The 72089-nt window shown below is 42.7% G+C and overlaps 1 protein-coding gene across 2 annotated transcripts; it reads right to left on the reverse strand.

Moving 5' to 3' along the window:
- Positions 1-14089: 14089 nt before the first annotated feature.
- On the reverse strand, positions 14090-36134 carry NT5C1B (5'-nucleotidase, cytosolic IB). Of its 2 annotated transcripts, none has more exons than XM_075598419.1 (6): positions 35378-36129; positions 34968-35135; positions 27494-27623; positions 26187-26309; positions 22365-22549; positions 14090-18214 (listed from the first exon to the last, which is right to left on the reverse strand). In XM_075598419.1, the coding sequence occupies exons 1-6, from the start codon at positions 35600-35602 to the stop codon at positions 17870-17872; spliced, it is 1176 nt and encodes a 391-aa protein (XP_075454534.1). In that variant the 5' UTR covers positions 35603-36129; the 3' UTR covers positions 14090-17869. The 2 variants fall into 2 exon arrangements, with proteins under 2 accessions (XP_075454534.1, XP_075454535.1); XM_075598420.1 differs by lacking the exon at positions 14090-18214 and adding an exon at positions 20387-20530 and having other exon boundaries at positions 35378-36134.
- Positions 36135-72089: the final 35955 nt, after the last annotated feature.

Raw genomic sequence — 72089 nt, forward strand, 5'->3', positions numbered from 1 at the left:
TTTTGCTAGGCACACTGGGAAACAGGGAAAGTGTCTGCTGCCACTTTGTGCTGCGTGGGACGGAGCCAGGGGTAGTCAGGGGAGCTGATGGAGTTGTCAGACCGCACGGACGACCTGGGGACCTGCAAGGAGTTAGTGGGTCTGGAGAGGGGCTATAGCTGTCCTAGTCACCTTGAGGTAGTGGTAGGATGCCTGAAGGGATAGCCTGTTAACGAGGTCAGGAATTCTGGACAGGGTCTGCGCTAGGCTAGCCAACTGTAGGTAGACGCCCAAGTACTGCATGGAAGAGCCAGCTTACTCTAGCCCATTCCAGACCACTTACCGAAGGGAGCACAGACTGGGAGGAAGGAGATACAGCAGACACAGAGAGAGTGAGCCTAGCCTGAGGTAGTGCAACACGAGTCCAGCCTACATTAGGTTCACAAGGGGGTGCACAAGGCAATCTTTATTGTATCGGTGTGGCAGCTGCCCCGCAGATAGGAACTCCATGTACAATCAGAACGAACACAGTAATCCAATGGCGTCCGCAAGAATGGAGGATCCGCGTGGTGCGGAAGGTCCAAAATGGCGGACGGAGGCCGATGGAGAGAGCGCACATGGCGTGTGTGCGGGTGAAGGGCAAGCTACAGAAACGACTTTTGTGAGCCTGCTGTGGAGTGGCGCCAAGGCTGTGGCCGCGCCGTTTTTGTGCTCTATAGGATCTAGGGGCACTACCCCTGAGGACATTGAGGGGGACATTGTACTGATGTGTGGGGAACATGATGGATTTGCTTGTCAGTCGGCGTACAAACAATCAAAAGCTACCTCAACCGTTAAAGAGATTGACAGTGCAAACCAAAATGGCGGCTCCCTCTTCCCTGGCAGACCGCGTGGGCCGAGTGCAGAGAATTCTGCAAATGCAAAAGTTGCAGACAGTTGGCCGGGATTGGCGCCAAAGAGAGAACCCCACCCTGTTGGGGGTAGTGGCGCGAAAGCTGTGGCCGCGCCCTCCAGGACTGTGACAGGCTCAGAGCCAATTATGGGCCATAACGTGAATCTGTGGGACTCTCCCCAAATATTCACCAGGGGGAGGGGTCTCTATCTCTGCCAGGCGAGACCCGAGTTGTCTGAGGGAGGAGCTGGATGTGAGCTTCCTGTCCCACAGTTGCGAGGAGCTGGTGAACAGGAGAGACCACTGTGCAAAGTGTCTCCCGTAACCAGCACTACAAAGAGCGAGATGGACATTGAGGTATATCCCTATTCATTGCCAGGAGGCTTCCTGGTAGTCAAGGCTGGGGACAAAGAGACATTGCGGTGCCTGTACATGCAGTGCAGGTTGCCCGGTGGAGAAGCCAGCATAACGGCTAGGTGCCCCCAATGTGGCATCCACTACCTAGGGGCCGTGCAGCCATTCGTACCAGGGCAGACCGTGGAGGCGGGAGCGGACACAGCCAAGCTGACGGCTGAAGCCTCGCCCTTGGTCAAGCAAGCACCAGTTGATCCCGGAAAATGGGGATCGCTCCTAATGATTGCGACGGAGCCTGAAGAGAGAGGGGTCTACAACCGCGGTGAGAACCCGGCACCTCACCGTCGGTCCCCTATGGGAGTGCCACTCCCTGAATCAGAGTTCGACACCTCGGACGAGGAGAAAGCGACCCCAACGACGGTGATGCGCCTACCAGCGGACCACTACAGCGGTGCTGGAAAAGAACCGGCACTTACCTGTGTTGATGGCGGAGGAAGAACCACCCCGAGCCGACGGAGCGGTGAGCGATACCCTTGCCCTCCCCAGGCACCGGTGGTGGCAATGGCGGAGAGAGGCCTGGCTCAGGCCCGAGCGGAGCAGAGAGCAGAACCATCACTTCCGGCAGCGGATGTCGTTCTGGAGGAAGAGGTTCCTGTGAGGAACCCAACACAAGATGGCGGCGAGTCCCGCGAGATCCATGACATAATTTCCGGTGAGCACAGTGGAACCGGATGGAACAAGGACACGAGTGAACCGGAGTGCCAGTCCGATGGTACCGGGCAAGGTAGCGAGAAGTTGCGGGTCATAGCCCCGCGTATGCCGGCAGTATTTTCCTATGCCAACCCCTGGCCATAGTTAAAGCCCCTGCCCCTGTCACTTTTTCCTATGGGTCCCAATCCAGCCAAGGGTTGTCTGGGGAGTCACGGGGCAGCGCTGATGAACGGACTGAGGAGAACCTGGACTGGGGTGATTGCGTTACCTCCGAGGAGAGATCGGGGAGGGAAGTGTTAACCTATGTGTAGTCTCCTGGGGTGAATCCCACTGTAATCAAGCCTGTGGCTAATGGGGAAGTCAAGCGTTATGGTATGCACACTCATTCCAGTGGGATGTCTGGGGATTTGGGTAATGTTGCTCATATTGTGCCTATTGCCCGGGGAACCCCCTATGTACCTCCAGTGTCGGCAAGAGTTGCCAGGGATCGACAAAAGCTATTACTTTATTTTCACCATCCATGGGAGGGAGAAAGTGAGTTCGAAATGGGTTCCACTGATGAGGTTAGGGGATATAGTTCTGGTGAGGAGGAAGGATCAGGAGAAGAAAATTAGGATTCTGATAGTTCCGTAGGAGATTGGGATGCTGATAGTTCTCTAGAGGATTGGGATCCTAGAAGTGGCGTAATCAAGAAAAGATGGCTTACATCTCCAGGAGATGCCTTGGGGAATTGTATGGGCATGATCCTCTCAGTCCACTAGCATCCAGGCCAGATTTATGGGCTGATTGTGGGTGTCCAGTATGTCACCCAGAGTGTTACAGCATTGCTGCTCTAAACCCAGTGGACCATGCTGTGCGTAGGCCACCTTAAGAGGGTATGGTAGTACCAGTAGTGGATACTCCATCAGGGAGTAATCCTGGTTGTTACACATCTACGTTAGGATGTATCTGTTATTATGTTTATGATGAAAAGATATGTACTGTAATGTGTATTGTTGTGTTTTGCAGTGCTACCTGAAGGAAGGTTCCGCAAATTTAGATCCCAGCCGGGTCGTTGGGTTCCACCAGGGGGAGAATGTAGCCATGATTAAAATTGGTGTACATATCTCTTTCATGCTGGCAGTTGTCCTGGTAAGTATGCAGGGTTGCCAGTAACAGTCATGGAGGTTTGCCCTCAAACCCTGGTGAGGTGTCATATGTCCCAAAGGAAGTGACACAGAGGGTGTCTGTTTCTGGAGGTGATATAAGACACAGCACTGCCTAAAGTTAGTGTTCAGTCCTGTTGTTGTGCTGCCTCTGTTCAGTAAGAGGCACGTGAAGGTCTGCAACAGTGTTGCAGTGGTCTGATGCAAGAGCTGTGAGTCTGTGCAGCTCTGAGCAGAGAGACAGAGAAGCTGGTGAGTCTCTTTGAGAGGAGAGGTGGAGAGCAACTCTATTAGAGGAGAAGGAACCTTCCTAATGGAGTGCAGCAGAGAGATGAGCGGCTGAGCTGCTAGCTGTGAGGGGCAGCTGGCCCATACCACCATGCCAATAAAGATGTCCTTGATAAAAGATACCCTCATGTATGAGTCTGGAATTACTCTGCAGAGGAAGGCACCACAGAGGAGTTCCTCATCAGAACCATCCCCATGCGGACACAGGGATCCTGATGAGGTGGAGGTGCTGCACTGGATATACAGTAGGTAGGACTCATGCACACTACCTCAGCTGCCTGTCTGGATTGATAATCCCCAAACACCATCATGCGGGAGACTCAGGAGTCCTGTTGCCAACAGGTGCACCACCAGACACGACCATGTAATGGGGGCTGGTTTGACCACAGGGGCCAATATGAGATTGGGGGGGGGGGGGTCAGGCCATACAGAATACCCGTTACACTAGTAAAAATGCTTGCAAACTTTAAGAAATAAGTTTGTTTTCATGAATTGAAAAATGGCAAATCTAGCTTGGTTTGTAAATTTGGGCAACAGGTTCCCACATCTCTACTACTGAAATGCTGATTTAATATGCTTTGCCAATTGTCGAGAAAAAAAATCAATGCTGTCTAGGATTGGGAGACCACTGTGTACTTGAAGAACAGTATGAATAGAAAATAATAGTCTAGCAAACATTTCACTGTATTTACGTAATATAATTTGCAAGTACCTGCTGCAAATCCAGCCAAGCTCTACCACACAATATAACATTAGCCTGCCAAAGACAACTAGGGATCTTGGCTAACCAATGGATACAGGTCCTATTATTTTCTGCTAACATTATTCTCCTCGTCACTGACTGAATGCCACACTAAGAAGACATGTGTCTGTCTATAAAAACTCAGACACTGAACATTTTGGAGGTTATATATCAAAGATTCCTATGTGCAAAAGTTGTGCAAAAAACACCAGATTTGTCAATTAAAACTCAACTCAAAAAGCAATGACATTTTTATTTTTTGTTGTTAACTCTTACCCTTTGCACCTGCCTTTCTAGGACCTTTTACATAGGTGAGCAGTCTGATTCATCAGTTTATTCATTACTGGAGTCAGGAAGAAATGTATTGTCCCCTTACGAGGTATCATTGAATAATGTTTCACTGGTTTTTTTTGTTTGCCTTTCTCTGGATCTGTCATGATAATATAATATGCATAATATCATGAGGTATTAAGTATTTTAATCAATCTGGTGGTTCAGGGGTTAATGTGGTTACTATTTGTCTTAAAAATACAATATATTGGATTTATAACGGTCAAGACCCTTCCTGGGTTTGTGCAGATCTACAAAGCGGGCTTAATTGGTGAGTTATAACGTATGGCCTACTAAAAGTATCATATGTGTTGTATTGGACTGATAGTTTTTAGAGATAAACAAGCCACTTTCTGAAGAAACTGTGATCATCTTGAATGATCACTTGTGCATCACAGAGAGGGGTGACACAGGTCACAAGTTAGTTGGAGGAATTTATTACAAATGAAGAGATTAGGTGATAACCTCTATTCTAAATGATAACGTTTAGATATTTGTAAAACATACAGGACACCCACAAGCTCATGTTGAACCCGCAAAATAACCACAACATATATATAAGCATATAAGTGTCACAGAGGAGTGCTACTGAGCATGGCAATATATATATATATTTAAAACCAGAAACATAACATAAAACACAGACAGAGCTCAGTGCACATCCAGTAAAACTTATACGCGGTACAGTGCCTAAATATACCTGTATAGATATCTATTAAATTAAATGGTCTTTTAGTTTAACATTTTGGCCAAATTGTTGTAAGCCGCTGAGCCACTACACGGCAGACCACATCTCAAGGGTCCCTAAAACTGATATAAATTCTTAATAACCTGTGCATTACCAGGAAGAATGAATTATAATAAATCTGTCAAAATTAGTTGCAAAGTTCTAAGTCTGATTGAAGCTTTTTTTAACCTGTACATTACCAGGAAAAGCACTCTGTATTAGATTTGTCACAATTACACTGCAAGCAAGCAAGTTCCCCTGAGAGTGGGAGATGCTATGGAGTGAGCTTTTAACCATTTAAATGTGGGAGGGAGTGAGCTTCAATTAGGCAGGAGGTTGCCACCCTCCAATCAGCTAAGACTAGCTGAACAAGAATTGTAAAACATACAGGACACCCACAAGCTCATATTGAATCCCCAAAATAACCACAACATATATATAAGCATATAAGTGTCACAGAGGAGTGCTACTGAGCATGTAAAACATATACGCGGTACAGTGCCTAAATATACATGTATAGATATCTATTAAATAAAATGGTCTTTTAGTTTAACATTTTGGCCAAATTGTTGTAAGCCCCTGAGCTCACTCCCTCCCACATTTAAATGGTTAAAAGCTCACTCCATAGCATCTCCCACTTTCAGGGGAACTTGCTTGCTTGCAGTGTGATTGTGACAAATCTAATACAGAGTGCTTTTCCTGGTAATGTACAGGTTAATAAAAGCTTCAATCAGACTTAGAACTTTGCAACTAATTTTGACAGATTTATTATAAATCATTCTTCCTGGTAATGCACAGGTTATTAAGAATTTATTTCAGTGTTAGGGACCCTTGAGATGTGGTCTGCCGTGTAGTGGCTCAGGGGCTTACAACAATTTGGCCAAAATGTTAAACTAAAAGACCATTTTATTTAATAGATATTTATACATGTATATTTAGACACTGTACCGTGTATAAGTTTTACTGGATGTGCACTGAGCTTTGTCTGTGTTTTATGTTATGTCTCTGGTTTTAAATATATATATTGCCATGCTCAGTAGCACTCCTCTGTGACACTTATATGCTTATATATATTGTGGTTATTTTGGGGGTTCAATATGAGCTTGTGGGTGTCCTGTATGTTTTACAATTCTTGTTCAGCTAGTCTTAGCTGATTGGAGGGTGGCAACCTCCTACCTAATTGAAGCTCACTCCCTAATTTTTCATATGCTAGTATATCCAGCGAGCTACGTGCATATATATCTTCCTATGTTTTACACCTACAGGGTGTTTAAGTATCTTTTACGATATCACTTTTAAAATTGATTTGGGCATATACCTACCTATCTGTTTTAAGTTCAAAGTGACGCAACTGCATGTAGTTATATACAAACTAGGAGGAACCCAACTCTAATCAGAGAGATAGAGGATACTCTGTTTGCTTCAGTTTCTGGAATTATAATAAAGCGCTTTATTCGACCAACTATTCAAGTTATTCAAGTACCCCCTGTTGGAGTCTTAACACCTTATCTACTTATCTACACAACATTAACCTCTTGCCACTATGGATTAAGGATATATGGACATATATTAAGTAGGATGTATATTAGATCATAATATTGCTATACAGTATATCATTCAGCTCAGGTTCAGGTATCTCAAGTACTATTCTAGATATTTCACTGTTGATTGTGTATTTTTAAATAAATGTGTATTTCATACTTTATATATTGTTTGAATGCTTCATCCTTAGGCACCTCGTCACAGTAGGCTCTGCATTAGTTAGAGATAATTGGGATTATGCGCCAGAGCTTTTTTCCTATTTGCTTATAGGGGAATCGAGATCCTCTATTACTCTATCGAGATTACCCTATTACTGCAGAACACCAATTTTCTTCAAGGACCCGCAAATCTTCTTGTTTGAGGTAACCTTTACACAGATTATAATTTAATAATCACTTTTTATTATTGTTAGTTATTTCACTTTAGCGCCCCTTATTTTTTCACTATCTTCCACACACAGGAGCTGCAAGAAGGGGGAGTTGATTTACATCAGGACTTTTAGAAATCATGAGCGTGGATTAAAACTTTCCTGCAGTTTTATTTAAATGAACCTCTTGAGAGCCAATTAGTCTCTACTACATAACCTTACATGCATTGAAGGTATTCATTAGTAACTGATTTCTGTATAGAAATTTGGTTATGTTGATATGTCATTTGGATAATGGGCTATAGCACTATTGTGTATCTATGGGTTATACAGTATGTCAGTATTGGTTGTGTTGCTTTTGACTGGGGTGGGTGTTGGTAATTGGGGTAGGTGGGCTGGGGAGAGTTAGCATGATTTTGAGCAGAAGGTATTTAGTGTAGTGTTAAGAATATGTTAACCCCTTTCTACCAATTATTTTCAAGCTAGGGGGTTAATATAGAGGTTGAAATAACTTTTTATCATGCCCCAGAAGTCAAACCGGGTTTCTGGTGCTAACACCCATCATCAATTTACATTGCAGTGGTTGGTGAAGTTAGCACCCATCATTTTATTCATTTGCAAAGTAAATCTTTTCACCTGTGCACTGGTTTGTGAGGTTAACAGTCACCTGTAAGCGAGTGTCTTAATTCTACAGATGCAGCGGCCGTTATTCGAACATATCACGGAGCCGTTTTCGTGTGCGCTGCTGTACTCTGTCGGAATTTCATGGATTCCGATTTCTTTGGGTGCAATTCTTCGCGTTTCCGTGGCAGAAATGAATGAATTGTAATATGTATAGTACAGTACTGTGTCAATTTGCAGGTGTTTAAAAACCAGAACACTAAAATGCCATTTTCTGCACTCGATAAAAACGAGTCAACACGCGGTAATGACGCGCCATGACATGGGTATTCCGAGGTATACAACGCGTGATATGTTCGAATAACGGCCGCTGCATCTGTATCTTTAGCTTGGTGTTAGAGAGCTAAGTGATGAGAAACCACTGGATTCCCAGGATTTATTTTTCACTTCAAATATTAGGGCTGATGTGACGTTACTAATGGTTTATCCTGGTGTAACGCCACGTTTAGCTCTAACTTAATGAAGATAATGTTACTTCCTTGTGTTAACCTTACCAGACTTTTGTTTGTAGTAGAAGATATGATAAATCCTTCATAATCACTGAGTCACTGATTGGGCCACCTGTGCTTAAGCAGGAATATCCTGAAAACCTGACCTATTGATGGGCCTTGAGGATTGGAGTTGGCCACCCCTCATCTAAGCCATAAACTTAATGAAATATGGGGCTGACTGGAGTTAACACATTTTGCTTAGCACACAACCCATAAAGTATACAGATTCACTGTTACCGGAGCTATGGCTGAAATAAGAAGAAGCCGTGCCTCCAGTGCTGCTGTGACATCGCCGTGGGGGGTGGGGAGGGGGGGTCCATGTTTCCGGTTTGGACTTCCCACATAGTTAATCCTGCACTGCCGGGGCAGTCGCAGTCAGGCAGCTTGCCCCGGTGCCGGGCACAGTAAGTGCTGTGACATCTGTATTTACTACGCAAATGGAAATACTTGTGACTATTATAGATATAGCATCGATTATTATACACTCGCACACGTTATCGTGCGATTCCACTAATACGGGTTTTAACACATTACTCAAAATTGTACGATACAAACCAATGGGCTGCCGGTTATCAAACAGTGAGATTTGCAGGCAAATGTACATGATTTGGGGAATATTAGCATGGTCACATTTATTAAGAATAAGAGACGCTAGATCTTTCTCTATGCAGAGAAAGCTTTGTTTGTTTGTCACACTGTATATTTTAGACAGTCAGGGTCATGATTTGATTTTCTCCTTCTGGAGCAGCATGAAGAATTGTTACAACTTAATAGAGGATTAAATGCAATTTGCGCTAATATAGACTATGAGTGCCTGGGTATCCAAGATGTATACATTGTGTCATCAATACTGTATGTAGACTAACAATATTTGGTCTGAAGTATGAAGAAAGTGAACTTGTGGCAGCGGCATGTTGAACAGGTTGAATATAGGTGATTGATACCCTTTAAAAAGTATTTACATTTAAAAAAAATTTTTTAAAGTTTAAATAGCAACCACTTTTTGGAGTGTTTTTAACCATACATATATACATACATACATTTTTAGTGTACAAGAAACAGCAGAGGAAAGGTGTCAAGCTGTAAAAGTGGAGAATGGTATGATACATTTAATGACTGTTGAATGATTTATATATTATCCTCATTGCTGAACATCATTCCCAGCAGATATCGTTGGAACAAAGATGGATAAAGTATTAAAAAACAAGGAACAAGGTAAATCGATAGGGTAAATAACCACAAAATAAAAACCTTAGATTAAGTAGGAAAATGGGAAGAGTAGAATAAGAAGCGTATTAGGCTGCTCTTGTGGTGCAGGCTACATTGACTGCGACGCGACCAGTGACGTCACCCGTCAGTGTTCAAAAGTTGTAATTCAGTTGTTGCGACGTCACTGGCTACAAGGGGCGGTGACGTAATTTGATATGGGATTGGTTTATTGCCGTCATGTGGTGCGGCCGTCGCGGTAAAAATCTAATTCAATTGATTTCAGCGATTTTGTTTGCTGTCGCACCGTTGCGGTCGCGCCTACTTTAGGCGCACACAACGGACTACATTTGTTTGTTTTGACGCTGATTGATCGCTGTAGCCGGGACTATAAGTGCAGCCTTAGAGTTCTCCACATTTTCAGGTCCAGGGAGTGAGGCGTCTGTTACTATTATTTTGCATGTTGTAAGTTCTGTTGAATTCAGAATTCTGATGGGTTAAAACAACTCTATGAATACTGTCCATCTTCTGTCGGGTCGTTAGATAACATTACATTTACACAGTACAGCTTTTTTTCAAAGCCCATATAAAAATCAAATCTAACTTAGAAGATGGGCCTCTTATTAATTATAAGTGATGGGCTTGTCACTGAAAAATATATAATTTTTATGGAGACAAGAACCAAAAAGGTGACACACTGTGTGCTCATTTGCATGTCATTTCCCAGAATCCCTGGCTGCAGTAGAAGTATTGTACAGCATGCTGAGATAATGGGGAAATACAGGAATGATCACTCTCCCTCCACCTCAGGCGGCATGCTTTGGGACGTATACTGATGACTTCACCAACGAATCTGCCACAGGAAAGTCCAGAGAGCATCCCATGAACGACCAAATGCCTGTCCTTTTGCAGTTTGTAGTAAATAGCGCTCCGATGGGGAGGGATGTCACAAAGTTATATATACAACACAAAGAATCCAACGCATTTCGTAGCACAATGCTACTTCATCAGGGCTTATCTTGGTATTGATTAATCAGTCTTTTTAAACCCATTCTCGGTCAGGGATTGGATGGAAATACAGATGTATTCAATTACACATAAAAATGACGTTCAAAATTTTTATATTTTCTACTACAACCATCCACACACTGATGAGGCCAAAAAAGTCAATCAGTTGTCTGTGAGTAGGTTACTGGCTATGAACATCTTTAACCAAGGCAGTGCTGAAAAAGCTGTGTAATACGGCAGACGTAAACTTTATTGGGGTCCATGTTAAAATGTATAAGAAGCAAAAGGTGACACAGTGCGAGTGCTCATTTGCATGTCATTACCCAGAATCCCTGGCTGCAGTGGAAGCATTGTATGCAAAGAAATAATGAGGAAAGGCAGGGTTGCAGACCTGAATCGTGAATGTACCCAGAATCGGTATTGCAATTTGCTGTATATTATAATACCATGTTTTATTCTTCAATAGCATTGACAGTGTACACATTTGCAGACACTACATGTTGCTATGACAAAAACCATACAATCATATAAACACATCTAATATGTCCATGCATGTTCTAGGCACATTTTCTCTTGCTTTCATTATTTTGACATTTTCCATGGATCAGAAGTCCTAGTTAGAATTGTAACAGTTGCTTACATTTATAACAGAGATTGTAAGAGATTATCATTCCAATTGTGTGCTTTTATATTTATTGCACCTATTGTATTGTAATTCATGTATTCTATTGTTTATTTTGTAAAGCTCTGCGTACAATGTTGGTGCTATAAAAATAGAAATATATATAAATGCAAGTTTATTTAAAACATCCTAAAGTCTTTCTATTTCCTTTTCTATTTTCTATCCCCCATAAAATAAAAAATAATTGATGTTTCCCTTTTCTAAGTTGTTATAAATAACTGTTAATATTTTGTATTACCAGCCTATTTTTTCCTCCCCATACATTAAGTTTTGATGAAACGTATCACAAAGTGAATTTCCTGACCGCTGATTATAAGGTTTATGGCAGGAATCTCCAAATAGTTCTCCAAAGGGGCCAGATCAGAATACTTTTCCGAGTACAAGTTTATGGTAATGTCAAGGTATGTGCAAAAGTAAGTGAAATCCTGGTTTTATCAACTAAATTAAAGAGGATAATTAGAATCAGGTGTTTAAATATTTAGGTAGATCTTCTTCAGGAGAGGTTTGGGAGGCCACACCCTATATAAAGATCAGAAACTTTATGAGTTTGGTCTTCACCATATGGGTGTGTGGAAACATGTCATGCCACAAACAAAATAAGTTTCTGAGGACCTCAGAAAAGCAATTATTAATGCTCATCAGTCTAGAAAGGGTTCAAAAACAATTTCTAAGGATTTGGGGTTCCATCAATCCAATCTGACAGTCTACAATAGAAAAAGTTCAATACCACAGCCACTCTATTCAGGAGCGGTCATGCTACCAAAATATCTCCAAGAACAAACAGGCAAATCATCCAGAAAGTCTCAAAGAACCCCAGAATAACATCCAAGGATCTGCATGCCATGCTCGCCTTGGCTAATTGAGTCATGAAAACTCACACCATTATAAAAAGACTGGTGTTCATGGAAGCATAACCAGGAGGAAACCACTGCTCTCTAAAAAGAACATTGCTGCCTGTCTGAAGGTTGTCAAAGAGCATATAGAGGATCTACAAGACTTCTGAAACGTTCTCTGGACAGACGAGTCAAAAGGTGGAACTTTTTGGCCTCAATGAGAAACGTTATTTTTGGCGAAATCCAAACACTGTGTTTGAACAGTGAACCTCATCCCAACCATCAAGCATGGTGGTGGGAGTGTGATGGTTTGGAGCTGCTTTACTGCCTCGGGACCTGGGCGCTTGTCATCATTGACACAACAATTAATTTTGCATTGTATCAGAATTCTAGAGAATATGAGACCATCCGTCCATGAGTTAAAGCTGAACTGAAAGTGGGTCATGCAGCAAGACAATCATGCTAAACATACAAGCAGAACTACAAAAGAATGGCTGCAGAAGAATAAATTCCACATTTTAGAATGACTTAGTCAAAGTCCAGACCTAAACAACATCGAAATGCTGTGACAGGATCTGAAGTGAGCTGTCCAAGGAAGCCCTCAAATGTTACTGAGTTGAAGCTGTTCTCCTAGGAGGAATGGGCCAAAATTCCTCAAAACCGATGTGAGAGACTGACCAGCAGTTACAGAAAGTGCGTAGTTGAACTCATTGCTGTTTAAGGAGGTGCCACCAGGTATTGAATCTAAAGGTTAACATACTTTTTCACACATGGATATTGAATGTTGAATCATTTGTGGATAGATAGATGTTGAAAAAGTAGAATGTTTTTGTGTCATTTGTTTGCAGGTTATCTTTATCTACTCTTAGGACTTAGATTAAGATCTAATAACATTTTAGGTTAGAAATATGTGAAAATCCTAAGGGGTTCACCAACTTTTTCTCGCCACTGTATATATTCAAAATGCCCCCTAATTTTAAAATAAAAAAAGGACTTGGTTCCTCTTTGCATTACATGGTCCTCAAGTCCATGTGGCAATTAAATCTATTCAAGTGTAAGGAATCCGCTCCTGGCTTTGATTATAGCCTTGCAGACCTCTGCAGTTACAAAGGCTTCCTCTGGCAATCAATGGCACATGTGCTGCCTCTCATTGCAGCTTCAGCCCTGTGCTCCATCTTTGGAGGAATGCTCACACACCTCCTCCCTGTGATGGGATCTCTGCCCTTTATATGCTGGGCTTTGGCACTGAGTCAGTGCCGAGCATAATCCTTCTCTGGACGTTACTGTCTCTGCCACAAGCCGCCTGGCTTGTCTCCTTGTGTACTAACCTCTCTAATTCTCGTTAGTAGTTCCTGAGGCCTGCTGCTACTCTCCATGCAGAGGCATGTGTTTCCTGAGTATCCTGAGGCCTGCTGCTAATCTCCATGCAGAGGCCTGTGTTTCCTGAGGCCTGCTGCTACTCTCTCCATGCAGAGGCCTGTTCCAGACTCCTGTGCTGAAGCGTTGGTTTGCCAGCACTGGTTTCTGGTACCTGCTGCATTATCCCCTAGCAGAGGTTACCAGTCATTTCCTGAGGCCTGCTGCTATTCTCCATGCAGAGGCCTGCTCTGGACTTCTGTGCTGAAGCATTGGTTTTTCCCCGACGCTGCCCCGCGGTATACTTAGGCCAGCTTGCTGTCTCCCCCTGCTGAGACCGGCGTCATGGGCTGAGGCCGCTCCACGCGCAGAAGCCACTCACGCTCCTAAGCTGAAGCGGGGAACTCCTGTCTACCTGTTGCCGAACTCCTGCTTGAATAACGACGATGCTGCCTTCTCCAATCCTGACCCTGCTATGTGCGACTATGAACTGCGCACTCTGGATCAGTCTGCGCGGACTAGGGTCGGTGATTATATAACCCCACCTCAGCCCTGCGGTCCGGTCCCGGTTTGTGGCGAGCACAATCGTAACATCAAGTAACTTTTCTTGGAGGTACCATAATGTTGACAATCAGGAAAATAAATTACAATTCTGTTGTGACTGACTGTTTTGTTTCTAAGTGAACACATAGAACCATGACCCAAAGCAATAAGGACATTTGGAGACAGGGAGAAAAAAATATTTACATTAAATATATATTTAAGTAGGAATAAGGCAGAATTTATTATAGAAAAATCGTTTTACAGTATGTGTCAACATTTTCTCTGTAATTACAGAAAGCAATATTGGTAAAAGAAATTAAACAATAACACTACTAACCTCATAGCAAATATGCCCCCTACGGCATATTTCATGTCATGTGTATATATGACAGAGTACTCAAATGTCATATTATCACAGACACAGTTTAACAGATTTTATTTCCAATACTAGTTTTCACATTGTTGTAATGGCAATAAAAGAAAAACCTTAGCCCTGCAGAACAATACACACTAGTAGAAAATAGTACTTACTCCTTCGCTTCCAGAGCAAAGGGTTACATCTAAAAAAAAACACCACGGTAAAATAATATTTTACTATTGTAATGCTATTACCTACTGTACAATTACAAAAATGATAAATTATTGAGGCAATGCAAGTTTCTTTAATATGTTCCAAGGGACAATCTGTTTTTTTATAGTGTAAAAAATATTTCTAAAGAAAAATATAAAAGCTAATTTAAAAAAGTGAAACTATTCTAAAAAAAACCTTACAACCTCATAAATCCATGCTATGTAATTACATGATGTAGCGTAAACTATTATTTAGTATTTCAAAGACTGACACTTCTTTACCTGTTTTAATGCATTCTTGTATCAGCACAGGAGAGCGATTACAAGTTACATTTTATATTGAGGGATACTGTACTTCAGAATTAAATGCAATCCAATTTACTCTGCAAGCTATTACTATAGACCAGGGGTGGGGAACGTCAGGCCCGAGGGCCGTATAAGGCCCCTGAAATCATTTGGTCTGGCCCTGCTAAGGCAACTGCTATAACCGGGGTCACGCTAATTTTTTTTAAAATGGCCGTTGCGCACCCGATCAGGAGCAGGTGGTGTGAGTCGCCGGCAGCCCTACACGATCCCCAGCAGCCACCGTACTAGCCCCAGCAGCCACCGCACTTCCCCCCGCAGCAGTCCCCGCACTTCCCCAGCAGTTCCCCCGCACTTACCCCAGCAGCCGCCCTACACGTTCCCCCCAGCAGCAGCAGCAGCAACTACCAGAGGTGGGGGGGGGGGGGGGGGGGATCTGTGTGCCTGCATGCCTGCTGTGTGCCTGTATGTGTCTGTATGGCCCGCGAACGATGTTATAAATATCCAAATGGCCCTTGGTAGAAAAAAGGTTCCCCACCCCTGCTATAGACTTACAATCTGATTTATTCTGCTGTTATCATTGCTTCAACTAATTGTACCTGTAATTCTTGTCCCTCCAAGCTCAAAGAGCGCTCTAGAGTTGTAGGCTAGATAATGTGTCCAAGAGTCCTTATCACTAGCAATAAGGGGATCGGTTACCAAAGTCGTGCAGCTGCAAAACTGTTTTTTAGAAGCAACACAAGTTTTGTCAAATAAAAACAAAACTATCTTTTTGAATGATATTCTTTTTAAATCAAAATGTTGGGATGGTGAATAAACACTTTAGGGTATTTAGCACTTCGGAGCAAAACTTAAAGTACCATCATTCTCATTTGCCGCAGGGACTCTCAAACATTTCCTCAGGCCAGGTTTCTGCAGTATTATCTTCCTATGCGAATTAGATGCATTCACCTGTGTTAGTTATTCCCAAAACTTTGTGCAGCTGGTGGTAACAAAGGGGATGTCTAAGAACCCACTGATCTAGTGTCAATGTATCAAGTTACTTTGCTCCAATCTTTGCCCCAAATCTGTCAGCTTGCAACCTGGAGTGTTTGAAAGGAGGAGTATGGAAATCAAATATTTATCATCATTTAAGATAGGTTATCCCCAAACCAACCACTTCAATGTACTGCAGGCCCTCTCAGCACTGAAGCTACCTAAGATAAAGCATAAGCAAGATTGTAGATTCTCAACATAACTGGAGTATGTAAAATTGGCATGTATCCCAAAATCTGCACATTCTTAAACCTCAATATGCAACGTTCCCTGAGATTTGCAGCTATTACGGGGGAAGTAGATTGTGGGCTCTATTCTTGTTGGAAGCATATATGGTATCTTCTGTGATATATTATACCCTTTAATTTAGATCAGATTATATTTGTATTACAATGAGATTGCCTAATATTTTTTTGCATTTATCTAGATCACCATTATTATAATCACTATTAGTGTTATATATATACTGTACATACAATATACTGTATATATACATATAATATATACTGTATATATACACACATACATACAGAAGAAATACCTGCAACAGACTAAATCAAAATAATTGATGCTATAATCAATGCCAACATAAAGTTGTAATTAGACAGCTCTTGACGGTGCTCAAGGCAAAAAATAGATATGACAACAAGAAGAACAGAAGCCAAGAAAGCATTCTAGCATATGAAAAAGGTAATAATTGTATTCAATAGTATCTAAGACACACAAATATTACAACAGTCTGAGGTAATCCTCTAATATAGTAACATGCCTGCAACACAATAATACGCAACAGAACCAGTGTTACAATGTTATCGGAACACAATTAATCACTGAACTCAAGCGTGAATGTCCTAAAGTATCAGAATGGTTCCAGGTGAAAACACCTTATTTCCCATTCCCCCTATCAATACTGACCGGTGTGTGTGCTATACACAATAGACACAACGCACAATACCACAACAGATGTGCAAGAATGTTGGGAATAAGATTAATAGTAATTAAATAAATCTGTTAAGGGCAGACATGGTATTGCTGGATCACAATAAAACCACAGCAGTGGACGGGAGATAACAGACCAGGAATGAGTGTATATAAGTTCAAAATCTCGTGGACCATAACATTATGTACCACACTCCAGTCTGTGGACATCCACATTATACGTACAGATGTCAAAAGTACTCATCCAAATCCTGTGTCTGAATAATCACTCCGTTATCTGGGTCCAACAGCACACAGGTCCTTCAGATCCTGAGGGTAAACGTGGACTGACAGAGAGCCAGGTCTGCTCTCTGTTCTATAGCACACGGCAGGCAGCGAAGTGCGGTTAGGTTGCGTGTGGGTCCCCAAACTTCAGAGGACACAGCAGACACGAGGGGTGCCTCGAAAACATAAAAACAGAGCCGCCCGCTCTGGTTTTATTGTGATCCAGCTACACCATGTCTGCCCTTTGCAGATTCATTTTATTACTATCAATCTTATTCTCAACATTCTTGCACATCAGTGTTGTGGTATTATGTGTTATGTGAAGGGATGTCTTGTTCACCTATTGTGTACAGCACACACACTGGCCGGTGTTGATAGGGGGAAGTATTCACCTGAAACCATTCTGATACTTTAGGACATTCACGCTTGAGTTCAGTGATTGTGTGTTCCGATAACATTGTAACACTGGTTCTGTTGCGAATTAGATTATGTGTTGCAGGCATGTTACTATATTAGGGGATTACCTCAGCCTGTTTTAATATTTATGTGTCTTAGATACTATTGAATAAAATGATTACCTTTTTGATATGCTAGAGTGCTCTCTTGGCTTCCGTTTCTCTTGTTGTATACAAATATACACATATACACATATACACACAAAGAAAGTAACAAGCAATTACACATCAGGATTTGTAACACAATGGCAACTTCAGTGCAAAATGTTATAGGGCACATATTCAACAGCATATTCTTTTGAATCCTGTTACCTATTATAACCGCAAAGAAGTTATCGTAAATATATATCTGTGTTATACTGTATATGATCAGATATACCCAGACTGTTTAATCAGAGGTACGCAATGGCTTTATTTTGTGCTGGTCTACTTCAAGGTTGATTTGTTGTACTTCTGGCCAATCCCATAAGGTACATGTGCTCCAATGGTGCCCAATTCAGAGGCACCTTCTATGTGAAACATCTGGTCATCAAAGAAAAGATGAGGGCGTATCTTCTCCAAGATGGGCCCTTTCGGAGCACCGGCAAGAAAAAGTGCTTCGTCAATTTCTAAACCCCAACTGCGCAAGGTCTTCAAGGCTCTGGCTCCAGAGCTTGCAGCGCTCCGGGCTGTCACAAGGTAGGTCCGTATTGGGCAGGTCAAACGCGCGCCTCTGGCATAGAACTTCCTCTGGAGTTTCCCCAAGGTTTCCAGAAAACATTTCAAAGGGCCCTAGAAACATAACAAACATTATTTACAGAAGTGTTTTTAAGTTTCCAAAAGCATTTACATGTAATGATTATAACAAATTATGGAGGCAAAATCGCAAGTTCATTAAAAAAAAAAAAAAATCAAATAAGTAATTGTAATGTTTGCTAATATTAAGGTGTTTATATTTTAATACTAAGTTGAGTAATTCCATTTGGCACTGGGCACAGATATTGTGCTTTGTTGTTTTTGAAATACACAACAATTTTACTTCAATGTTTTGAAAACATCGAATAACAAAGATGCTAAGAGAAACCTGACATGGATTGTTGATTTAAGCATGAAATATTACAAGCCAAGTGTTCTTATGTGTTCATATGTAAAAAGGCTGGTGTGTTGTTGTCATTCCATGCACTCTGCCTCATTGTCCAATACATGAAACACAGCATTATATGTTGGGTCTTCCAGAGAAAATGGATGACTCCGTATATTAGCAAAGGGAAAGTGTTTCACACTGCTATATCAGAAGAAGCAATGTCATTAACCCTAGAAAAAAAGCTTAAAGGCAAGATTATGAAGCATTTACAGTATATACACAAGTATTTAGTATCGTAAAAGCACTGCTCAAAATCCTGTGTGTTGAAACTAAAGACAGACAAGCAAAAAACGGCAAGAAATAAAAACTCTGTAACACATATCTGTGTTACACTTCCCACTTGGCAAGTGGTGAAGACAAGTAAGGATGAAAATATACGCAGTTTTGTATACTTTATTAGCAAGTACATAAAGGACCATATGTATCCAGGAGTGCTACTCCACAGGACCACGGCTTAGTAAATATTGTCTGTCACAGGCCATTCAGCACAGCAGCAGAAAAATGTGTGCACGTTTGTGTTAAACAAATTGCAAGCTATTACTTTGCACATTTCTCATACACTGAATGGATCTATCTAAGCATTTTCAAACGTCATAATTTCCATTGTGAAATCCTTGAGAAAGATCAGCACTTTTTAAAGCAGCAGTTCAAGCAATATCCTACATGTTCTTTTTTTTTTTGTTTTTTTTTAAATAAATCCGTTCTGTACTATGAGAAAATACTTGTAGCATTTAACATTTTAAAAATATGTCTTAAAGACATTATTAATGTTTCTAATGTAGGAAGCATTTCCAAAGTGACAGCCCCTTCCCCTATTGATAGGCTCTGGCTCTTAAGCCCCACCCTCTCTCTAGCAGTGCACCAATTGTATCTAGTAACTGCCCAGTCAATCATATTCCAGGACTACATTGACCACAATGCTGAATTAAATAACCCCTAGCAAGCGATTGATTAAAGGAGAACGGATCGATCTGCAGTTTATTAGCTAATCACTTGTCAATGTGCAGATTGTATTGGTGCACATATTGAATGGGAAAAAAAATATATATTTTTTTTTTTAAAACGGCAGCTTAAACTGCAGCTTTAATCACATTGTTTTTCTTTATTATACCTGCTGATTTTTTGTGAATAATTACATTCGCAAGAGTCCAAAAGTGGCCCATTTTGTAAAGGGTGTTGCATTTCTTACATATGTAGCCCTGTGTAATTTTGGGGTTACATATCTTTCTCCTCCTGTGCAATAATCCCTGTTAAAGGGCAGGTTTGCCAGGAGTAATCATGGGGTTTGCCCTCACTTCATATGCTGTGTATTATTTAGTGAAGGAAGTGACATCAGGCTCTGTGTCCACTAACAGTGACACTGGGGTGGTGCCTACTGAAGCTATATAATATGCAGTACTTCCTGAATTTATTGTGTGTGCCTCAACATCTGAGTGAGGCGAGTCTATCCAGCAACCTGTCAGGGCTCTGGCAGTGTTTGTGGCCCTCCCTCTAGGGAGTTGTGTGGAAGACTATACCTCTTACTTCATTAGGGAGTAGGGGAAGAGTTAGACCTGCTTTCGGGACCCTTGCCTGGGAGTGTAAGGTCAGGGACTTCCTTTGGGTTGGCAACCTGAGATGAGTGGCTAGACGACCAAGCCACTATGATGGGCGGCTGCTCATGTCTGCTGTTAATAAAGAATGTCAAAGATAAAGAACGCTTCTGTCCTGATTGTGGAGTCACTTGGGAAGAAGGTGCACATAGAGATTCTCTTTCAGCGACTCCACCCTATTACGCTGGGGGTCTGGAAGAGATGGAGGCGCTGTACAATGAGTTAGTATAACTCAGCATTACCTCATAAGCCAGTCCTGATGCTATTTCCCATAATACCATCAAGCGGGAGACTCAGGAGTCCTGTAAGCCAGCAGGTGCACCACACTATAGCCATGTGTAACCAGAGTAGTATTTCCCTAGGGAGCCCTATCTGCGATTGGGGGGGGGGGGGGGGTAAACCCGTTACACATATATAGCTCAGGATACATAGTAAAATTGTGTTACTGTACATCATTCAGCGCTTTGAGTCTTTCAGCCTCATCTGTTAATGTTATATTAGTGGCAGAGCTTGCCGGAAAATAACTGGAAAACGTTGTTATACTAAAACAGGGGTCTGCAACCTCTCAAGGAAGAAGCACCATTTTATATAAAAAAAATATTTCTCCAAAATATTCAGAGAGCCGCAACACATTCATGAATATTATACCCCCACAAACACATACATATACTGTACACACACCAATGGGTATATACTGTACTGTATAATCATTAACATACGACAAAATATGTGGGGGAATAAAATGCATCTCACAATACTAAATCCTTTATTTTTTTTTCATACATACATACATACAGTACCCTCCCCCCAAAAAAACACCCCCCGCAAATACATACACACACATACTACTCTCCCCCCCCCCAAATACACATATACGCCAATATAAATCTTGGGGCCCAGGTCAAATTAAAGGGGCAGCCCCCCCCTGATTAATCCCCCCCATCTCACCCCCCTCTACACATTAAACCCCATACCGCACTGCGTGTTGGGATATGGGGAGAGACAGATGGGAAGGGGGAGGAAGGAGGGTGAGGGAAGAGAGGGGGGCGGGAAGAGAGAGGGGAGGGAAGAGAGAGAGGGGGGGAAGAGAGAGATGGAGAGAGGGGAAAGGCGAGAGAGAGGGGGTAAGGAGAGAGGGGGGGGTAAGGAGAGAGAGAGAGGGGGGGGGGGTAAGGAGAGAGAGAGAGACGGGGGGTAAGGTGAGAGATAGGTGGGTAAGGAGAGAGAGGGGGGGTCAGGAGAGAGAGAGAGGGGTAAGGAGAGAGGAGGGAATGGAGAGAGATAGAGGAGGGGAAGGAGAGAGATGGGGATGGAGAGAGAGGAGGGGGAAGGAGAGAAAGGCGGACAGAGAGAAAGGGGGGAAGGAGAGAGAGAGGGGGGAAGGAGAGAGAGAGGAGGGGAAGGAGAGAAAGGCGGACGGAGAGAAAGAGGGAAGGAGGAAGAGACAGAGGAAGAGAGAGTAGAGAGAGGGGACAGGGATATGGGAGGAGAGGGTCTGAGTGTGCCTGCTGCCTACTGGATGTCCTGGAGGATTGAAGGGGGCCTGTTAGAAACTTGAAGAGGGGGCATGCCATGCTGCCTGCTGAAAGGTGACCACGGAGGTGGCTGTCAGGGGAACCTCCCTCCTACCAGTCTACAGCAAGCTGTCTGGACAGACACCTCCATGGACACCTTCCAGCAGGCCACCTCTGCTGATCTGGCCAGCTTAGGTTTGCCGACAGGATAGTGAGGGAGAGAGGTAGCTGCTGGGGGTCGACAACCTGCAGAGAGCAACAAGTAGCAGCGGAAAGAGCGGCATGTGGCTCGGGAGCCGCAGGTTGCAAACCCCTGTACTAAAACAATGCTTAGAAGGAAAACACCAAATGGGAGAGAGCATCAAAGGAGCAGGTCACAGCACCCAGTCATAGCTCGAGCGAACGGTGTAGACGTGCGATACAGGAGAAAGCGGCGGCGAGTAGCTCCACCTAGCGAGTGACGTCACGGTTGACGAGGAATCTCGCGAGGTTTGGCCTGCAGGGACGCTGAGCTGCAGGATCTCTGTGTTTTTCTAACTGTGTTTGGGTTAGGTTTTCCTGGCAGCCGTCCTATAGATAGAAACTTTTCACACTGTGTTTGTATTGTATATATTCACATATTGTTTAGCGCTAATCACACCACTCTTTTTTCCTAACCAAATGGGAGATAATTCCTTTTTTTAATTTCGTACCTGTGCAAGGGGTTTGTTTTCATTCGTTTTCTCGTGTTCAAAAAACGAGTCCAATCCCTTTTCTTTCACAATTTGCTCCGACTCATCGGAAAAAAGTACAGCATCCCCATCAAATGCTACACGCAGCTCCTTCTCTGACAAATGCATGTCTTTCTTTCCTACAAACAACGTGGCAGCGGCAATACCTGAAATTAGATTAGAAAACTTTGTAACACATCTTTTAGCGTGACATCTGCAATACTCAGGGAAGGAAGCAAGTAAAGCTTTGCCTGGGCAAGCCACATATTCTTGAGATGTACACTGGTCTACATTTATTAAATAATATTTATTTTACAATATGTTATAAGTTCAGTCTGTTATTTTTAAGCGGTGGGTACTAATTAGTCAAGCTTGAGGCTATTTATCATATATATATATATCAAAGCACAGATTTGAACATTTTAAGCCAAACCATTGAATTGACATGCTTTAAGTCTGTGAATGTGGAATACATCACTATTTGAAAGGTAAAGCAATATGACAATCTGTGATTCACAATAATATACAGTGTAACACATGTTATACATTGAGACGTGTGATTGACATTAACATGCTTTTCTCTCAGTCAATCAATCAAGGCTACTCCCATACATCCTTTGAAACCTCATAGGATTATCAAAAGTTTATTTCACCTTACCACGTCATTTTCATAATGGAGTGCAAATGTGTGTACAGTACATTCAATTTAATTGCACAGCATAGGATATGAAATTTCTTCACTTTTTCATGGAGATCTTATCGCTGCTATCACTGAAATGGCAATTATGGAGATATACCTTCATAGCCAAACTAAGAATATTTGTTTAATAAGCCTACTTATTAAACAAACGTATTACATTATTTGACCTACTTACAAGTTTCTTCAACCTGGTCCCAAACTACAGCAACAAGCGATCGCAACGCTCTGTACATAGCCATTCTTAATTAAAATATACAATTGACTTCATTTTTAGAGCATTTGTAATACAGGCATACCCCGCATTAATGTACACAATGGGACTGGAGCATGTATGTAAAGCGAAAATGTACTTAAAGTTAAGCACTCCCTTTTTACCACTTAATGATGCATGTACTCTACTGCAATCGTCATATACGTGCATAACTGATGTAAATAACACATGTGTAACAGGCTCTATAGTCTCCCCGCTTGCGCACAGCTTCGGTACAGGCAGTGAGCCGGTATTGCTGTTCAGGACGTGCTGACAGGCGCATTCGTGAGCTGCCGTTTGCCTATTGAGCGATATGTCCTTACTCGCAAGTGTACTTAAAGTGAGTGTCCTTAAACCGGGGTATGCCTGTACATAACAGAACATACAACACAGTTATCTCTGTTGTAAAGTGCAATGTTTCTTTTAGTAGGTCAGCAGCAATTTGTTGCTATTTTCAAGTCGTTCCACTTCATTTATAGTGAGTACAGAGTGTCGAGAGTAACTTTTCATCCTGTAACATTGTGACTTTTCATGCTACAAGTCACCACAGAGAGCTGGTATGGAACAATTCAATCACATGCCTGGAAGATCGGAGATTTGGCAGTAGAAGGTTCGTCAGCATGGGGGTTGGAACAGTTTTTCTTTTTCTATATTAACAAGCCATTAGGCTGAAAGGTGTGAATTTCCACACTTCTTCCCATTTTTCCCTGTTAATCTAAACTATGTGATCATAATGAACCCGCGCACACTCTTCTGACAAGCCCTCTTTGCGTGGCATACATTTCACTCTGGAGGTATCCAAATATTAATCGATTAACAAGGTCAAAGTCACCATTAATAGCAAGTTCATACAGTAAAGTATATTTGCTTGTATTGTTTAATGAACAAGAAAACATTACTTATGCAGTATATGGGAGGGAATCGAAAGGGTGAAATGATGAGACCTAATGAGAATCAGAGGTACAGGCCTAAACATTAAGAAAAGGAGTCCTTGCCCTGAATAAAGAAGCAAGTTGCTGACCGTAAAATTGTGCCATTTACTAACCTACAACATGAAAGGATATGGCATAAGGATTCAGTATATGATCTGCGGATGAAGGCGCGGCTCGGTGAGTAAAGGCACACTTTCCCCCCCACCGCCCCACAGATGGTAAAGCTCTTTTCCACGCAGACTTCAAAGAGACTTATAAAAGAAATGGTCTTATCCTGAGAATCTCAGACTCGGCTTTTGAAGTCTGATAATGTCACAAAGTGGTAGGGGCTTGGCAGCCGTTTTAACGTCGAATTTGGGATAATTGTTCAGGAATAATACACCGTTTACAACTTTCTGAACAGGAAAAACACTAGAGAGATAGAAACTGGCACCTACTGCACAGTGTGGTGTCAAAAAGAAGATAGGAAAGTAGCAGAACGAGCACTGCAATTAGAATAGGCTGGTGGCAAAGTGCTATAGAAAAAACTTTATTACGGCATACAAGCCAGATTAAAAAACATGAGGAGGATCCTCTGACGCGTTTCGTCCCTAGGGGGACTTTATCAAAAAGCATGTTTTGGCACCACGGCTCCCATTGTTTGCTACTGTATGTAGTACCAAAGGAGAGAGGTGGCATGATACCTTGGATCAACAAGTAATTGATCTGTTAGAAGCTTTCAAACCTCTCATGGTCCTTCATCGGGTATAGCAGAACTACAGAAACAAAATATTATATACAGTGTTTGTAAGAGTGATATCTGGTTGTATTGGATGTTGAGAGGAAGTAGGAAATAAGATAAGGTATAAACAGGTACCCTACTGTGAGAATTAACAGTAGAGACATGAAAGGTTTTTCTCTACTGAAATGCTACTGTATAAGGCCCGTTTTATAGTGGCGGGCGCGCGCTACGCTGTGCGCGCGCGCAGATTTTTAATTGGCTGACGTTAGTCAGCCTTTCAATAGATGTGCCGCGCGCGTACGGCAGGGAGAGGGGAGCCGACAGACAGCGGCAAAGATGAAGAAATTCATCTTTTCGCGCCGCTGCCTGCGCTCAAATGTATGTATTGGTGTGTATGTGTGTATGTGTGTATGTATGCATGTATGCGTGGATGCGTGTTTGTATGGATGTGTGTATGGATGTGTGTGTGTGTGTGTGTGTGTGTGTGTGTGTGTGTGTGTGTGTGTGTGTGTGTGTGTGTGTGTGTGTGTGTGTGTGTGTGTGTGTGTGGGGGGGGGGGGGAGGGGGTAAATAACTGCAAAAGTAAAAAAAAAAAATTAATAAACTTTTTTTTTAATTTAAAAAAATCTTACTTACACTCCACTTACACTTACACTCACACATATACACGCATATACACACATACACACATACACATTACCTGCAGCTCCCGGCACTATATACAGGAAAAGCATGAGGCACGCGCGTTCGCATAGGAACGGGCGGCCGCACCCTGTATATAAGAGCCCTAAGGCTGTTTGCCAAGCAGTGCAGATAACTGTGCAGAGAGGTTTACACCACCTCAGACGTAGGTGTCTCATTCATGCAAATAAAATGGGAAAAGCTGGAGCAAGATCAGCTCAAAATTTGACACGCATCTTTATAATATGTGCGTTGAGTAAATCCTTCAATTGACCATTCCAAGATACTTTTATACAGTGATGCAACGAGGAGGAACAAACCCTCAGGTCTCCCCCCCCCCCCAGTTAAATTAGAGCCTTGACATCTATCACACTCATATAGCATACTGCTATATATATTAGATATGGAAAGGGCACATTCAATTAGAAATGCTGTTTTTTTCATTGCCTGGTGAATAGCTTTCCCTGTTCAGAAAACAAAGACGCAGAAAGAACTGAGCCAGCACAAAAAAAACACTTACCTTCCTCAATGGCTTCCTGCACTTTTTCTGAGTCTGCTGAAAGGTACAGGTCAGTGACATATGCTTTCAGATAGCCGATCGGGCTTTTACCTCCTGTCATGCAGAAGCGCTCAATAGTCAGGCCTACAATGTAAAGGGTAAATGTACAAACAAACTCCAGTGTTAACAATGAATTGCAGGCATCTACACAAGTGAACATCCTCACACACATTTCTTCCAACCCCTTTACAGCACTTTGACCTTCTAATTACAGGTAATCCGCTCTTGTAGAAGAAGAGAAACAGCAATAGAATGCCAGATGTTATACAGTAGGCTTACAGTATGTGACATGATATATAGAATCAAAAACCTGTGACAAACTATTAAGCTAATAAGTTCATTGCAAATATGTGGCTGTTTTTACCGCCAATTTAACACAACGGTGCTAAAGGGTCTACTGGTGCAAATTGTGTTGCCACTCTGTATTCATAGGAACGAAACCTGTGATTTTTTTTTATATTAGATTTACTGAATCAAGTTTAATGTTCTTATTGGAGTCACGTCTCTAGAAATAACAGTGTTGTGTAAAGCCTCAGTTTTTGTTCAGCTACTGTAGATGTGCATATCCATTCAGGAAATAAGAAGTAAGACGTATCCTAAAGCATTACTGTCCAGAAAAGGAAAAAAAAAAAATTGAAAGTATGAACAAATGATGCACAATACTTTTACTGTCATGTTTTCATACCAGGTTAAATAGGCTCAGGTTTAATCCATGTTTAACTTGAAATTGGGAGTGTTACACTCCAAAAACTTGACAGAAGTGTCATGATGAAAGTGTTCTGCAAGACCACCCCGGGGGCAGCGAAATGTCCCGATTACATCCCCCCCTTCCTCTATCTGCTGACCTTAGACTTTCCAAGAAACCGCTTCGTAGCTGCCTGTGGTGCCTTTTACTTTTAACTTCTAACACATCCCACTGGCAAAAGAGGCATTTGGTCATTACTCACCGGCTGAGAAATCTGCACATAATCCCCGTTAGACAACTATATCATGAGAAGTTTAAAACGGGGCTTATGAGAAGGAGGTGGGGGACATGTAAAAGGAACCCTGTCGTTTAGTTGTGATTCTAACTTGACAAGTTAAGTCTACTGCTCTGGGATCACTGGTTTGTTGAAAGCTCAAAAAATGTGCATTGTCACCCATGTCCTGACATAAGCAAATAAACATATCCACATTAAAGGAGCTGCCTTAGCAGGGTCAGAGGGAACAAATTATTCTCCTCACCATGGTAGCAAATAAGCTCCCCCAATGGTATTTATTTTACTTACCGTAGTGATTGATGCTGTTTATGAGCCTTACTCCGACCTGGGCGTGGTTATTAGTCATCAGCACAATATCAAACAGTTCTTCACTGTCAGGATAGAGTACTCGAAGCTGCTTATTAACCTCTTCCACCGCCTGGGGGGGAAATCAAAGAGACACAACGTATGCGGGTCATTTGTAATATTTTTGGAGAGCACGAATCAGCTGGTGGTTTTTATTGTAAAACACCAAAGAGCCTCACATTGAGGGAATAGAAACATATGATAAGTGCATAGATTTGGGGTCATCTCAGTCTGTTCATTGAAGCAAAGCTGTGCTTGCTGAGACCCTTTGCTGGATGAAGTTGAGACTTGGAAGGGCAGTCCCCTGTAGGGCTAAATTGGATCATCATATATGTGATAGGTTACCTTTAGGTGATTAACACATTTGAAATATATAGGACATGTGGAAGTATTTGTTACGGGCTGAAGGAGTGGCTCAGTGAGTAAAGACACTGACTGAAAAAAAAACGACCGAGTTTGAATCGGGTTCAAATCCTAGTGTCAGCTCCTTGTGACCTTGGGCAAGTCACTGTGTGACCTTGGGCAAGTCACTTTATCTCCCTGTGCCCCTGGCACCAAAAACAGATTGTAAGCTCTACAGGGCAGGGACTGCTGCTTGCAAAAAATTCTATGTACAGCACTGAGTACACAGTCAGCACTAAACAAGAAAGAAAAAAAATCAGTATTATATCTATTTTGAAAGTTTTAACGTTTTCATTCAGATGGCGAGTCTCAATTAGGGGTGGGCAACTCCAGGCCTCTAAGGCCAGCAATAGGTCAGGTTTTCAGAATATTCCTGCTTCAGCACAGGTGGTTCAGTCTTTGAGCCACCTGTACTGAAGCAGGAATATCCTGAAAACCTGACTTGTTAGTGGCCCTTGAGGACTGGAGATGCCCACCCCTGGTATGAATGGTGGTAGTTTTGTTTGAGCTACCCCAATTATAAAATAATCTGAGTTACACATGCTGCTCCCCCCCCCATGTCTGAGCACCAACTTCTGTGAGCAAAACCCACACTACATTTTAGGTTATAATATTTATAAACATTTACAGGATAAACTTTAAAACCAGTTGTTTTATTAAGGCACCAACCATCTAGGTTTTAACTTATTACACATTTGACCCTAATTTGTTTCAATGCGATCCTACGATATGTGGGATTGTATCGCTCGTACATACAGTACCTCATACAACATATAGTTTGAAAACTGCTGTAACCAGATGCAAATCACAAAATGCAACGGGCATCAGCACAGTCACTCCCACATGTCTGCTTAGGAATTTGCAGGCCCATTCACACTACCTCGGTCCCGCTGCGCTCGTTGGCGCGGGCGGCAATGTAGCGAGTTCCCCACCAGCAGGGGAATCCTCGCGAGCCGGTCCCGGTCCCCCCTGGCTGCACAGCTGACTACACGCTGTGGCGCGTCAGCCGCTGGAGACACCAGAGAATGGTGTTTCCTAGCGTTGACGCGTGACGTGTGTGGCTGTGAGCCAATGGGGAGGGGAGGGGAGGCTTCGGGAGGAGGAGAGGCTTCGGGGAGCGGGGAGGAGTGTGGAGTGAAAGCAGGTGAGTGCCTGTCTGTGTGTGTGTCTGAGTGCGTGCGTGCGTGCCTGTCTGTGTGTGTATGCCTGTCTGTGTGTGTATGTGTGTGCCCGAGTGCGTGAGTGCCTGCCTCTGTCTGTGTGTGTGTGTGTGTATGAGTGCGTGAGTGCCTGCCTGTGTGTGCGCGTGTGTGTGTATGAGTGCGTGAGTGCCTGCCTGTGTGTGTGTGTGCGCGTGTGTGTGTGTATGAATGAGTGCCTGCGTGTGTGTGTTTAAACTTACTTTCCAGCTCCAGCCCGAGTCCGTGGAGGGAGGGGGGGGAGAGTAGCGGGTCCCTCTGCTCAAGCCACGCCCCCCCTCCCTGTCAAACCGCCCACCACCCGCCCACCTCCCGCTCCGGCTCCCTACAGACCGCATATCGCGGTCTGTGTATCTCAGCGCACCGCCTGTCAGCAGTGCGGGTGCGCTGACTCTGGGAGCGGGGCCTTAGCCTAAGGCTAATATAGAGAAAAACTGCACATTATTGTTCTGCTTATTATTTTTTACCTCATTAACTGTAATGAGGGAAGACTGTAGAAATAAAGAATGCTTGGAACAAATCTATGGGAATCTAGAAATGAAGCCAACGACAAAAGCAAAATGGGGAAATAACCTGTTAGGAAATCCTGCTTGTTACACATACCCTGCTTTCTCAAATTAACCTACACTCTTTCTGACCATTAATCATCCCATTTCCATACATACACAAGTCAACGTACACTTAAATTGTAAAGGTGCTATATATAGGGGTGTGAACGCATTACTTTTTTCTTGCCTATATTCATCAGTACATTTTATTTTGTATTTTTTTTAAAGATCCCAAGGTGTATGTGCTCCAACTTGTGCACAAAGGCACAGCATGGCAGCATCTATGCTCAGGTGCTAATACTTATGAACTCTTCAGCCAAAATGCTAGCAATAGTCCAGAAAAAGTCTGTGCTCTGGTGCCAATGTGAGACCGGTGCTCAAATGGGGCCTGCCTTGAGTCGAAAGGCTCTTCAACAGGACCCGGTCTGTTGGATACCACTACATCCGACCATCCCAGATTGAATCACCCCATGGTGAAACCACGAGAGTGCGCAGAGCTCTGTGCAAAACCTGACCCCAAGACAGGGAGTAAAGGTGCTCAGTGCATTTAAAAATAGCTTTAAAAAAGTCTGTGCCACATGTGTCTTCAGCCACTGGGCTTCCATCGTTAGATGTCCAGGACAAACTCACATGACAGATCAAACAGGGTGGCCTGAGCAGTGAGACTGTGGGCTCTGAAAGTCTTCCCCCAAGAAGACCAATTGCATGCCACTTACACATAATCTTAGCCAAAAGGCATTCACCTTTATTGTGACGGATCAATTTCCCTCTCTTCCTTTTACTCTAGGACTTTTGTGTTACATTTGGCCTTTATTTAACAAAATACACCTCAGGGCTGACCTAATCTATACACAAAGAGAGCCAGGGTAGTGTTTGAATATGGTATCCAATAATCTGATCATAAAAATACCATTAACAATAGGTCTATTTAGAATGTATAGTGCACCCCAAACTCATATATTCAGCTTTACCGAACCACAATTGTTGTCAACTCTCTGGGGTACAAATATGTCAGTGATACATATAAAAGTAGCAATCACCCCAGAAGTCTATATGAGTTTAACTGATATAATGTTATCTTGCCCCTTGAGCACGTCCTGATCTTTTCTTGTTTTTCTAATGTTAAAAATCCCGATTTTCTTAATCTCCATTTTCTGAGGTTATTCTGAGGTTATTATGGTAACTTTCAGACTGCACTGGTGAGCGCTTCCATTATACCCCCCCGGACATTTAATTTTCCCTGAATGATTAAAAAATAAATAAAGACACTGTTGGAAAGGGTAAGAAGAGATCTTGTAAAGTAAGTTAAGTATAAAATGCAAAAAAAAAGAGGGAGGATATAGCCCAAATATTCTGGGAATGTTTACCCTATGTGCGATGAAGTGTAGGAATTGTGTATATGATGCAAAGAATGGGGGATAGTTTTGTGGTTTGTGACCTAAACCACTGAGAATACTGTTTGACATGAACCACTGAGCTGCTAAAAACCAGTCCCGTTAGGTGGATAGGGAATGACTGTCCATCAAACTTCTAGGGATACAACAACGTAGTCAATTATTAGTCAAATTATTAGTGCATACGCAAGATGGAATAACTGGTTAGATACACAAAAGTCCAGCTGATAAAAGAAATGTCTGTCCCAGAAGTCAGGATAACAGCTCCTCCAGCAACAATACCTCAAAGAAATAAAGAGGGGGCACAGCATGTCACAAAATCTCTTTTATGTAATCAGCAAAAGTTAAAGTAAAATAAAAATGCCCACACATGATATAGAACTTAGGAAAGGGTGTCTTTAAAAACTGCTGAAAATACAGCCCTAGTGTGGGGATTCGTTTACTCTCACCTCCTGGTTCCGCATACAGGGCAGTTTGGGGCCGCTAGCCCGTTTCTCAGTCTTTTATTTACGTTAGTAGTGAAAGAGCAAATAGCGCACAGCCAGGGAGTTAGGTGGTAAAGATAAATTCCATTTAATTCAGTCCATGACCAGTAAAAACATCACCCCAACGGGGGAAACACACGACCTCCCTTTTATTTACATTCAATTTATATTCAAATTAAACAAGACTTTTTTTGTAAACGTGCTACCAGCTTCTTTTTTTTTTAGTGATGATTTTATATTTGAGTGCTGATCCAACAGAATTATTGTAAATAGATCTGATTGAAAATAGTTCCCTGTGTGTGATCATATGTAATACTACAGGCCGGGGCGTGTTGCAAGGTGTGGTCTGGAATTCAGCCATTTGTACTGTACAAAGCACTGAACATATACCAAAAAAAGAACAACACCTTTAATGTAAAAAAACACCAATCTCGATAAACCAGTTATTTCAAATTCCTGTAATCCTCATCTCACAGGTCACACAGCTCTTCAAGGCAAACTGCAGAACTCTGTCAATCCATAAATGTTTAAAACAGGTTTAGCAGAATCTGAATGTAATAATTAAAACTAACATGCATTAAAGCTGCAAACCAACCAATATCCTTTGTTTTGTGTTTTGCTTTAATAAATCAGAGCTGTACTAAGAGAAAATACTTGTAGCATTTTTTTAAAAGAAAAACACTCTGAATTACATTTTTAATGTATTATGTAACAACAAAGAAAGGGGGGGGGATAGGGAGTGATCAACTAAATTATACTAATTGTGATGTAAATGCGTAATAAATATATCGATAATTGTAGGGAACAATAGGTGCGACTGTGAATTGGAGTGAATCAGGGAAACAAAGGAGCACAAAATTGTTTGTACTCCAAAAAGAAAATTCACTTATGTGCACACTATGTATATATATAAAATGTAACTTTTAATAGGTGTACTTAAAACATATATTACCGTAACACTAAATGTAATAAACCTTAAAAATAAATTAAATAATATGCACACATGCACCAGAGTTAGCCTCACATATATATAAATTCCAGAATAAAATTATAACTGAAACCTAGGAGGCTAAACAAGGTGCAACCAGGTAAGGTGAGTCAAAATACCCATCAATTATAATCACCAGCACAGTAGGTATACAGCCAAGACACTGTGGCAGACATGCGGCTACAATATATCCATAGATAGTATTAATGGTATCAAATAGAGCCAGCTCTGCCAACTATACTGTTGTTATATATTGGCTATGCTCGTGAAAGTGAAATGACCCACACTTGCATTCACCAGCACAGTGAGTGCAGAATCAGTTGCCGCAGCAGGGATACGGCTACAGTGTATCCATAGATAGTAGTAGTACCCATAAAGCCCCCCTGCTAGCTACACTGTTTTTATATATATTGGCTATGCTGATGAAAAAACTGGTTACTAGAGCACTATATTAAAAACAACCCCATAACAGGGGCTGATGACATAATAACGCATCCAACGCACGTTTCCCTCCTACTATGGAGCTTCGTCAGGGACATGACCCTTTGTTTCCCTATTATGTAACAAGCCATTTTTGTTCCTATAGCAACCATTTAGAAAGTCACACATTTAGTAAACCCCCGAGCCGAATCTTCGCCGATCGATCACAGGAGAGTGGATCGATCGGCAACTTAGCTAATTACTTATTGTGTGGATTGTAATAATGCACATATTAAAGGGGGGGAAAAAACAAAATAAAAAAATGGAAGCTGGGACTGCCGCTTTAATGTGACCGTCACTCTTGTCTGAATGACTAAATTTCACAATTTCTTCAAGACTTTGTTACTCATAAACATGTATATCCTACCGTGTAAGGCCTGAGAGTATAAATGAAATATATGTTTGAGGGCATTTGCATTTGAGTATGCCTATTTCAGGCATCAAAGTTTATTTTTCTTTCCTTTTGTTTGTTTGGACCTACATAAAATGTGAAAACGTGTTAATCAAGTTTCCGACATTTGACAGAGAGAGGTTTAGGCCATCTCGGACCTGGCAAAGATTGGCCACACACACACACAAAAAAAGGTGTAAATGGTGCCCACAGATGCAAACGTTGATATACACCATTAGAATATGTATCCTTTGTAATTTCTCCATAGCTCCTCCTATAGCTCCATATAATTACTGTACTACCTAAATTGTAAATTTATATATTGATGCAAAAAGGGCAGTATTCAAAATGGCCATCCTGAGTTTTATAACAACAATAGCACAATAAAACAATAAAGTGTGTGTGTGTCATAATGCCGCTGGGAACCCATGCATAGACCCACATAGGATACACAATAGCTTCCTGCATGAAATACTATGTATATTCTGCAGATTCTTTAGGCTGAGTCCCCGCTGGTGCTGAGCGAGATCATGCTTGGAGAGCGCTCCAAGCATGAGCGCCGGGTGTCCGGCTTATACGCGTGCGCGCGGGGGAGGGGGGGCATTGTGGGTAGTTGAGCGCACGGGTAAGTATAGTTTTTTTGTTTAGCTAAGGGCCAAGAGCGGGTGAGAGTGTGTGCCCGCGCATGAGCGCGGGGACTTACATATATCTATATATGTAAGTAACTGCCGAAAGCGCCACCCGCTCAGCCCGCTCAGTGCCAGCGGGGACTCAGCCTTACACTTATGGAAAAGATGTGTCTATATAAATGTGTCCTCAGAAAGAGGTTTAGCAAGGATTGAGAAGCCATTTCTGTGCTGTGGTTTGCAAAGACCTCACAGAAAGAATAGAGGGGAGCATGAGCCTGAACTGTACACAGTGCAGTGGGCAGAAAGGAGAGCAATGCATTGATAGGGATGAAAATGTAGGGTGATAGTGCCTCCTATAATATGTGAACCACAAAGAGCCGGTGGGTAATATATAAGTGATCAACTCTAAAAGAACCAAAAAAGAAGATACATATTTACAGAAAAGCTTCTTTTTACTTTATATAATGTTGCAAAGTGTGCTTAATTCTGCACTTTAACAGTTAATATGTCTGGCATGAGATGTATTTCGTGTTTACAAACTACTGTACATGACAAAAACAGCACTTTTCCCCCCATAAACACTGTGCCACTTTTGGTTAACATATCTCTTTTTTTCAGATGGAGAGGGCTACAGAACCTAGTGAACAAGCAGATCCTTCCCCAATCCCTTCAGCATGAGCTGTCACTTGTGAAAGACACAGACAGTACAGCACAGAGTAACACCCCCAGCTCAGGTTACCTTCAGCTGCTATGCCAAACATGTCAACTCATGAGGCCAACACTGATAAAGCATGCGATGTATTCCTAGGTACTTCTCGTACATCAGTAAGGGGGTGTTGCAGGCTTATAGCTCCCTGCGGGCATCTGTGCACAGCTGTATAAAGCCAGCCCTGTTTATTACCTTCACAAAGGGGAAGGCAGGTCCTGTCTTCAGGGGCTCGAGCTCGTGGTCCTGCTGATACTGCACATACTTCTCCACCCCTTGCTCCACGTATAGCTTCCTTTCCTCCACCATGTTAAACAGGGCTCGGGATGAAACGGCGATGGTCACAGCATTCACAGGCTTGGGCTGGAAAAAAAAACCAAGAGAGATACGAGAAGCTGCAACATGCACCGTTTTAGACACTTTTGATATAGTGTAACCAGCTGCACACACACAGGGGAAAAAAACACCCTGCTGCACACACCCCTTCCCTGCCAGCGTGAGCAGCAAACAAGCAGCAGTGTGACTGGCCCCTCTGGCAGGGATTGGGCCCCTCTGGCAGGGATTGGGCCCCTCTGGCAGGGATTGGGCACCACCGTTGCACCTACCAGTTTGGGTTTTTTCGTAGATGCTAAGGAGTCATGAAAGGCCTTAGCCGCTTTCCATTCCTCCTCCTTGCTCTGCTTCTCCTCCTTGGGGAGCCCTGCCTCCCCCTTGCTCTGCTTAGCCTCCTTGGGGAGCCCTGCCTCCCCCTTGCTCTGCTTATCCTCCTTGGGGAGCCCTGCCTCCTCCTTGGCGGGCTTGGCTTTGTCCAGTTCCTTGGTTGAGCTCATTTCAGGGCTGGTGCGTTGCGTGGAAGGGGGGCTGTGGTCTGATCTCAGGCTTGGAAGGGAGCAGCTCGCTGCTGGGCTGTGGTCTGATCTCAGGCTTGGAAGGGAGCAGCTCGCTGCTGGGCTGTGGTCTGATCTCAGGCTTGGAAGGGGAGCGGCTCGCTGCTGGGCTGTGGTCTGATCTCAGGCTTGGAAGGGAGCAGCTCGTTGCTGGGCTGTGGTCTGATCTCAGGCTTGGAAGGGAGCAGCTCGCTGCTGGGCTGTGGTCTGATCTCAGGCTTGGAAGGGAGCAGCTCGCTGCTGGGCTGTGGTCTGATCTCAGGCTTGGAAGGGGAGCGGCTCGCTGCTGGGCTGTGGTCTGATCTCAGGCTTGGGTTTCCCGGCGGGGATCTGCACTTGGGCGTGTTGAAACCTTTGCGGAAGGAAGATATCTTGATGTTGTTGCTGCTGTTTGGTATGGGGCGGTTCTGCCTTTATTACTGTACCTCTGTGTCCTGGGTACAGCTGTTCTACCTTGCTGCTGCTGCTGCTGCTGCTGCTGCTCTTTAACTCCTGCAAAGAAAGGAGGTTATTTTTGTCCCCACTACTACCCAACCCCGTAGAAAAGTGACTAGATTTAGAGACAGCTAAAAGAGCCAGTGGGGAGCAGGAGGGTGACACTTTGTGACCTAAAAAGTGACCTACAAGTAAAACGGCCCTTCAGGAGGTTTCTGCATGTGTAGCTGCCAAGCAGGACCGAATTGGGTCAATACCAGGGCGATTTACATTTAGAAATAAAATAGAAAAGAAGGGTGCGCCTGTAGTAATAGGGTTGCCACTCCATATACTTCTTGCTGCATCACTGAAAAGTGATGTTTGTGATTTTAGCACAAATTATTGTTTACTGAAACTATTTTTTTACTGAAACTCGTTCAATATAATTTTGAAATATTTCACTCTCCCAGACCCTAAATATTACCTTCCATGGCCACCAACCTACCCCAAGCTACTAATGGTGGTAGATAGATGTGATTCTAAACTACACCAACATCTATGTATGTAGGTATGTATGTATGTATATCGTTATTTAATTAGCACCAGCTTTACAGCAATAATACACGTGACATAATATTATAACACATACCTGTAATGGGAATAAGCACCTCAGACATAAAACAATAGGAAAAGGCGTCTCTGCCCGAAGAGTTTACAACCTGGGGCAGATTTTCCATTAGGCCCTGGCTTAGGGCGGCAAAATTTTAGGGTGACAAAAATGTTTGCCCCATATACATTTGGGCTCTCGGGCATATCGGTTCTGATGGGGAGTCACTTACATGTGCCAGAAGCCTCCATGCTGTCTGCTTTCTGCCGCCCTCCTACTCTCGATTCGCAGCATCACACAGCGTCTCTTTGCCACGGCAACGTGAAATCGCGGCGTCAAATGATGTCACATTACCATGGCAACGTGACGCTGTGTGACGTTACTTTGGGGACATCTGCGGCGTCACTGGACACTGCGAATTGGAAGGAGGAGGATTGCGGCAGAAAGGATGCGGCCAGCATATGTAAGTGCTTAGGGGCGGCGCATTTCGAAATCCGCCGCTGTTTACAACCTAAGTAACATTATGAGCAACCTACGTTTTTTCAATCTGTTCTTTCCATTGCAATATTTGGTGAGACTATATGCTCTTTTCTACAAATATTACACCAATCTACCATTGCAAATGGAGGGTGCAATTTATAGGTGTATTTTCGGAAAAACCAAGTCAGTATTAGTTTAAATCTTAAGGTCCTACCTACATTTTTGTTAAAACCATTATCACCTAGTCTTTATGAACATTTAATTAAAATAATATTTTTGCCATTTTATAACAGCAATCTTTATGTTTTTAAGGCCATTTTAATAAACATAGTATTTGATTGTAACTTTCCCTGCCCAGCTGTTAGGGAGGTTACATAGGTGTCTGTGATATTGGCAACTCAGGATGCACATTACCTTGCCAGGGTTGCTGGTCCGTGCAGGCTGTATGCAGATGAAAATGATGGGCGCAAGGAACTTTATAGTTATGGAAACAGGTAACATTTATTTACAATCAGTACACATACAGTATCTTCCCCAGATACATGCTGGTATTCCTAGGGAGGTGGTTTTCCTTGAACTGGGATGGGGGACTCATTGTTACCTACTTAAGTGATTCCCTATCACATTGAGTCCATACCTATCTAAACTTCTAGGGTCCCAGGTTCAACAGTTTAGAACTCTGATACCCCTTATCGAATCTTAGTGACTGTTATGTGTAACCGTCCCTGCCCGTATCTTAGGGAGTTTACATCAGTGTCTCATATTTTTGCTCTCTCAGATGTGTTTGCCTTGTCAAGGTGCTAGAATCGTGCGGTTGGGAGATGATATAGCAATAATGGGCACCAGGAACTTTATTCATGCAACAGCAGCTTTATTGGCTAAATCCATATACACCGAGAACTTGGTATAGACATTACTGTATTCTTCCTGATTCTGTCTGAACATATTACCCTAGCTGCCCCTATCTCGGCCCGCTGGGGAGGTTCTGAGATATCATTTTTTGGCTACCTATGGAAGCCCTCTTCAGAGTGACTTCGGTAGCACTCTTTTCCATACGGCTCCTGTCGGGTGCTAATCTCCCTCTGCCAGGGATAAGGGTCTCTCCCAGGCACTGCATTCTATCTTGTGACAGCTTGGAGTGAGGCCAGCTAGGAGCCCTCCGATGGGGTTGGTTTGACTATGCATCTAGTTTGAGTCCCTTCTAGTTATAGACTGGTTATAGACTGCCTCTCCATGTACCACCAACAGTGAATGGAGCCATCAGGCTACTGGAGCCATCAGGGTACTGTTCCTATCTACAAAAAAATAATGGGATCCTTACCTTAAACTATCATATAAATATATTTACACTGTTCACAGTGAGATCTCACTACTTCACCTCATCCCCCTGGGATCCAGAAGCTTCCTCCCTGATATGGTTCCAAAACGTTGGATACATTTGTATATGGAGTAAATATCCTTTTTTTAATCTACCTGTAGTGTGCTGTGTCTCCTTCCCTGTTCATTTGATTTTGATGAAGTATCTTTTGTATACTATTTATGACCCGTGCACTTGCCAATTGTGAGCTAATTGTTTTGCATATATGATGTGCTTTCTCTCCTGTATTTTGTATATATATAGGAGAAAATAGCAAGGAGTAACACACAGCTGGCAATAACACAAGACTGTGACTGACAATGAAACCTGTAGGGTATATAAGCCTAAAGGAAAGTCAATTGTACAGGCTGAAGAGCTACAAGCAAATGCAAATATGAACATGCAGACAGAAACAATATGCTTAGTGCAAAGACATAATGGAATAGTACATAAGTGACAGATGAATGATGGCTCAGGAGGCTTTACCTTATTCAGGGTGCAGGCTTTGTGTGGCTGGGCGATGGGGTAACAAAGATAGAATTGATGGGTACCAGAAACTTTTGTAGTACAAACAACACTTTATTTATGCCCCTTTTACTAGGGCTTTTCTCATCCATTCATAGTATACATAAGTAAAGGTGTCATCAGTTTCATATGGCTTCTCTGTACTCTTGACGGTTGCATCCCCAGGCACCCTCACTTAACACCTTGCGAAGGTGCAGACACGACTGAATTCTACTTAATTCACTTGTCCCCATTCTGCATAGCATCCATTATGCTCTGTCACTATGGGCCCTTTCTCGGTCCCTGGCTGACTCAATATAGATAGGCGATCTACACTCCACTCCTGTCTCTGAACTGCCATTTGTAGAAAGGCTGTAATTTAGACATGTGTGGATCTGCCTGTAGAGCTGATCATGTGGCACCCTGGGATCCACCTCATGGGAACTTCTGTAGTGTGCAAGACCCCTCTTCTGTGAACTGCTGGGTCTCTCTCGAGCCTATCTGAAGTGGCACTGTCCTTTCATCTAACATAATCTATGGGGACTGGTCTGTCCTATATACTCAGGAACATGCTTCATAAATATATACAGCGAGGCTCCTCCACTATCACTCCTCCAGGAACCTCCCTCTAGAACCTTCTGTCAGGGGAGACCAGGTTTATTGTACACCTTTATCATCATATATTGAGCAAAACAAGATAATTAAATAAATTGAGGTTTATTCACAGAAATAGGCATACACACAGTGGAACACAAACTACAGACGAAAAGCACACTTACTGGGGGTTGAAAATTGGACTGTTCTAGGTGCAGGAAACTCTAAATAAGAGTTTTACCCTGACCGTGATTTAGCCCGAAATCCTCTGGTTCCCAAATCGGTGTGAAGTTCCACATGCCACTGCTTCTTTCTCTTCTGAGAACTTGGACTCCGTTCATCGGGAGTTAGTACCAAACGTCCTGGAACAAAAATCGGCTTGCAATCCCAGTCATGACCGCTATGTTCAGTTATTAATACTTGACCGCCAAAAGTCAGGACTTAGAAACTTTTCCACCATTTATTTTTCAGTTGTAAAACTTGGCCGCCAAAAGTGGGACTTAGAATATTTTCCGGGCAGACTTGTCTGAAGCCGGTGCTCTGCTTTTCGCGCAAGAGCACTTTTGAAAAGCCCACCACGCACTTCTGGCACTGGAAATCTCAACCCAGATTGGCTTAGGGGTTTCTTATAGTATTTTGGAATTCATTCACAAAATACTACAGCCAATCAGAGCGTGGGAACGTTCTCAGTAGCCAATCAGAGCGAAGCGGGTCTGGAAAGCCGGGTAAGCGTGGAATCTGAATCTACCAAGGGACATGCGCAAGTTTGCCACCTTAGTCCCTTGCTACTCAGATTCCACAAGCGGGCATCCTTGGCTCCTCCAAGTCTGGTGGGACAAATGGCAGCCCGGACGACTGCCATTCATCCCAGGACGTGGGTACTTGAGCCCTTCCCTGCTACCCAAATGGCATTCACATCTCAGGCATCCTCTTGTGGCTTTGAACTCCGATGTCCAGCAGACTTAATGGCACCAACTTGGTAGGCCTGACAGGCTGTCTGAACATTGGTTCCGAAAGTCCCAGCTCATATACAGTGCACACATTATATACCATATTAAACACAATGTTAATAAAATATACTTTTAATACATCCTAAGTTTCTGGGTATAGGGAATATAATACAAAGCTGCACTTTATTTTTCTACCAGCCTTTATTCCCCACACACAATCTAAGTGACTTGGACTGGACTCTAAGAGTCCCCTCACAACCTTATACTTGTGGTTGGAGTGCCCATGAACCCCAATACAGGTTCTGGGCTACCTGGGCATTAACTGGGTACCCCCCTTAACCTAGGGACCCCTTATAGATACAGGGACACTTTACATCCCTTTGCCCCATTTACCTTTCTGGGCTGTGCTGAAGCCGGGAACCCTAGCAGTAAGTCGCGCAAGCGTTTTCAAGGGGAGATATTGCCGGGGCAATGTGCCTACATGTATCAGAGAGCCAAGCATGATTCTCGGATATATTTGTAGGGGATAAGACAACTCCGGACAACAACTACCTAGGCACATTCTGACAACAATTTCTCTGCAAATCCCCCTTGAAACTCATGCCTTAGCAATCCCTGCTCGCTGGCATCCCTGGAAAGGCAAAAACACATACATTCTTTATTAGCGCATTTTACAGATTCTGCATTTACAGTCACTGGGCTCAAGAGCTGACACTCCCAAACCCTTATACTCGGATCAGAGGTAACTAAAACAGGGCTTGACCTTTATTAAGAGCCTGGTTACCCCTTCACCGTCACACCTTCTCCTTCCTATACTGTATATACGCAGTCTGACACCCTTGTCTCCAGGCAACACAGGGCGGGGCTTAGCATTTGCTGACTCACCCCCAATCCAATGTAATAGGAAACGTATCCATCTCTATGTGGGTCTGCACCATTGACACCTAAAAGGCCCTGGTAATCTCATAGAGGGTTATAATAATAATCTGTACATAAAATCATTTTAACATGATTGACTTACTGCTGCGGCCGAGTTTATTCGAGCATTTGCCTGTTCTCGGCCGCAGCAGTAACCTGGCGCGCGCCGGAGGGTGCTGGGCGCGCGCCGAAGCAGCGGAAGAGCGCCCTCCGATCGGGGCGCTCTCCCTCTCGCTGCCGGGTCCGCCGGGTCCCCCGGAACCCCCTGCCGCTGTCCCGCGATCGCGGGACACCAGGGCTCCCTCGGGGAGCACTGGACGCGCGTGCAGGGGGCGCAGGCACCCGATGACGCGTGACCGCGCATGGGTGATGCGCGGCACGCTGAGGGAGTGCGGCTAGCATGCCGGGGCATCCCCCGGCTTGCGGTGCTAGCCGTGCTCGAATTAAACGTGTCGGTAGTGTAAAGGAGCAATACAAGCCGTTTTTTTTTTCTTTCTTTTTTTCATTTTTTTTTAATAAAGGATTGAAGACCCTGGTCACATGGGGCAATACGAAGCTGCACTGGGTGATGTCACTGCTTCCTATTGGCCTATATGGACCAGTAGCTTTGAAAATCAGCCATAATGTTAACCCTGAAGTCGCTACCTCCACCCACTATGGAGGTAAGTATCTCTGGAAGCTGAGGTCTCCAAAGCTGAAATAAATGGGGTTTAGCTCAGGAGACCCCCTGCTTCAATCCTCTATTTCAAAAAATGAAGAAGAAAAAGAAGCTTGGATTTCCTCTTTAATACAGCAATTATTTTATAGAGAAGGATGGATAGGGGGGAGGCAGGGAAGTTTTAAGACCTTCGTAGGCCCTAGGCACTTTTATTTGTAGAGGCCTGTGTGTCTGATATTTTTACTCATTTTTATGCTAATTTCATCGTTTGCTTGTTTCTTTTGATACTAGCGATATTTGGCATCGATACTTTTGTTTCAATATTTAAAGGTATCGATACTTCAAAGGCATTTTAAATAAAAATTTCCTGTTTTCTCTTATTTTGTGATTTTTTTTTGTTTAGGTATTTTTTCATATTGTAGGCCCTAAAAGGTTTGTAGGCCCAAGGCACTGTGCCTAGTCGGCCTAATGTATAAAGCGGCCCTGGAGGGGGGAGAGGGATCGAAATATGGGGGGAGAGAGGCAGAGACAGGGGGAGTGAAAGGAGGATGGAGGGGTGAGAAGGGGGAGAGAGAGGGGGGGGGGAGAGGAGGTTGATGATATCCCCTGAAACCTCCCTTAAAACAACACTTTAATGGAGCTCAATGTATATGGGCCATAGAGAGACAAAGAGAAATACAGGAAATGTGGAAAGTGACTCAACAGGGAGGGATACTGTATGTAACCATACAGTATTATGCATATTAAGGAGTTCCCCAGTGAACCAGGTCATTAATTAAAATAGCACAAAGTGAGATGGGTAGAAGGAACTAATAAGGAAGTTGAACAGTATGAGAGTGAACAGAAAATGACACAGAGAAGAGTGTGACTACAGTGTCTCTGGTTGACAATACAGGCAAAGTGTGATGGGTAGAAAGATGACAGAGCTGGAGAGCACCTATAGCATACTGTAGGGTTTAGGTTAGTATTTTAATAATACATTTGTTTTTCTTTCCGAATTTAAAGATTAAAAAAAAAAAAAAAAAATAACCTTAGTATCTACTCAGACAAGCATATTCACACTAAAGGAAATTGTTGGAATTAGTTTTAATCTTGCAAAAAAATCTAAATCTAAATAAAAAAGATTTAAAGCGGCAATCAAAAACGTTATTATTTTTAAGCAACTCATCATTGCAGTTAGCTTCATTAGAAAGATTGAATTGATCTTAATGTAACTGCTTTCTTGTATATAGTGTGCTAAATAAATATGTATTGCTCTTTTTACAGGAACACCATCATCTTTTTTAGCTACTTATGTTTATCTGTTTGACTATGACATCATTATTACAGTACTCTGAAAGCAAAGAACAAAGCTAAAAGGGAGCTGGATCTGGAAACAGTCATTCACCAAAAGACATTAGATGAAGGTTGTAGAACCCCACCAAAGCATTTGTTTACCATACAAATGAAAAATACAGATAAGATGACTGCTTTTGAATACTTTGGAAACGTTAACGTGGTTAACAATAATGTAAAATGATATTTGTTTGCTGTCAAATGCACTATTGCACTACACTTAACCTACTGACATATTGCTATCAGAACCCTGTACTCCCTGAGGGGTCTGGACATGTACTGTAGATCTATTGATCAGAAAACACAGGATCTGTTCCGTTCCAGCCTGTATCTGGTTGCTTCTCTGCAATTTTTTCAAGGATGCTTCTCAAATACCTTTAAACCAATCTGGTCTATGTATCAAAGTCTCCCTGCTGTAAAACCGATGACCTACTGCTGCACAATATATATCACAGAGACATTTTTTTTTTGGCACATGGTGTAATACTTGGAGCAAAGACCTTGATACATTGCTCCAAATGTACCTCATACATCATCCCTCATTCTTTACTCCCTACAATAGTTTCAAGTTGCTGTTAATTCATCTAATTTATCCCAGGGAGAAAAAAAATCAACTTGAACACGATCCACACGATTCAACTCCTCCTCTCCCAGGGAAAGGGATATATATTCCAGTCTTCCTGCATCCGTATGATACCTACAAATGTAACATGGTATGTTCCATAATACCTCTCTTTCCCAGATAGTATATCTGTTATGTAAGTCCTGTTAGCTCCAGGCAGTAACAGGTTAATCTATAGGCCAGTGACCCTCCCTTATGCTCCACTTGTACGTGAAGGAAGTAAGGTGGTGACTCATGGCCTGTGTACAGCCTATCAGAGATAGGTACAGTCCCTGAGCCAACCCCTTCCAGAGACTTCCAAGTGGGAGTAGCAAAGTTAGTTTAGTCTTGCTCTGCCTGCAAACGAGAGAGCATGAGCTGTCAGACTCTCCCATGACACGGATGAGCTGGCCCACCCCAGTCCGAAAGGCCTTGGGACCATCAAGACTCAAGGCTCCATACTATCGGGGTAAGCATCATCCAGAAGTCCTGGGACTTTGAATATTAACATCTATGCTGTAAGAAAAACTGCTGTAGTATGTCCAATAAATATATCTCTTCCCTATACCTCTGCCTGGGTGTCAGTTCCTGGGCAGGAAGGGTAAGGAGTGTTGTGGTGGAAACTGATGTCCTGCACCCCAGGAGACCATCACAGCTGGAGGCGCTGAAGCACTGATGATACAGAACCACAGAACCCCAAAAAGCTTGGCCTATTGCCCCTAACCATTGCGGTTATTCAGCTCTCCTGAACCAGCAGTTATGCCACCGCACCACACTTACACAGTAATTCAGTGTATCTCCCAGAGGTGGTGGTGGGGGGAGGGGAGGGGGAGCATGGTGTTTAAAAAGTAAATCTCATACTGTTTTTCTCTCTAACTAAATCAACCTATTTCTTCTATTACAACATATTCTCTGTTTCGCCAAATTTTCCACTGCTGCTTACTATAGTTGGCTTTCTACTTCATACGGGAGATGTATCAACGTTAAATAAAAAGTGCATCCAGAATTTAGCTTTGATGCCTTTCTTCCTTTTCTGTAAGAAAATGTTTCTTATATTTGACGCAAATTTTAGCCAGAAACGTTTACGCCTTCTCAGACCTGGCTGATTTTTTTGGACGCATACTGTAGTAAATTGTACTGTCTTCGTTGTCGCTGCCATGCATGGTCATGTCACTGTGACAGTTGCGGCCATGAGCGTCCGCAGGAGGGGGCAAGGAAGGGCGCTTGCCCCCCCCCTGGATCCAGGGCCGCCAATAGCGGGGGACAGAGGGCACTGGCGCCCGGGCCCCCTGCGCGGCTGTGCCCCTCGATAAATTCCATCACCCGGTCACCACAGGGTGACAGGATTTAGCGCGCTCATGATGTGCAAGGAAGCGCGTGCGTCTCTGCAAAAAAAAAAAAACTCCCTTGTCTCCCGATCGGCTGGCGCGTGTTGGCACGTTGCCAGGATTTTTTTTTTTTTGGCCCTCGCAAGCTCTATCTGAGCTTGCATAGCGAGGCCCGCCCTTTCCTGCATGGAGCAAGTCAGGTGAGTACTGCTCCATGCCACTCTCTCTTCCCCCTTGTCCTCCTGCTCTTATTCCCCCCCCCCTGCTCTGATCCCCCCCATTCCAAAATCTTCCCCCTGCTCTGGTCCCCCCCGTTCTGATTCCCCCCCCCTGCTCTGGTCCCCCCTTCCCGTTCCGATTTCCCCCCTGCTCCGGTCCCCCCTTTCCATTCCGATTCCTCCTTCCCGTTCCGATTCCCCCCTGCTCAGGTCACCCCCCTGTTCCGATTCCCCCCCTCCCGTTCTGATTCCCCCCCTGCTCCGGCCACCCCGTTCCGTTTCCCCCCCCTGCTCCGATTCCCCTTTGTTGCGAATGTCTGAGTTTGTGTCTGAGTGGGTGTGTGTCTGTGTGTGTGTGTGTGTGAGTGTGTCTGAGTGTGTGTGTCTGAGTCTGAGTATGTCTGAGTGTGTGTGTGTGTGTCTGAGTGTGTGAGTGTGTGTGTGAGTGTGTGTGTGTGTGTGTGTGAGTGTGTGTGTGTGTGTGTGTGTGTGTGTGTGTGTGTGTGTGTGTGTGTGTGTGTGTGTGTGTGTGTGTGTGTGTGTGTGTGTGTGTGTGTGTGTGTGTGTGTGTGTGTGTGTGAGATCAGGGGGGGAGGGAATGAATGTGAGGAGGGCGGATTCAGGGAGTGGGTTTGAGTGAGAGGGGGATAATTGATGGAGGGGGGAGAGTGAGGAGACGGGGTGTAATAGAGGAAGTGAGGAAGAGAGGGGTGAGGGGGGAGAGTGAATGAAGAAGAGAGGGGGTAAGAAAGAGATGGGGCTACACTTGGGGATTATCTGCATTAGAGTGGCACCAGACAAGGTGTGTGTGTGTGTGTGTGTGTGTGTGTGTGTGTGTGTGTGTGTGTGTGTGTGTGTGTGTGTGTGTGTGTGTGTGTGTGTGTGTGTGTGTGTGTGTGTGTGTGTGAGAGAGAGTGTGTGTGTGTCTGAGAGTGAGAGAGAGTGTCTGAGAGTGAGAGGGATTCTGAAGGGGAGGGAGTCTGAGGGGGGGGGAGTCTAAGAGAGTCTGAGGGGGAGAGAGTCTGAGGGGGAGAGAGTCTGAGAGAGTCTGAGGGGGAGAAAGTCTGAGAGAGTCTGAGGGGGGGGAGAGTCTGAGAGAGTCTGAGGGGGAGAGAGTGTGTGTGGGGGGGGGGAGTCTGAGAGGGAGAGTCTGAGAGGGAGAGTCTGAGAGGGAGAGACTGAGAGGGAGAGTCTGAGAGGGAGAGACTGAGAGGGAGAGACTGAGAGGGAGGGTGTGTGTGTGTGTGATTGTGTCTGTCTGTCTGTGAATGAATACAGACACCAACCCACAGTCAGTCAGTCACCCAAGTGTCAGTCACACACGAGTCAGTCAGTCACCCACCCCGTCACCCACACCCCCCCCACATCCACTCTCTCTCTGTCTAGTTAAAATTATGCCCCCCCCCTGAAAACATTTCTGCGGACGCCCATGGTTGCGGCACTGGAGGATTCACGCTGTGGGGGTTTGTGACAGGGGGAATTCAGTATATCTGGGAGACCTATGTATAACTACATTACCCTGACACATCATTACACCGCAAAATTACTGACCCTACCTCCAGTAAGATTTATCTAGCTACTGTGGAGTCGCAGTGCCTCAATCACTGTTCTTGGCTATCGGCAGACCAAGCTAGGGTCTTTTTGTATGGTTACTATATATATTATATTTTTTCATATATTATATATTCAGGATATGTGCACTGAGACCTACCTAAACAGTTGAGTTCTACACCTCTGGTTATTCACACAGGTGTTTGTATTTTATGATTGCAGGACACTCCTTTTTGAGTGTTTCTGCCATCTGCATTACCGATCCAGAACTTGTTATCACAGGTTCAGACCTTAGGATCACAGCATTTAAAACTCGTTTTAATCCCCAATATTTTATTTAGTGATTTATTAAAGCTGTTTTAAATCCTCCATACCTCGCCCACTTGATGTACTAGAGGGCCCAAACTAGGTTTCTTTTATCTGTTTGTTGTTCATTAATACTTACCTAGGGAGCACCTACATCACTATCACATCATATCTATCGACAGCTGCGGGGGTCCCCTATCTAGTATCTAGACCTATGTATAGGTCTGCAGTCCAGCAGTGACCGGGTTAATCACAGCTTTGAGAATGCTGGGTTAATTAACCAGGTCCCAAATGCCTCTTTTAGGGGCTTGAAAAACAAAGACCCATGACCTTTTCAGGGTTCTTCTTCCTGATTACACCAGAGAAAGACATGTTGGAACTCTGACGGGAGAAAGTCTGAAATAAGGTCTGTGTATCTTGGAAATCTTGTTCTTCTGTAACATGGACTTGACAATCCCTTGTTGGGAAAAGGGTGAAGCACTTATCAAGGGCTTGTGTTTTTGTTAACCCTTTATTTGCTTAAGAAAAGCTCTGCTATTTTTGTTCCATGTTTTTTTTTGCTGGCTGAAATAAAAGCCTATACTCAGAATACCCACGTGTTGTTGCGTTGTCCCTGCAAAATGGTTCCCATTCGTAAACATTGAACCCACAGCTACATCTCAGCAGTGCAATGTTGTCCAAGGGAAGGAGTGTGATGGCGATGCACAGTGTCAAAACCGGAAAAACGGAGGCTGGGTCGATAAAAGAACTACTTTATTGAATCAACATACGGACAGACAAGAATCCTGGGAGGAACCTCTGACGCGTTTCGTGCATGCATTTGCACTTTGTCAAAGAGTACTGTTCCTCCAAGGTGCCGGGTTAAATAGGAGCCGCATAACGAAAAGCCCACCCACCAAAGTCACTGCAAAAAATCCTCCCCCAATGAGTATGGTACTGCGGAGGATACAGGGATATAATGGGTGGCAGTTCCCCCCGTCATAGCGGACGCCATCACCGGGCACCAATACAATACAAATACAATAAACATAAATGAATAATAACTTAAAGAAATCACCCGTATAGTGTATACAGTGGCGGCCGCCTTTATCCTAATGCGGCCGGATCCGCAGCACTCTGATATTCGCGGGCAGATGCGTTTTTTTTTTTGGTCCGGAGTGAATTGCGTTATTTTCGCGCTCGTAATATTAGCATTTTATTATCGCTGTCTGCAATACTGCAATACCGTCTAAAAACTCATGGGGGCGTTCGCGAGCTGTGTCTTGGAAGTCTAATACTTTAGCAGTTCAACCTACGTCAGTACACAGTCTGCGTGTGCGCGCAGTAATTGTAAATTTGCATATTTACTGTATACATGCATTTGCAGTGCTGTATGTCTCATTTGAAAATTGTTGAAACGCATAGGCGTGTACAGTACTGTAACAGTATCACATTTCGGCATATACAGCGCTCTCCCCTTGCTCGCCCCCGCGCACACACAGAATAATGTACTGCACTGCAGGGTATTTCAACTTCTTATCTTCTCTACAGTGCAGTACACCTCTCCCACACCATTCCTTTGAATGTGTGTCTTTCTGGTTTCAATCACATTCCTGCTTGACAGCTAATGATTATTGCGCATGCGTCTGTAAGTAAATTCACCACTGCTTGCTTGAGTGAGTAACCAAAAAAAAAAAAAAAAAAAATTCTCCTCATTTTTTATTTTAATTTTCTCCACAAGCCTGCAAAAACCATCTTGATATTACGATATTCAATCTGTGCTGTAGCTTTTGACTACGACCCTGTGCGTTTGACTGCACATGGTTGATTTGTGTGCTTTTTATGTACTGTATTTGGGGGTGTAGGGATCATATTATTGTGATGACCTGCCTTTTGAAATTATGTAATTTCTTTGAACTGCTGCACAGCTAATCCTTCATGCAGCTGTACCCTGTACCCCCCTCCTCCACGCACACACACAAGGCTCGCTAAAGGATTTGAAACTCTTATCGACAGACACCTCTACAGAGTCATTCATTTTCTGAAGCTTGCCATTGTGTTTTTAATCTGTCCCTAGCCGAGCATCACCTCACTGCGCCTGCGTGTAATCCTCTTTGAAATGGGAGCTAGCTGATTACTGCGCATGACTCACCCAACCCTCCCCCCCCCCCCAACCCTTTGAGGCTTTTTTTACGGTAACGCTTTGGAAATCCCTTCTCGAATTTGATATGTAAATCTGATTTGCACAGCACTGTGAGAATTGAGAGTTAAAAAAAAACATTAACTGATTCATGTTGTTTTGTCATTCTTTCTTTTTCTTTGGTGTTCTGTAGGTGTGTGTGTGTGTGTGTGTGGGGGGGGGGGGTTGTTGTCAATGATTATGATTATCATGAATGTAAATACATATTTATTTTATCAGGAACAAAAAAAACAAATATAAAAATAATCATGAATAATACATAATGCAGTCTTTATTAAGTTCTTTTGTCAGATGGAAATTGAGGGCCGGTGGATATACATGAATAATGCACATTGATAATAATATTAATTAATAATATATAATATATAATAATATTTATATATAGTAATATAATTTTTTCCATCTTTATCTTCTTCCTCATTCTGTTTACAGTAAAGTAGTTCATTGAGAGAGGAGAGGTTTTGTGTACACCATGATTGCAGTTTAGATACAGTACACTTAACTGTACAAATAGTTCACAGACTTTACACGATACCCCCCCTCTCTGCCAGGCCATCCTTTTTTTCTGAAAAGACAAGAAAACAAAAAATTAGTGCAGTTATGTGCATACTGTATTATGGCATTGTGTGCTGTGTAGTACTCTCAAACTACTCTATACTGGAACTACTGTATACTGTGACTACTGTTACTGTAAATACTTTGTAACCAGATGGCTGGGGCTGCTCTCTCTGGAAAGAAAAAAATTGAGCAGTTACTGTAGGTGCATGCTGTATTATGGCATTGTGTACTGTATAGCTACTCCATATTGGACTACAGTATGCAGTTAGTACTGTCAAACTAGTCTCTACTGGAACTACAGTGTACTCTGACTACTGTTACTGTAAATTCTTTGTAACCAGATGGCTCGTGCTGCTCTCTCTGGAAAGAAAAAAATTGAGCAGTTACTGTAGGTGCATACTGTATTATGGCATTGTGTACTGTATAGCTACTCCATATTGGACTATAGTATGCAGTTAGTACTGTCAAACTAGTCTATACTGGAACTACTGTATACTCTGACTACTAGGAAAGAAAAAATCTGTGCCATACTTACCTGTATCATACTGTACTTACAATACTACAGTACAGTACTACTGTATACCATACTACCTTCCTGATGCTTGCCCATTACGTGCGATCACAATGGGCAACACAGTCGCAATATGGTCAATATATTTATTGCATCGTTCCACGGTGAGTACATCGTTCAAAAAATTCAGTATGCCTTGCGCCAACTCATCCTTTTTGGAGGGTTTCACGACTTTTCGGATATGGTCCTTCAGCTGATGCCAGACCATTTCGATAGGATTGAAGTCTGGCGATCTGTCATTGGAGGGAGGGGGAAAAAAAGGACAATTAGCTAGATACAGTACACAGTGGGAAAAAACGAGACACGGTTACCGCACTTACTCTGCTGGCATCTTCACCTAGTTGATACCGCGGTCAAGGATATGCGCTTTTGACGCTGTGTGCTTCGGATTGTTGTCCTGGTAGAAACGGCGACCATCCGGGAACTCACGTGTGATGTATTCCACAATCTCAGGCACAATTTTGTCTTGGAAGAAAGCTTTATTCATGATTCCTATAACAAGAAAAGAAAAGTGCTCAAAAAACTGCACACTAGTACAGTACAGTGCGTAAGGCAAAAGCGTGTGACATACATTTTACTGTACCTTCAAAGATGACGATGCATCCTGGTCCACGCTTAGAGATGGTACCCCACACATGCATCTTCACTGGGTGTTTTGGACGCAGCTTCATAGATATGCGACCTTTTTTGTGGAATACAAAGATGCCTAATTTCTCCAGCGATACAGTAGACTCGTCAGTGAAGATGCAATCCTGGAAAGTTTCTCCACTGTCGATCCATGCCTGGGCCTGGACCACTCTCTTGATTTTGTTAACGTCCCTTATCATGGGGCACGCTCTGTAATGACAAGGAATAAATAATTTTAGAGGTACAGTACAGTTTCTTAAACAACACTTTAACCTCCTGTACTAACCTCACACGTCCATGTTTCCATCCAATTCTGCGTCTTATCTTCTTTATGCTGGTCTCGGATACAGTGAGATTGTGATTTTCCTGCACAGTGTATTTGACCCTTAATGCACTCTTCTCATCATTCTCTTCACTTATTTTGTCGACCAGAAGAGTTGTCTCCCTACAATGTACAGAAAAACAACAATCCGGTAAGTTACAGTTGTTATAAAAATATACCGAAATAACTATAAAATTAGATAGATCTACACAATATATTGTTCTATTAATATGCAGCAATATAAACAATATATATACTGTTGTTATATAAAAATACCGAAATAACTATAGAATTAGTTTGATCTACACAATATATTGTTCTATTAATATGCAGCAATATAAACAATATATACTGTATACTGTTGTTATAAAAATATACCGAAATAACTATAAAATTAGATAGATGTACACAATATATTGTTCTATTAATATGCAGCAATATAAACAATATATATACTGTTGTTATATAAATATACCGAAATAACTATAAAATTAGATAGATCTACACAATATATTGTTCTATTAATATGCAGCAATATAAACAATGATAGATATACTGTATTATATAGTTATATAAATATACTTACGCGTTAGTTACCGTTGGTGTCCTCGTTTTTTGTTTGGTTTTTCCGTGTGCATGATAGCACACGGTGGTTGATGGGACAACGAGGCCAGAAGCAGCTAACCAGCGTTTGATATCTGCAATTCAGTGTCTGCTCGTGTACATCTCCTTAATTCTCATGCTGAGATCCTTTGAAATCTTTTTAACAGGCATTGCTGCGAGTAAAAAGAAATACAAACACAAGAATGCATATTCGATGTTTAGTCGATGCGTATTCAATGTGCAGTGAATCCACAAAATGGATGGTGTATTTATACGTTAATGACTCACATTAGAGTACGCCCACTTTCAACACCTGTACCTCGTCGCCATGCATAAAATGTTACACACTTTGCATAGCCCACCACTCGATGATCTTTATCTGAACTTGCCCTTGTCCAGATACTGCATTGTGCCATCTGCTTCCATGGATCAACCCCGATTCTACGGACACAGGAAGCCACTCACCTCTGCCGTGCCTGTCACACAGAAAAAGCGAAAGGCGGCAGCTGTTTCCAGGCCAAGGCCAAAGCGACAGGCTAATGCTAATAAAGAAAACCTTCTGCTGACCCCAAAGGCTAAGGGTTTTAAAACACGTAAGCCTTATTATGTCAGGAAGAAATTCGGTGATGTACACTAGAGGCAAAACAAATGGCAGCCAACCCATCGAACCCGCAGGCCACTTCCTCGTTTATGCTTCGACGACTCTGCCGCCGCTCTCCCGGAAATCTACAGCCCATCTTCTCCACTACTCATCCACGACGCTGCCGCCGCTCTCCCGGAAACCCACAGGCCATCTTCGCCACTGCTCTTCGACGACGCTGCCACTGGTGCCCCTGAAATCCACGGGTCACTTTATCCATTACGCTTAAACGACTCTGCCGCTTCTCGCCCCGGAAATCCACAGGTCACTTTCTCCATCCCTCTTCCACGACGCTGCCACTTCTCCTCTCCCGGAAATCCACAGGTCACCTCCTCCACCCTTCTTTGGCGATGCTGCCGCTTCTCTCCATGGAACCCCCATCTCATCTTCCGTAGCACCCATCCACCCAGATGTCCACAGCACGCCATGCACAAGAACCAGCTCGTTAGACCGCATGATGAATGGGACAAGTGTGGATATCCCGGGAACTCTATTGGCTGGCAAAGATAGATCTGCTTCTGGAGACCATGCTAAATATGGATCAACGGATGCAAAAGATGGATCAACGGATGGAGAAGATAGAGACTGACATAACGGGGATACATCATTTGCTCGGTGTTCATGCCCCTATATCCCCGACGCCGGAGCAGGAGGGTGGCATGGATGTGATGAATGGGACCTTCGACCACCTTCCATCAGCAAGCGCACACCCTCCACCAGAAGATTTTATGTACATGTATGCCGTTGAGGAGGAGGATAACATGACAACCCCGTCAAGACCACGCCAGGAGACAACACGGCGACCAAGACAGGAGGAAAGCTTCCTCCCAGACAACCTACCCTCGCCCGCCGCCACAAGCACACCCGCTCACAGAACCCAACCTACATGCGCTTGCATCGATACGGTGCCCGACATCATCCTGCGCGAGCTGCCCAATCCACTCAGGGAGAAGTATAGGGTGATGGGTGCTGGTATACCCCACAAGTATGCCATGTTAATTTTTAAGCACCACGTGTCCTACTTGGTGTACTGCAAGTGGGCCTACAAAGTGAAATATGAACGAAATCGTGAAAAAAAGGCGCTTCCTGATAATTTAAGAAAGACTATTGTGGAGGAATTGCAGCACTTTTTTTCAATTTCAGATCCTTTAATGAAAAGCGTTTGAGACTGCATTAATGGCATTTTGCGCCATACAAGGCATCAGCCCTGGAAGGACAATCTGGTGGGGTACGCATTTGCGTGAGTGTTCAACTGTTGTTTATTTTTTGACTTGCTGTACTTAAATAAAGGAGATGTTGCGTGTTTTAACCTGTATTAATAAAGAAATGTTTTTACTTACTATACACACAGGACCTGCACAATTCCAGTCCCAGAGGGCCGAAAACAGGCCCGGTTTTCAAAGGTTATCCTGAAAACCAGGCCTGTTTGTGGCCCTCGAGGACTGGAGTTGTGCAGGCCTGACTGACTGTTCTGTACACCATCCTACTGTAAATGTTTTGACTTGCTGTACTTTAATAAAGGAGATGTTGCGTTTTTAAAATTTTCTCAATAAAGAATTTTTTTTAATAACACAATACTGTTGTGCTGTACTGTACATTTTTTTACTTGACTTGTACATGTTTTGACTTGCTGTACTTAAATAAAGGAGATGTTGCGTGTTTTAACCTGTATTAATAAAGAAATGTTTTTACTTACTGTACACACAGGACCTGCACAATTCCAGTCCCCGAGGGCTGCAAACAGGCCCAGTTTTCAAAGGTTATCCTGAAAACCGGGACTGTTTGCGGCCCTCGAGGACTGGAGTTGTGCAGGCCTGGCTGACTGTTCTGTACACCATCCTACTGTAAATATTTTGACTTGCTGTACTTTAATAAAGGAGATGTTGCGTTTTTAAATTTTCTGAATAAAGAATTTTTTTAAAAACAACATGTGACTGTAAACCATACTGACTGACTGTAAATGTTTTGACTTTCTGTACATAAATATTTTCACTAGCAGTAACCATACACCTGTTGATGTTTTGAATTGCTGTGCACTTAAAATGTTTTTACATTGTACAGTATTTGTAAATAAATGTTTTTGTACTTACTCCACCAATAAAAGAAAATGTAGATCTGTTTTAAATTGTTCCATTGTCTCCTTTTGTACTGTAACAAAATACAGTGTTTCTAGAATGTACAGTACTGTCCAGGCATACTGCACTGTATACTGTAGGCATGCTCAGTACTGTACATCACAAGAGTATTAAAACAATACCGTACATGCTGTACGGGTATAGAATACACATATGTACTGGAATACATGTAGAAGAAATGCATACTTTTTATTTTCTCGGGTTTATTATACAGTTTATATAAATAAGTATTGTATACTGTACGGTCGGAAAACATCAGCATACTGTTTCAGGTATTCTATCCTAATCAATAACAACGGCCACTAAACTGTAGACTCCGGTTCGTGGTTTTTTAAATCCGATTCAGCAATGTGCAGGCATTGTTACACAAAGCGATATTATCCATCGAAATCCCTATATTTGCCGTTTTCCGCAAGAGATGACAAAGTTTTTTTTCTGAGGAAAAACAAAAATAAAAGTTTTACTGTAATGGTCAGTCCCCCCCCTAAAGAAGTTCCCAGTCAGTCCCACCAATAATTTTCTCGAGGGGCGTCTCCTGTTCACATGCGCATGCGCCTACCGTCGATGTGATGACACGCATATGCGTTTCAAGAAGGTTCCAATGCGCATGCGCCTAGCGTTCCACCAATTGTTCAGTATTTACTGCACTGTAGAAGTCGCTCAGCCAATTATATTGCTTACAGGAGAATCGCTTGACTTTTGAATCGCACTGATATTGATATTTTCAAAATAAAAAAAAACGAACAAAATACGGCAACATTACTCACCATAGAATTTCCCATTCAGCTGGCGCTGTCGCCGGGCCAATGCCAGTCCAGTATTCTTGATCAAACACGTTGACAGGTGACAGCGGGACTACTACACCTGTAGTCAGCTGATGAGGCTGGAAATCGCTTAGGTACATGCAAGCTTGCTCGAAACTGTACGTGAAATCCGGCTCAGGCTGCAGGTATCCATGCGTGGACAGACAGCAAGGGTTGTCACTGACGGTCGGACCGTTATTGGAAGCCGGTGCTGGTGCTGGCGCATTGCTTGCCAGCGACTGACGTTTCTTACTTGGTTTTAACACGACCTTTCGCCTTTTGCCGTCTGCATGATCATAGATACGGGAAAAACCCGGTGATACACACCAATACCCTCCAATAAATTCGGGACCAATACGAAAAAAACATGGATCGCTACATAACTTTTTCCTTATTGCACGCTTCCACACATGAGGAGCTGCTGAAAATTTGTAAAAGTCATAGTTTTCGATAAAATACTGATAAATTTGAACAACTGTTGCCATCTTATCATCTGTTGCATTAATCACGGCCCATATTAAAAAAGCGTACGTTCTGTCGGGTTTTTGGAACACGGGCTGCACTTGTACACTCATGGCGGGACTCTGGACAATAACAGAAACTGGTGCTTGTCTTTCTTTAATATGAAAAGCCTAAATTTATACATTATTGTAACCTCTTCCTTCAGTCCCAAGGCCAATTTACAATAGACCACTGTGGTATCTTTTTTAAACGAAACACCTGCAAGTCGACACATTACTGAAGCGCATGCGCATTACAATTCATGAATATCTGCCATCTGGCGTACACGCAAAGAATTGCAACCAATTAAATCTGATCCATTCTCAATAAACACATCAACCGCGCATCAACCGCGGCTGTGAATGCAACATGAATGCGGTATGAATGCGGCATGAACGCGGTGAAGTGCGTGGCATTTGAAAAAAATCCCCGAAAAATGCGGTGATGTTGGAGAATTAAAGGGGCCGTGACAGTACTTGATCATAATGAACCCATAAGTGAACAAATTAACATGACATACAACCATTAAATAATCTGACAAATCCCTAAATAAAAAAAAAAATATATATAATATATATATATATATATAAAGAAAATAAACACGAAAATCAAAATAAAGATAAGATTGAAAAAAAGAGAAATAAGATTCCTGTTGATTAGTTAAATGCATTGAAATACGTGACATTGTATGAATAATTAAAAACCTATATGATAACGCTCAGACAATTGTATTAGACATAGTAAATATATATATACACAAGTGTATGAATTTCATGAACACTATGAATATGGACTTTCAAGATATTTGTATGATTCAAATACTGTAAGAGCTTTAAATATCCTCTTGATAACTCGATGTAAGTCTGTGTGTATAACTAAATTAATATAAATCTATACATCACCATTAATAATTCCATTAATAATATATGCTGTAAATCAAATGCATATATTGTGAGATAGAGAGAAATAAGGTAACATTAGAGGAAGAAGCATAATCAAATGTCATTACAAGGCTGCATCCGAATATGCAATCTCAGTTGTTTTAATAACTTCAATCTCAGAAATCAACTGGGCATCTCCTATTCTCTCACAAAAGGAAATGTTTTAATTCCTAGTCCGTATTAATGCCAGCTGGACTTAATGTATTGAGAGTGAAAATCCAGAACATCTCTCTTTGGTTGAGGATGTTCTGGCGATTACCCTTCCTAACTGGAATTGGAATATGTTCCAGTTCACAGAAAGAGAACTCATTAATGTTACCTTGAGAACAGTTAGTAAAGTGTCTAGACACAGGTAAACTTAGGTCTTTGTTTCTAATAGACCTCAAGGGTTCCATTATTCTCACCTTGAGAGGCCTAATGATCCTGCCAATGTAATATTTTCCACATCCACATCGTAACTACATGTATATATAACGTGGTCAGTGTTACATGTTATTAGACTTTTAATTTGATATTTATCTTTAGTGACTAGAAGTAATAGATTTGATAGATTTAGCGTACTTACATATACTGCAGAATCTACATTTATAAAAGCCTCTTGGTGGTCAAAAACCTTTGATGTTTAATCGATGTAAATCTGTGTGTATAAATAAATGAATATAAATCTTTACATCACCATTAATATGGACTTTTAAAACCTAAACCACTCTAAGGTCTAGCTCTATGGGTTGTGTATTATCACCTTATTGGGGGTCTGACTTTCCCAAGTTTGGGTTCTTTTGATATCCCTAGTGTCTTTATATGCTTACACCCTGTACATATGAGCATACGTGACCTGTTTCTACTTTAACAGTGGACCCGGACGCATCACCAACTTCATCATGTTTATAATTATATATACATCCAATTGACATTGTTATATATCACGTTAGATGTACCTGCACATATGCTTCCGTTTTTTTCATACATCTCAGCAGACACTGTCCTCGGCGCCATTGTCTTCTGCTTGTTTGTTTCCGTGGCGCTGGGGACAGTAAGTTATTGCTACATCTGTAGAAGATAAAACAGTGTTGAATGAAGACGCAGAATTTGCTACATCTCATTATAATATGTGTGTCATGTAACTCTTCCTATTAACACTCCCCAAATTCAAGGTGAAACATAGGGTGCAACATTTGGCGCAAAGTCCTCAATTCAATGACCCAAAGAGAAGCCAGCTGTAATTGCACCTAATTGCTCCAATCTTACCTCATACATCACCCCCTTTCTTTCATCACTACAATAGTTTCAAGCTGCTGTTAAATCATCTCACTGACTCAGATCAGCCTCTATCTTTCGCCTCAATTCACTGTACTGACTTCCCAGAACATTTTCTGTCACTCTCCTTCATAGCTTTACAGTAATTGCCTTTTCATGTGTCTCATCCTTAATCTCTTGCTATACCCTGCTCACCTCTCCACGTTATTTATACACCTTCACAACGGGGCTCTTGATAAAGGCTTCAGAGGGTAGCCGAAATGCTGGGCCAATAAAAGACACTTTTTTGCATGTGTCCATCCTTTTGTTATGACCCCACAAAGAAGCACCACCAGTGAAGGCCAATCTCCGAATGAAAGCCCCAGCAACTGGTAGGCAACCAATAGAATCAGTATTTCAACTTGATGACTTGCAACTAGTATTCAGCACCAAAGTCCATATGAAAAACAGTAAGGATAGTACTCACGGACCCGTCAATGCAGGTAAGTCCATCTCTTCATCCTGGCGTGCATCTTTCTTGAGGAGCAGCAAACAAAAAGGAAAGAGAAAAGACCACTGCGAAATGAGGAGAACTGGAGGCAAAAATATCAAAAGTATTAAAAAAAAGTTTATTGAGGCATCAAGCCAAAAAAGTACAATTTGAAACCTCTGACGCATTTCCCGCTGTGACTTGCACTTTATTTGATTTGATAATGTGCCAGTCCTACCAACGAGGAGATGCTGTGAGATTCATAACAGCAACAGAATAAAATGAAGTTGTTTTTAGACCTCCCTGTTTGCTTCCTGGGACAACACCTACTGTAGATGGCACATTCTGTTGCCATGACTACATGAGAGTTATAAACATGTCTCTATGTTCTATTTTACCACAGTATCTGCCTCTCATATTTATTTTATCTCAGTAACTGCCCCTCTTATCTATCTTACCTTGGTAAGTGCCCCTTCTCTGTCTTGAGCCAATTTCCTGATGAACAGAATTAACAGAGCGAGGAGACCCTGTGAGTGAGGAGCAGAGAATGTGCGGTGCAGACGGATCCATTGAACATCAGGTCTGGGGGGGATCTGTAGCCTGAACCTGCTGGGATAAGAGTGTGGAGGCTTCAGATTCCCCCACGTCTGGAGTTGATGGTGTGGCTCGGGACATTTTTTTTTTATCTTTTAACCTTACATTTCTCCAAAACACCTTATCCTTAAAAAAACAACCACTCAAAGGCACTTCTACCCCTAAACCTCTAACTCCACGCCAAATTTCAAACAAATTAATTCATTCCTCTTTGAGTTACAGGGTTCTAAAACTTCCCATGTTAAACTATAGGCTACACACTTTTAACACACCTAATTTTTTCTCCCCTGTGACTCAAAAATGACTGAACGGATTGTGCTCAAACTTTACACAAACATTCACCTTGCCAGTCCGACCTGAAATCAAACATTTTTCAGTGAGTTATGAGCAACTGAAAAAGGGAGGTTATAATGGAATTCTTGATCAAACCATAACTATGGGTGCGCTACTGCACATCCTTAATTCCTACTATCTTTGTAACTTGCCCAATTTTTCACTTAGAATGTTAGCTCCACTGGGCTGGCATTTAGTTGCCTAGAGAGTTATTTTTCAAAGGGGTATATTCATTAAAATGTGATAGCCACTGGTATTTGAATATCTGTTAGTGTGATAATGACCATCGCTCGTCAGTGAATATACTTTACCTCAGAGTGCTTTGGCTGCAAAATGGGAGCGACACTGGTGAAAAAATGTTTTATTTGTATGTAAAACAAATGCTGGATGTCTCTATCACTGTATTTTTCAGTACCTACCTATTTTTTACTTTGTTACTTTTACTGTAAGTGTTATTTTTTATATATAAAACAATCGTAATAATATTCACTTCATTAAAGGGTCATTTTATTACGAAACCCTTTATTATAGTTTTAGTCTTTTTATGAATATACTCGGTCATGAAATGAAACTGACCTTCATAACTGCTTTTTATTAGTTAGAACTGCAGTAACAACTGTAACTTTCCTTATGTAGCCATTACTGGTTTTGGCTAACAGTCTGCCCTCCCTGATATGCAAGCCCTGGTAACAGTGCAGGCAGTGTCAGGACCAATCCAGGGGTTTCCCCACACAGTAAGCAGCTTCCTTGAGTGGCATGGAGAAGGCAGGCTAAGGCCTGTGTTCTGCCCAATCTGGGCTCAGACCTCGGACCTTCCCTCTCTGTACTTAAGGGCCGGCACACCTAAATGTAGACAGTGTCTCTTCCCCCTTGAAAGAGACAGGTATCACTCAGAGGTGTACCGAGAATTGGCAGCTACTGTCCCCTCCCCTTAGAGGGAGTGAGGAGTGATACCCTACCCCTGACTCTTTTAGGGAGTCAGGGAAGAGCAAGGACTGCCCCTGGTGCCCTTGGTCTGGGGTGGATGTCCAGGGACCATCCGGAGGGTGGATCCCAAGAACTGTGCTGTGCAGTATATGCAGTGTATGCTGTTGACAAATCTCCCAGAGGGTGGGAGAAACACAGTTACACTTAGATAGATGACTCAGTTAGGATAACAACAAGGAACTAACTTAGAATTGTTTCAAACTGTTTATGGAAGGAGGTAAACAGTGCTTAGATCTATTGCCTGTCCCCCCAGGTATCTAAATTACATCTCTAGAAGAGAAAAGTCTCCAGTACTTAATCATGTGTGAGTGATCAAAATAATGTCATAATATTCCAAAACAAGTGCCAGCATAGGCTTAAAACATGTCCATCTGATCTCTCTAAATTACATAATTAGCAGACAAAACTCCCCTCAGAAATCACTCATATACAAGTGATTCAAAGAATGAGTGGATTTTTGGAAGGACAGTTCACACCCACCAGATCTTGCATGCTTGCTGTTGTTCTTATTACATGATGTACTTGCTCATATAGGATTAACTCATTCTTTTGATCACTGGCTGCATATATAAAGTGAGTGCTGCTGGGGAAACCTATTTGAATTGCTGACGTGTTGAGGATGTCTTGTGAAAGAATTTCATCTTTCCATGTCTCAAACCCCTGCTATAACACCTGTTATCAAAGTGCGTGTTGTCTCACACTGTGAATTACATCATTAAGCGCACATTTGTGAATGAGGAGATTGTCTTAAGAACCATGAAGGCATGTGCTCCAGGGCTGAAGTATTAAGCAATAAACGGAAACTGAGTTCATGGATCACGAAGTAGAGACCCGTATGTCAAATAATCAATCACTGCTGTCATAAAACACTGGAATGCTGCAAGGTGTGTCAAAAATGAGACGTGTACTCTCAACATGTGTGAAAGTGGAAGTGCAAAAGATATTCAGTCAATATAATTGAGATGACAAGTCCCAATTGTCCCAACAAATCTTTCTCTTTCTGATATTGCCTTTCCTTTTCTTTTCTCCTCCTGTTCATGTATTTAATTGTCAATTCCTCCAGCAGGTGGTAATTACTGAGTGTACTGGCTGACTTAAGAGAGCATAAGTCTCCAAGACATGTCTTATCGTATATTCTGTTTGTCCAAATAAAGAAGATTTCAACTACTGTTAAAGTACTCACTTAATATTGCATAGTTGCAACTGGACTAACACAGCTATCACAAGCTTTCAATGTTATATTAAATATCAATTTTGAATTATTTGTTTGCTCCTATTCAATTAGCTGTGATGCTGCTTCCCCAAGTCTACCTGTTCCTGAACTAGACTTTTTTGCTGTGACCGCCTTCTACCTTTTTCGCTATCGCTTATCATATGGCTGGTGCACGCAAGCATTTCATCATTGGATTTCCTAGCCCGGAGGACTGATGTCATCACTCTTCCCCCGCACACGTGGGCACGCCGGAGCGCAGTGAACGCAGAGATGCGCCAGCGCTCCTCCCCTCAGCTGGAAACAGCGTGTGCGCGGCGGATAGCTGAACCCTACACGTACCTCGTGACGGCGTCCACATCAGAGGGAGGACACCTCGGCTACACGCGCAGGGAGCGACAGCACTTCAGTGACAACACTCCAGCGGGTACCTGGCAGCACATTGTGGATAGCTTACGGCGACCACAGAGAAGATATCTGAGACACCGGGTCGGGTAAGGGCAGCAGCTTTGGCCCAAGGAGGTTCATGAGTGGAGTGTTCCTGGATGCTTCATCTCCTGCACCCGGTCACAGTCTGCACAACGGGCCCCCCACCCAGGGTGAGTTCAATCATAGTATCTTTCAACAATTGATTTCAATGGTGATTTGCTATATACTTTTTAGTGGATTGTGGGTTAAATTCCCAAACTAAGATATACAAGACTTTGGCAGCATCAGTTTCTTCGGGTTCACTCCCTTAGTTTTTTTACATTCCCCATGTTGGAGATCAGTTCCATTCAAATAATTGGGCCTATAACAATATAAGAGCAGGGAAGCAGTTTCACAGACTAAGGGTCACGGGGCCCTATTAAATACAGTATACCAATAAAGAAGCTTTTATTTCCTTTATTATGTGTTTATTCTATAACCTCATTCATATGCTATATTTTTGGGGGTTTCTTCATCCATGGTCTACAGGCCTATTAGTCCTAATTAGCTAGTAGGCCTGAAGGTCATCTAAAATGGGTGGTAGCATGTATAGAGTTAGCAAGACTTGCTCTTCCTATTAATGCTAAAAGCTAGGTCTAAATGCCCAGCCAAAATCTGCAAAAAGGATGAAAACAAGGACAGAAATAATACAATCTTCTTCTACCGACATCTTCTTCTTGCTATCTGTTTTAGAGGTTCAAATGTAAAATAATTGTTAGATTGTTATTTAAGGAAGAAATAGAAGCAGGAACTACCTCTACATTACCTTCATTATCCATTATCGCTGTGGATGTTCAGCAAAAAGTTGAAATCTACAAAAAAGGATGAAAACAAGTATCAAACAATTACTAAAATAATGCAAATACCGTTTGAAATAGTACAAACTTCTTCAACTGAAATCTTCTTATTGTCTCTATATCAGGATGTATGGATCCCTGGGGGTAACATGGAAACTCACAAAGACAAGAGACCAAAATATGTGAACACTGACAGGGTTTATTGTTGTATTAAAGTAAATAAGACTGGGAAAACAAAATGGAGTTTTCAAAGTGTGCAGAGCGACAAGAAAAGGCTATGGTAGCTAAGGGAACAAACAAGGACAGGGGGCAAATTCTACTAAGGGAAATAACTGGACAAACCAAGGCTAGGTGCAAGCATTGTAGTGCTACATGCAAAAAGCAATAGTAGCAGGGGACAAATAATAAACAGGGAGGGGAGGGGGTCAAATAGTGCAAAGGGAAATAACAGGACAAATCAAGGTTAGCTGCAAGCATTGCAGTGCTGCTCCATGCAAAAAACAACAGTTTTGATACTAAACAAACGTTGAAGAATGTTATATATTATATACAGTGACAATTAATTATTAAAAACCCCGGAACAGAGACGGCTGAACGTATCAAGTAGGAAGGCATGCTTGGAGGCATATAACAAAAACAAAGAAGCGCTCACATAATCTAATGGTCTATCTAGAAATACTTAGCAATTGAATGATGCTGCATGAATGATGAACTTTTCCCAGTTCCAAAAGATATTAATGTCCAAATAAATCAGCGCACCTAAAAAATAAACAGAGGAGAAAAAATATGTATGGTGAAATACGTTCAAAACATTCTTGAGACCTTGAAAAACCGATGAGATGTGCACTTAACTTGCAGTCCCTGGACCTTGGCACTCAAAGGTTTCTTTGCCTCCGCTTCCACCACCGATGGATAAACAGATTCGGAGCCTTTTTAATAGTTCAGATTTTTATCTAAACGTATGACACTCATAAGGACAGAGTAAGACAGGCTCCCGACCACATTCGCAACTTTCTCCTGCTCCCCGGTTACCGCAATGCTGTCCCCCGTTCCCGCCGGCGTTTCACGTCACTTCCGGTTTGGAGTGCTGCACAGTAAGTCATCCCTTCACAACCCTAAGCGTTTCGATGATGGTTTCTTTTTCTTCAGGGGTAGTGTGTAACAAGGTCTTGTGCCTCATCTTAATATATCCCTCTCTACTCTAAAATCAATGAACTTTAATCAAACATAATGAGTCATACCATCCGGATTACAAGAATGGAATTTTTTTAAATGGTTTGATACATTATGCATATCTAGACCCTTAAGGATGTTTCTGTAGTGCTCACTGATGCGTTGTTTCAGGCATCTCTTTGTGCGGCCAACATATTGTTGACCACATGGGCAAACTATCAAATAGATGACTCCTTTACTATCACAAGTAATTAATTAGTTAATTTTGAAACTTTCCCCTGTATGATTAGATCTATATACCTTACCATTTAATCCATATTTACAATATTTACATTTTCCGCGTTTGATAAAGTTTGATGGTAGTTTCTTATCAAGCCAGCTACCCTTTTGTTTTTCCAAACACAAGCCAATCACATGACACAAGCCAATCACATGGCTTGTGGACCATTTGCCGCCCAAATGTGACATCACAGTTCATATTTAAGGCCGGGACGTCTCATTTGAGCTCAAGAAGTCGACGGGTCAACATAGTGGATTTAACATGGGGTTATTGGATTAACAGATGAAGGCAGAAGATAAAGACAGAAGATAAAGAAAATAAAGAAATAATCACAGATGAAGAAAGAAGAAGATGAGAGAAGATTAAAGAAAGAAGAATTTGGTTACCTGTTCCGGATCTTCACGGTGGATGGCGATGGATTGAGTTTCATGTCGTCACGGTATGAGAGCTTGCTGATTCCTCAGATTTCGGAGGGCCAACGTTTCTAAATTTAAGATAAATATTGAATGCATGTACTTCTATTTTGACAAGTTTTTTTTTTTTTTTTTTGTTAATGTTTTTCATTGCCCATTGACTGCTAATGTATTAATCTGTGCATGTTTAGGGTACAGACGAATACAGTGGTAGCCAATGCATTTTTGGCAAAATGCATTTCTTCTATTGACTGTTATATTCTCTATTTCTTTTTATTGTTTAAATTACATTGGTTTGAATTGTGATGGCTTGTTTGAAAAAAAAATTCAGATTGATTCATGTTTTTATTAAATTATGTATTTTGTTGGCTAATTGTTTTAATTTATGTGTTGCTTAGTGGTTGTATTAATTAATAGTTGTGTTGTGTACTGCTTTTATGTATTGAATGTATTGTTTGGCGAGTGGTGTGATTTATTAATTGAATGCCTAGTGTTTTTATTTCTTTAATTGATTGGCTAGTGGCTTTATTTAGGTAATTGCTTTGTTGGCTAGTGCTTTTAATGTTTGTTTCTGGGGGTTTAGGTGCTTGTTGTATATGTTTGATTATTGTGTATTTTGGACATTCATGCTTTTGTATTAGGGTGACTATTGACTGCTATAGTAGCTTATCAGGCCAATATTATAAGGGTATGATGTACTACTATGCCACTCAATGGGTACAGGGTGGGTAGAGAGGGTCAGGCATGGGTGGTTAGGCCTCCCGGGTGGGTAGAGGGGCAGGGTGGGTTGACCCCTTAATTACTATAGCAGTTATTAACCGCTAAGGGAATTAAGGGGTTAGTGGACATTAGATTGTATTTTTAATGTATTTTTTCTGGCAACGGAGGACATGGCCTTGCAGTATGCTGATGAGGATGCCCTTCATAATGGCAAGGGTAAGTAGAATGGTTTTATTTACTTTATTTATGCTGGCTGGCTAATGTTTTGTTTAAGAATGGGTAAATGATCTATTATCCATATCTGGATAATAGTTATTTTGCACATTACTGTACTGTATGTGTTTGGGGGGGGGGTGTATTTATTGGAATGGAGGCTATCTTTATTTTTTTTTATAACACAAATGGTACCGCAGGCCAGCGGGAACCTACAGGGACCACCCGAGGACCCCCAGACACCCATGGAAACCAACCGGGGACCCCCGTTGGCCTTTGGTTTTAATCCTGTGTATAAAAAGAAATAAATATGGTTTTATGTGGGGGCACAGGGACTGGTTGGGTTGTGTATCGGTGTTTATTACGTATTATAATGGTTATTGGTGGCCTAGGAGATGGGTAGAGGGCTGTTGTGTGTTTTTTTTTATTGTGGTTAGCGGGGGTTGGTGAAGGGGTTAGTAGCCCCAAGGATGGGTGTTTAGGGTTACCGGATGGGTAGCGGGTGGGGTTAACCCCTTCATTACCTTAGTGGTTTTAAGCACTAAGGTAATGAAGGGGTTAAGTTCTCCCGCAACCCCCCTCCCCACCACCTTCACCAACCCCTGCTACCCACAATAAGCATGGCATTGGTGGTTAACCCCTTCATTGCCTTAGCGGTTAGTCGCCAAGGTAATGAAATTGCCTGTAAATGCATTTTTCATGCATCTGATTCATGCCGGGGGTCTCCGGTGCTGGTATTTTTTCTAAGTGCCGTCTCGCCGCTTCTCGGCAGCTTCTTGCCAATTTTTCTGGCTAGACGATTCGGAGAAGAAATCTCAATTCTAGAGCGGTGATCAGTCTCGATAAGCTGAGCGATAAGTGGCGATAAGTGGCTTATCGCCATGTGTTGGGCGGTTTTTTTTTCCAGAATTTTTTTTTGCCGAAAATGTGTCTTATTGCAGAATTATCGGGGCTTACTGAATAGCATTAACACACAAATGGGGCGCAAAAGAAGAAAAAACAAAGATTAATAAATTCAATAAAATGTTTTATAAATTGACTCATAAAAAAATACAGTATAGCTCAAAATAAAATACACGATCTGATATGATCACAAAAGATCAACCCCCCCCCCACAAGGAGAAAAAGAAAGTCCAGCTGCCAAAAAATGAAAACCTTATTTCCTTAACTTCTGTATGTGAGTGTCCTCGTGGAGCGGCTCCGCTGCTTTCGGGTTACGTCGTCACGTTTCTCCAGGCGCAGCTATGATCTCACCACTCTACGCGTTTCGTGTCGATTGGACACTTCTTCAGGGGTGATTGGATGTCTCCCCTCCCCCCCTCCTTCCCTCCTCCATTTTTCTTCCATTATGGAGGATTTATTGTTGTGTAACTGTTAGGTTCTTTATTGAACAATATTGATTTTAGTGTGTTTAAGATATGATAATTAACTGAAATTATTTTTTATGCATCATTCTCACACAATATATTTAATTCATATTTTCATTGTAGATTTTATGATATTATATTACTTGTTCCCTTACACCTTTACCACCTCTCCTCCACAGTTCATTCTATATAATTATAGGTTTTATTTATTTATATTTTGCTCATCAAGATTTGTATATGTATAGTCAATTATATGGGATTAAGCATTGGTTTGGTAGCTCTTGGCACTTTTTATTACTTTTACTTTTTATATTTCTGGTCTCATTAACAATTTTGGATATATACATCAAATAGATTTAATTGTGTGTTTCTGAGACCTGTTTTTATTTTATGCATCTCTTGTTATATGTATTGTCGTTTTGTGCTTGTCTCCTGTGTTAGCGGAGTCACTCAGCGCACCTGTTGATCGTCATTATGTTCTACAGGTGCTGTGGGTTGGCCCACTATATCAGGATTCATTTGTTCACTGGCAGATCACTCTTTGACAAAGCGCTTTGGCGTGAAACGCGTTAGAGGATCCGCCAGAGCTCCACTTTCATGCTGCAATAAAGATTCTTCAAGTCACACTTCTCAGCCTCTGCATGGTTCCTTGGCGGTGCACTGATCTTTTCTCCTGCAGGAGGAGCACTACAGATTCTGAAGACGTCATCGGTAGCACGCCGGGTTGCTGGGACAACAGTCGGACACAGACAACGCCGGATTCCCATCACCCATCACGACGGAGGAGTCGCTGCTGGATCATGGTGAGGAGGACCGGATGAGAATGCAGAGCCTTCGGGAAGACCGCTGGGCCCTCTTGTTAATCGTGAGTTTCTATGATCAACATCACTAGAGCTTACATATAAGCCAGTTGCTTAGTTATATTTGCCACCTCACGTTTTTCACATCTGGAGGTCAGCCTGTGTTTCGGTCTCTCCCATTTCATGGCACATTACATGATGTTGTTCAGCTCCTGATTTACCTCTGAGCGCCGGATTTGTGAACACTACGGTTCACTATACAACTAGATTTTATGATATACATTCACATTGGTGCTATATGTCATCAAGATTTTAAAGTTTATTCCTACAATCATTGTTTATATTGCATTTATGGAAACTTTTGTTCATTGTTCGTTTATGAAGGTTTTCATATATATATATATATATATATATATATATATATATATATATATATATAAATATATATATATATATATATATATACATATATATATATATTTCCATTTTTTATGTTATGTCAGAGATTTGTTTATATGAGTAATTTTGTTATTGTACTTTTGTCATTGTATGTCATCGCATTGTCTATATTACAGTGTCCTATCAACTTGGCTGTTTTAGTTTAAAATAAATAACGTTGGACGGCTTGTTAGTTTAATATGCGGTATGGTTCTGATTGGCTGATATATTAGCAAGCCAGGGTACTTATGTGTAACCACGGGACCATCCAATCTTCCCCTGAAGAAGTGTCCAATCGACATGAAACGTGTAGAGTTGTGAGATCATAGATGCGCCTGGAGACACGTGACGACGTAAGCCGGAAGCAGCGGAGCCGCTCCACGAGGACACTCACATACAGAAGTTAAGGAAATAAGGTTTTCATTTTTTGGCAGCTGGACTTTCTTTTTCTCCTTTACACATCTTAAGGGTTTTGTTAGGTTATGTTTGGAGTGGTGGTATTTACACCACGAGCCTTGTGGCAGTGTTTTTGATCTTTTGTAATCATATCGGATCATGTCTTTTATTTTGAGCTATATGTTTTTATGAGTCAATTTATAAAACATTTTATTGAATGTGTTTTCTTTTTTTGCTCCCCATTTGTGTGTTAATGTGTATGTAGTTGCCCCACTGATCACGGGAGACTGGGAGTAGAAGTAAGGAGAAGTTTAGATTTGGAGAGAAGATTGTTAAGGAACTGCGCACACTGAAACTTCTTTTCTTACTGAATAGCAGTAGGTTTTTTTGCCGATAAGCTGCTAACTTATCAGACCTTTCTGCATAGGCCTCTGACTCTGCAAACAATGTCACTGAGTTTAAAGCACGAGAATTCAATTCCTTGTTACATTGGGCAAGTAACTTTATCTCCCTGTGCCTCATGTACCAAACACATAGATTGTACAAACCAAAACAAGGGCTCCAGCACACTGATTAATAGAGAAAACGAAAGAGTCACGGAATAAGCCAAAAATGTACTAGCGGTAATAATAGAACAATAGGTATCACACAGACCAGACCCGTCCCCTGAGCTGAAGGGGGAAGTGGTAATACACGCACCCGCAGCAAAGAGAGCGTGTCCGGAGTGTGGTATGAAGCTTTGCCAGGCCAGGTGTAGTAAGGTAGACAATACTTGCCGGTACCGGTTGTTTAGATAGAGTGATGAATGCCTTGCCGAGGTCAGGGAGTGGAGAGTGGAGATAGGTCGTAGTCCAAGCCGTGTTCAAGGGGTTACCAGAGTGAGCGTTGTCCAAGGGGTGCCGAGATCGAGAGCCAGAGGGGGTAGTCGTACAAGCCGCGTCAGAACCTGTGAAAACCCTGAGAGAATCCAGAAGTACTTCCATACAGAGACTATGTCGAGCGACGAGTGATGGGAAGCACAGGCATAATAAAGCTGGGCAGGCCAATGGGAAAAGGGGGCAGGCCTGGAAGACTGCAAGGAGTCTTCCCTGATAGGAGGGAGGTGTTACAGCCCAGCTGAGTGTAATCCTTGATTTGCATGGAACTGTGTGATGCTTGGGGGCGACGCCTCACTGCAGGAGCAGTGGTTAAAAGTGCTCTGTTAGGCGTGTTCTCTGTAAGCTGGGAATGCATGCACATAACGTCTGGGGCTGGCGTGCGTGTAGGTGTGCGTGCAGCAGGGCGTGGGCGCGCCCGGCGCTGAGCAGAGGAATCGCCGAGGGGAGTGAACCCGCGACGGCGGCAGGGGCGAGGAGCCGTGGAGGCCGGTAAGGCAGGATTGTTTTGTGTGTCCAGGGGCTCCCTGCGGAGAGGGAGTGCTCTGTGTGGGAAGCGAGGAGAACGCCGATTCCTGACAGTACCCCCCTCTTCAGGAACGGCCTCAGGACGGTCCAAGAACGGTTTCTCTGAAAACTTTTTCCTGAAGGACTTAAGAAGGACCGGGGCATGAATGTCCTTTGAAGGTACCCAGGATCTCTCTTCAGGGCCAAAGCCCTTCCACTGCACCAAGAACTGGAGCTGACCCCTGGATAGGCGAGAATCCAAAAGAGAGTGAACTTCGTATTCCTCGTTATTTTGTACAGTAATGGGATCCGGTTTATGAGTCTGATCCGGAAAGAAGTGACTGGAGATGAATGGTTTTAAGAGGGACACATGAAAGACATTGGGAATCTTCATACTGGGTGGTAGTTGGAGCTGGAATGCCACAGGATTGATTTGTTCACAAATAGGGAAGGGTCCCAGGAACTTAGATGCCAGTTTAGGAGATGGTACCTTGAGGTGGATATTCCTAGAGGAGAGCCATACCAAATCCCCTGGTTTGTAACTGGGCCCCGAACGACGACGACGATCGGCCTGTAGTTTCGATCTGCGGGAGGAGTTGAGAAGGGTAGACTGAATCCTGGACCATGCGGTTTGGAGGGAAGAAATGCGTTCATCTACGGCTGGTACTCCAGAAGGAATGTTGGGGATGGGAAGACAGGGAGGGTGGAACCCATAATTTATAAAGAAGGGTGACTCCCGGGTGGACTCGTTTTTTGCAGAATTGATGGCATACTCTGCCCAAGAGAGGAGTTGAGCCCAATCATCCTGGAGATCGGATATAAAACATCTCAGGTACTTCTCCAGGGATTGATTGATTCTCTCCGTTTGTCCATTGGACTGAGGATGATAGGTGGAAGAGAAGGAAGAAGAGATGCCCAATCTCTTCGTGAAAGCTCTCCAAAATTTGGATACGAACTGAGAACCTCTGTCAGAAACAATGGACGAAGGGATCCCATGAATCCGGAAAATCTGCTCCGTAAAGATATCAGCAAAGGGCGGGGGAGGTGGGTAATCCTTTAAGTGGAATGAAATGGGACATCTTCGAGAACCTGTCCACGACCACCAAGATAGTGTTCATTCCTCTGGACTTGGGCAACTCCACGATGAAGTCCATAGAAATGTGGGACCAGGGGCGGTCGGGAACTGGAAGGGGAAACAGAAAACCCTGAGGCTTTTGACGGAGAGTCTTGCTTTGAGCGCACGTGGGGCATGCGCGGGTAAACTCTAGAATATCTTGAGACATCCTTGGCCACCAGAAATTCTGACGAATGAGATCAGTAGTCTTCTTAAAACCTGGATGATCTGCAGATTTAGAGGAGTGACCCCAAGACAGGACCTCTGGAACAAATTTGGATGGTACAAAGATTTTGTTGTCGGAACGACCAAGTCCTT

The sequence above is a fragment of the Ascaphus truei genome, chromosome 4, assembly GCF_040206685.1.
Source record: "Ascaphus truei isolate aAscTru1 chromosome 4, aAscTru1.hap1, whole genome shotgun sequence".
Lineage (NCBI taxonomy): Eukaryota > Metazoa > Chordata > Amphibia > Anura > Ascaphidae > Ascaphus > Ascaphus truei.

Excerpts from the sequence above, each read along its gene's own strand:
- NT5C1B (XM_075598419.1), bottom strand. The coding sequence starts at position 35,602 with ATGAGCTCAACCAAGGAACTGGACAAAGCCAAGCCCGCCAAGGAGGAG. Across the intron at positions 26,310-27,493 it reads AAACAGCATCAATCACTACG|GCCTGACTATTGAGCGCTTC; the intron begins GTAAGTAAAATA and ends TTTACATTGTAG. Across the intron at positions 22,550-26,186 it reads GCAGGAAGCCATTGAGGAAG|GTATTGCCGCTGCCACGTTG; the intron begins GTAAGTGTTTTT and ends ATCTAATTTCAG.